Source organism: Quercus lobata, chromosome 2 (genome assembly GCF_001633185.2).
Source record: "Quercus lobata isolate SW786 chromosome 2, ValleyOak3.0 Primary Assembly, whole genome shotgun sequence".
NCBI classification, from domain to species: domain Eukaryota; kingdom Viridiplantae; phylum Streptophyta; class Magnoliopsida; order Fagales; family Fagaceae; genus Quercus; species Quercus lobata.
This window is the reverse complement of record NC_044905.1, coordinates 104,106-168,795: the sequence shown is the minus strand read 5'-3', so window position 1 is coordinate 168,795 and position 64,690 is coordinate 104,106. Positions and strand designations below refer to the sequence as shown.

At 35.6% G+C, this 64,690-nt stretch overlaps 3 protein-coding genes and 1 pseudogene across 3 annotated transcripts in view; 1 reads left to right on the top strand and 3 right to left on the bottom strand.

Moving 5' to 3' along the window:
• The window catches only part of LOC115974856 (thermospermine synthase ACAULIS5), a 5,088-nt gene extending 4,931 nt beyond the window's left edge, over positions 1 to 157 (bottom strand). Inside the window, exon 1 of the mRNA XM_031095398.1 lies at positions 1 to 157. This exon is cut by the window's left edge and continues 174 nt beyond it. The gene's annotated coding sequence lies outside the window, so the exon portion shown is untranslated.
• A 21,862-nt stretch (positions 158 to 22,019) lies between these two features.
• Positions 22,020 to 25,290, bottom strand: LOC115968190 (40S ribosomal protein S3-2). Its single transcript, XM_031087504.1, has 6 exons — positions 25,149 to 25,290; positions 24,889 to 25,036; positions 24,410 to 24,581; positions 22,803 to 22,857; positions 22,587 to 22,718; positions 22,020 to 22,408 (listed from the first exon to the last, which is right to left on the bottom strand). Exons 1-6 carry the CDS (start codon positions 25,176 to 25,178, stop codon positions 22,247 to 22,249), a joined length of 699 nt encoding a protein of 232 aa, XP_030943364.1. The 5' UTR covers positions 25,179 to 25,290; the 3' UTR covers positions 22,020 to 22,246.
• Positions 25,291 to 34,204: 8,914 nt separating this feature from the next.
• LOC115977719 (IQ domain-containing protein IQM5-like) lies at positions 34,205 to 36,060 on the bottom strand. Its single transcript, XM_031099739.1, has 5 exons — positions 36,051 to 36,060; positions 35,608 to 35,642; positions 35,055 to 35,143; positions 34,856 to 34,943; positions 34,205 to 34,468 (listed from the first exon to the last, which is right to left on the bottom strand). The coding sequence occupies exons 1-5, from the start codon at positions 36,058 to 36,060 to the stop codon at positions 34,220 to 34,222; spliced, it is 471 nt and encodes a 156-aa protein (XP_030955599.1). The 3' UTR covers positions 34,205 to 34,219.
• Positions 36,061 to 40,454: 4,394 nt separating this feature from the next.
• LOC115977718 lies at positions 40,455 to 55,973 on the top strand (annotated as a pseudogene).
• Positions 55,974 to 64,690: the final 8,717 nt, after the last annotated feature.

The window sequence follows — 64,690 nt, the reverse complement described above, 5'->3', positions numbered from 1 at the left end:
CGAATGGGAAACCCCAAAGACAGTTAGACACAGACACAGCGAGAGAAGGAAAAGTAGAAATGCGTGGTAGTTTGAAGACTGCAAATGGGGCTTTTATAATAGTAGAAAAAAATCCAGAAAGGCACATTAGGCTTAAGTTAGGCGGGTAATGATTCTGTGACCGGCAACCTTACGGATTTTCTGTCAAATATGCAAGTAGCATGGGATGGAAAAGCGTGACTAGTTAAATATATGATTACTTCAAAAAAAAAAAAAAAAAAAGGATATATGATATTATCTTATGATTGCGTCATGTTTAGTTCACATACAATGGGATATATATATATATATATATATAGTACAAATATTTAGTTAGGAAAAAAAACATTATTGTACATGATATGTTTGTAACTTTGGTCGTCCATTGATGAATGGACGACAATTACAATCAACATTAAAGATTTAACAAGTAACACGCAATCAAATAAAATAGACATATAATTACTGCGCATCCTTAGTGCAATGGTTACTCAACGAGTATAAGTGCTTGTAGGGTGTGAGAGAAAAGGGTCGGAGTTCAAGTCTCTAAGAGGGAGCTTCATACACATATATACTTAGATTAGGTTAAAGTAGAATTTCTATCTTGTATAAAATAAATAAATAAATAAATAAAATGGACATAAGATCGTTGTCAGGTATAGGTAGCAAACTTCAACATAAGCAAAGCGTTACAAAGAACATAAATGCATAGCCATAATGAATCCAAAGGATACATGATAAAGAAACCTATAAAAATGGCCAAACCAAAAGAAAAAAGGTACACACAAATATTCTCAGCAATCTTTCTATGTTAGTTATTCTCTCTAAATCATTTCACTATCTTGATTTTAAGAGAATTTGTGGCTAGCACCACAACGGTGTCTTGAGTTTCTATCTTAAGATCGCCTCTTTGCAGGATCCACTTTGGTCATCCATGCCATCCTTGGACGAAGGGAACCAGCTAACAATTTTCCGCATCATCGGTACGCATGAAATACTAGTAAGACATGGAAAAACATTTGAGCTCTCCTTGTTACTGGCTAGAAGACATAGCCCATAAGTTTTTAACTCCTCAACTTGTGTTTGATGCATATTAATTTTCTGGGAGAATTACACTTTACCACCCTAAACTATACCTTAGATTATATTTTGCACCTTAAATTTTTTGAATGCACATTTTACACCTTAAATTATGACCTTAAACTTTACACCTTGATATTAAGTTTGCCATTAACTTAGATGAAAAAGTATGACATCACGTGAAAAGACTCAATTACCCATTTTCTCAATTCTTTAAAATAAAATGAGAAATTACATTTTACCACCCTAAACTATATTCTCGATTATACTTTGCACCATAAATTTTGAATTTTCATCCAAGTTAACAGAAAAATTGATATCGGAATGCAAAGTATAACAAGAGTCATAGGTTAGAATGCAAAACATGTATTCGAAAAGTTGAGGGTGTAGTGTAATTTAGGGTATAGTTTACCGTAGTAAAATGTAATTTCACCCAACTTTCTTGATTAATAAAAGTTTTAGTTTTCATTCAAATATAAAAAGATTAAAAGAATATTAAATGGTAATTACCCTATTCAATGCAGAAGATAATTTTTCTCGGGGAATAAGAGATTTGGCACTTGGCAGTCAACAGTAAGTCCACTACAAGAGCTGCTTGTATGAGAATTTTTTTAAGGGACAGTGCTAAAAAGAAAATCTTATGGAAAAGTTACTTACACGATTAAGCTTCACCTTTGTGTTTATATTTATTTGTTTGATTATGTATATCTTTGTTTTCATAAAAATCAATAATATTTGTCATGTGTGTTCTTGTTGTACACAAACATTATATATGCAAACAAGAATATATTCAATTCATGGAGAGAAATTGTAAGTTTTTTTCATTTTTTTTCCTTCTTCTTCATGTTTTTTATAACAATAAAAAAGAAATTATAAAATTTAACGTATTTGTGATTTTTTATTTATTGATAATTTGATATATTCAATTTTTTTTTGTTTTGTTAAATTTAAGTTTCTTAATAACCGTTAAAAAAATTTCCTAGAGTTGCAATTGTTGGAAGACACATCCTTCAACTTGTGTTTGATGTATATCAACTTTTTGGATACTATTTATTTTACTGAAAACTAAAAATTTATTGTTGAAAATACTGTAACAAAATAATTTTTAAAACACAAAAATTATTGGTGATTGCTGCATTTTTCATTGCTTTGGTGGTTCATGAACAGTGTCATGGGCCCTAAAAAAACGCAAAAAACAACTTAATTGCCGGGCAAACACATTCTAAATAGTAATTATTCTATTTAATGCATAAGATAATTTTTGCAGGCACAAACACAATGGGAAAGAGAAACTCCGAAAAGTGAAAACGGAAAGAGAGTCCGCGTGGGATAGTGGCGGGTACTGATTAACACGTGGAAAACATTAGATACACGTGGCACACTTTGATTGAAGCAATGAGGCTTGGTGGGAGCCTCACAAAAAGTGGATTGTTTTTTAATGAAAAAATTTATTTTTCTTTTTTGCAACTTTTCAAGCCAATTTTGATGGTGCCCTCGATCAGTCTTGTGCTGTGAGTGGGTGTTACCAAATCCCACTGACATATCTGCCTGCCATAGAAGAAGAAGAAGAAACATAAAAAGTTTATAGGCACACAAATATTTGAATAAAAATTTTACATCAGAATAATATGACAAATTGTAAGAGAGAGAGGTAAAAGAATGAATTCAGTACAATATTGAATTTAAATAAGCATCGGTAAAAGCTTGTTAATTCAGTTATTATGAAAAATATTGTAAAAAGAGGCAAGAACAAGCATGAGAAAAAGATAAAAGAAAAGGAAAAGGAAAGGAAGAGGAAGAGGAAGGAAGAAGTAAGACCCACAACTGGATGCCAAAAGGGTCCCACAAATGGTGGGGAGATGTGATGCCTTGTAATTGTTGAGCGTGGGATGACTCCACTGAGGAATTTTTGTGGGGATTCCACTCTTTGGTTTCATCATATCATATCCCATGTTTGTCTTTGTCTCTATCTTTGTCTTTGCGTGAATATAAATATCTTTGTCCCAATTTAATTTATAACATTAGCAAGTGACCATACTGCCTCTGCCACCTGCCTCCTTCCTTTGGTCGACTTATTAATTAGTAAATGTTAAACAAAACACAAGCCAGCGGGAAATATTCCTTTGTGGGAATGATACCTTTCATTCAACTAATTACAGCTACAGCTAGCCTACAGGGGTTCATTACCCACAATTATGTGCCATTTGTCAGTCAGTCAGTCTATTGTTATGCTCATACCTCTGCTCCAAAGCGCTTGCTCTCTATTCTAGTCTCAAAGAATTAGAATTAATAATAGGAATTTATTAACGTTATTTTTAAAAAAAGAAATTATTCAAAAATAAAAAAATAATTCATTATTTTGAAAGTTTTTTTAATTTCTCATAAAATTTTTCTCAAAATAGATGGTTAATGTGTGCCTTTAAGGCACACATTTAATAATATGCTCTTAACCTAGTCCGGCAAAAATATAAGATTAAAAAAAAAAGAAAAAAAAAAAAAAAAGACCTATCCTTGTCAACTCTTTGCACTTTGCATCCTGCACTCCTCTTCATCATTGAAACTTTTACTAGGCTTTCTTTTTGAGAAAAATCCAATAGAATGAAGGCCATAACTACTTTTACGGATTACATGTGGCAATTAATGGTCTAAACAACGGTTATCAGTAATAAACAAAAACCCAGATAAAACCCCACTGGTATAGACTCTATATATCCTAATTAATTGATTTATTAAAGATAATATTTGCATTTGTTTCAATATATTAATTCTTTAATTTCCTGTTCAACCTCAGCCCCCTTCTGTTGATAGGATTTCCGATTTCGCAAGAGTTAAACACAAAGAAACAAAAGTCTGGAGAGGAATTATTGTAAGAGTATCATTCTCTCATGAAGCATGGAGCCTCTTATTCTTAATGAGTGGTCAGGAACATTAATTGGAAAGATATATTATTTCTTTATGATGCAATTACAAAGTCCAAGACGCTCGTTCGTTAGCTTCAAATGGGCATAATGGTAAAGAAACAGATAAAAATGTAGAGCGCCAAAAGCTCTTTGGTTTACAACCTTTTCCTGTAATGGAGAGACAAAGCATACGAATATTTTCAAATATGATGCACAAGATGTTTTGGCCTTTAAATATATTCATTCATTGCTAGGGCGGTTCACAATCATTTTCGGAGCCCTCGTGAGTGATATGTTTCAAGAAACCTTTATTCCACCTTTCTGAAATGTTTTTTTTTTTTTTTTTTTTTTTTTTTTTTTAAAGTCAATTGCTTTAATAATCCAAGGATGTAGGTTCACTAAGCAAGTCAAAACCTTTTTCATAGTTTCACTTTCAATGTGGAGGTCAAGACTAACGTCTATATCCAGGCCCCAGGGGTGGCTTGATGCATTTGGGGGCCTAAGTGTAATAACCCAAGGAAAAACACTAGCCACATCTGTACTATACCTCAAAAGGACTAGTTACAATTGAAGCTCCTTGTAGTTGTTAATAAAGCCCAGTTCAACCCAGTAAATACCCGATGTGCAACTTATCACACACCCACATACATCACACAATCAATCAAATTGGGGCATCATAATCTCCCACACTTAAATCTCTAATATTCTCGTTAGGGCCCACTTTGTGGGGTAATGTCTCTGAGTCCACACGGGATTACCAGGCCGGCTCTGATACCATATGTAACGACCCAAGGAAAAAGCACTAGTCACATCTGCGCTATACCTCAAAAGGACAAGTCACAATTGAAACTCCTTGTAGTTGTTAATAAAGCCCAGTTCAACCCAGTAAATACTCGATGTGGGACTCATCACCCACCCACACACATCACACAATCAATCAAATTGGGGCATCACACTAAGGCAAAAATTGATTATCTTGTTTTAGATACAAAATTATTACTAATTAACATAAACTACATAGAATTTATAATAAAAAAAATTATAGACGGAAAAAATTTGACAAAATTTTTTATACTTATTGATGTGACAGATTGATAGTAGTAAGTAAAAGAGTGATGTTAGTGGTAGACTTAGATGAGAACTAGTAAAGTTTGCTAACTAAACTATTATTATTATTATTTTTTAGAAGTGCAACATTCATAATATTTTTTACAACAAATCCTAGGTTTAAGTTGCTTTTTGTTTTCTATTTGAAAATATCACTATAATTATTTTTTTCCCATCAATAACAAGTTGTAACAACCTGCTACTTAGCATTAGTTGTAAAAGTGTAGTGAAAAATATTGTGAACATTACATTTTTCTCTATTTTTTATTTGTTTTTTATATGGTAAAAAAATATTATTTTATTTATTGATTATAAATAACCCTATTGGTTAAAATTTGGTGGCCTTTTTTTTTTACTTGGAGCCTTAGGCGACCGCATCTCTTGCTCCACCATTCAGCCGGCCCTGTCTATATCTTAGAAATTTTGAAAAGCTAATGATAGATTTATGTCGTTTTATTCATCATTTTAAATAACAATATCAACCAAGCTTTATTAGTCTAAAAGTTTTTTTAGTAGGTAATGGTAATGGATTCTCAACGGAGTAATAAGCATCCGCTATATGTAATTCTTTTCCATAATTTTATTTTATCTAAACTCATCATTATTGTTACTGTAGGGATAAGGGCCCGAAATAGTATGTTGGGCCTTGGGCCTTGTCCAAAGACATCAATAGGTCCGAGGAGAAGCGAGTTGTTGTTAAACGTTCCCAATTAAAGTCTCAAAGATGGGGAATAAGTGAGAGGTTGTCCGAGGAGGAACTACTCCTTGGATATGATGAATACAGTTCACAATATGTACTCCATCCATTAGTGTAATCCTCAAAAAAACTCCAATGATAGAGACACGCTTCAGGAACATATGAGAAGGAAGGAAACCTAAAAATATCTAAGGGAAAACTGCTACTACCGCATTAAATGCACTGCAACTACTTTTCTGGCCACATTTATGTGGAGAAGACCTATGAACAGTACTACCTCAGCTACCACAACTCACAAAAAATTAGAGAGGGTGTCTGATAGGACAAGTATCTAAGGGAAAGTTGCCACTATCACATTAAATTCACTGCAGCTAATTTTCTGGCCGCATTTATATGGAGAAGACCTCTGAACAATACTACCTCGGCTACCACAACTCACAGAAAACCAGAGAGGGTGTCTAATAGGACAAGTACTCAAGTAAGGGTTCGGATGATCAACAAGTGAAGGGTGAAGATGATCCAAATGAGGATATATAAGGTGAAAGACTCATCATGGAGAAAGGATCGGAAAAAAGAAAAAGAGAACATTGTAGTTGTCCAAATTGTTTCTGTATTCAACTGTAATCAATATATATAATTACGGTCTCCTCGGACTGAAAGTCTATTGATATCAATACATCTTGTTTGTATCTGATTATCATTTAATTCTATATTAGCCGTTGTTCAAATCATTAAGCCTAGTTCTTTGATCCATTCGCTATAAATTCATTGTATTTGGCTCATTGGGCCGAGATTTCATATACTTTGGGCTTGGGCCATAAATCGGGACCCTACAGTTACCTTCTTAATTTACAAATTCTTTCTTTTACCACTTTTAATGTTATTTTAGGTAGTTTCTAAAAAAGAAGAAGAAGTTATTTTAGGTATTCTTATACATTTTGTTTTGTTTTGTTTTCTCAACTTGAATAAATTTACTCTTCATTATTTGTGAATTAATTTCTAACTTTCCTTTACCTATGACTAATCTATTTTAATTTTTAAGTGATTCTCTCGTCTTTTTATTAGCAAAGACTGCCAATATCTTTATTCATCATTTTCAATGGGGGGAAAAAATTCCTCAATGGGGTCGTCGATCCAATGCTCTCATCATTTGATTCCCTCTCGTCTTTTTCATATTTGCCTTATATGTTAAAATTGTCCATGCTGTTTCAAATGTGTCAGTTCAGCTCTTAACCTTTTTGAATTGTGACAAAATCATTTTTGTGGTTTACTGGTGGCCGCTTATGAGTAAGATAGGAAGATGAAAGTTTAAGGGTAAGGAATTACGATTGTTAAGTCAAGTGGTTTTTTTTTTTTTTTTTTTTTTGGGGGTTGGGGGGATTTCAATACCAACTATGTTCTTTACTAATCTTAGTTTACTTGAGTTATTTATTTTTTTAATAATTTTTTCAAGGCACATGGCAACCCATGCGGCATAAAAAATAATTTTCTATTATCTCTTGAGTGTTTTTTTTTTTTTTAATAAAAACTTATTAATGACATGTAATAATATATATATTCTACTCTAACCTAATTTAAGGGTATATATATGTGAAACTTTCTCTTAGAGACCTGAACCTCGTAAGAACTTTGTACTTATGAAATGATCATTACTGATGATCTAACACATTCACAATTTTTTTTTTTTTTATAAGTACGTTAGGATTTCAATTGGTTTAGGTTTCTATTAGGCTAATATTTTGAAAGCCTTATTAGAAATTTTAAAAAAAAAATGCTACAAGTACTACAAAATGTTCACAATATTTATAATGTGAAAATAATTGTGATTGATGAATTTCAATAATGTAATTGTAGGGACTCAAAAAATAAAGGCCCAAGCCCACCTAGAACAGTGGTACCTTGTCCCTCAAATCAAGCACAAACAATAGAATTTTTAAGAGAGTGGGTCAATAACTCAAGTGCAATACAAGAATGAGTCCAAGTCTAAGATCGAAAAGTCTAAAGTAGCAGATAAGCGCAATTGGAACCACAATTGAGGATAATACCCTCCTCGAGCAAATCCAAGGATCAATTTCTTGTATATAAATTTAGTTCTGGTTCCTTACAAGGTAATTTTGAATTCTCCTCACTGGTTTCTTTTTTACTTAGAAAATGTTCCTCCCCTTTTTTTGGGGGGTTCCCTTCCTTTTGTAGTTCATTCCCTTACATTCTAGCCCTCCATCTGTATGTTTCAGGGCATTTCTTAGGTTACTTGTCCCATCAGGACCCTTTTGGAGATGGTAGAAGGAATGGTTAGCTGTGAAATTACTGTTCAAGAGTCATTTCCACATTAATGCAGTTGATAAGGTTGGTGTTAGACATTGAATGTGGAGGCGGGAGGTGTCTCCTTCAGGAAACTTCCTCTTACCAACCTTGTTTCAATTGCTATCTCTTCTCTTATCCTTGGGCTTCTAAGGGATATCAATTGTCCTGATTCTCTTGCTCTCCTTAGGTAGGCGGAGTCCTTAGAGTTTGCTTACCCGTTTTGGCCTGGATTGGGCAAATTAATTCTTAGCTGGGATTTCTCGATCCTCGAACCCCCCGCAATAGTTAATGAATGTTTTAATTTTTTTTAATTTTTAATTTTTATTTTTATGATTAGTGATACTGGTATGTCAGTTTGTAAGTTTATAGTAAAATTTGCAATGCCCCTAACATCACTAATAAAAAGAAGTGTACAACCATTTGAAAAAAAAAAAAAAAATCACATTTTTTATAAAATTTTGAGCATTTTACAATGGAGACGGGTCTTTTTTCTAGGGGGTATTTTTTGTTGTTATTGTGGTGGGGGTGGGGCCTTACGCCTAGGCCTAAGTTGCCAACTTTTTTGCTAAAATAAACTTCAATATGGTCACACTCATTGTGGCTCAATTAAACTAGAGCATTTTATTTCAACATAAACTGGTTACATGCATTTATTATTTTCATGCCCAAAAAAAGAAAAAAATAGGAATTAATTACCTTATCCTGTATGATAACTAAAATGCCCTCACTTTGTGGCAAAAGATCGAGTTCGCAATGCATGTTTTTTCATGAACATTTGCTTTTCATTTCTTTTCGTTTCTTGAGATTTGATTGCTCAATTTGCTAGTTATTGCGTAGACGTGTAGTTATAGGTTTTTGGTAATCGACCTATATATTATCTTTAATGCTACCAATCAATATGAAAAACCCAAATCCCATATGAATAATCGGTATTTTATAGTTTTTGATTTCTTATCAATGGTCATTGGATAACATGTAGTCTAAATAAAAACAATTCATATAGAAGTTGTTTCCATGAAGGTAACAAATCACTTGGCCAAATAAACAATGATAATCGAAATTCATATTTTATTACAATTATTGGCAAATCCATAGAAAACCTAAAATCTCATCTGACCTATACAATCAAACCTAATTTAGGATTCCATTTTATAATTATACACGAGTGTTTGTTAACCAGTCAAACAAGAAACATTTTTTTTCATTAAAAAAAAAAAGAAACCTTTTTTTTTTAATGTTAAAATGAGAATTTAATGGTTCACACTTTCTTCTATGTAACATATCTACTTAATCTTTTTTTTATAGAAAAATATCTACTTAATCTTAATTGTTCATCTAATAATAAAAAATATATTGAGTAAGAAAATATCCTATGTTGTTAACTATATTGTCTCGACTAATGTTAAGTAGATATGGTACACAGGAAAAAAAATGTATATTATAAAATGACCAAATGAGATTTTCAATATATATATATATATATATATAAATCCAATGCTAATTAAATACTTTAATATAATATTCTCACAATTCTGATCGATGAGATATGAGTTCATTCCTTTTTATTTAATAATTTTGGGTGATAAGGTCATAAAGCTATTCACATGAATTTCACAAACACCAGGCGTGCTTGGTGCTCTCCACTACCACTAGTAATGCATACACAAGAATTTCCTAAGATTGGCAGCTGGGGACATGGTGCACTTTTGGCTGTGTGGGCTGCTTGGTGCTCCAAACTCCATAGGCTTTTTTATTTTTTCTTTCTCGCATTGTGTCTTAAAAAGTGTGGGGCTCTTGAGTGTCATGCCGTCAAATTGTCTTGCACACGTGCTACTAGTGCTTGAATGTGACCTTAAAGTGGTATAATTATAAGGATGATAAGATTTTGGAGCTTTCATCGGACACCAAGTACCCAGTGTTTGGTACATGTGCTTGGGAGGATTATTATCAAGAAGATTACTCTTTAGTGACAGGGGAGAGAGGGACCAGCAAAGCGGAAATAATAGCAATATAGGTTTCCATGATATGGACCAGTGCATTGCATCCAATTAATATATGGGTTCCTTGACTTGAGTCGAGAGAGGAGATTAAATCAATGGAAATATATGCTAATGCTCTGTAGTACTAGTCTATATATGCTTTGTTAATGGGAGGGATTTGGGATTTGGTTTTGGTTTGTATGCGAGCTTGGAATTTTCTGATCATGCTACATCAACATTCGACTGGAAAATCAGCCCGACTAAGTAATGGCACGCTTCTTAATTCCTCAGTAAAAGTAAAAGGAGATTATTCAACCAAAAAAAAGGAGATAGGTGCCCTTACTCTGTTTATGTCACTTATTGTCATGTGCCTGGAAATAGATGATGATGCATCATCATGCATCCCATTGGAAAGCTGCGTAGACTATGCATTTGGATAAACCCAATAAATCGTGGTCATATTATTTATATTTAAAAAAAAAAAAAAAAAAAAAAAAAAAAAAAAAAACACTAGTAATATGTTTATATCCTCATGGTGATAACGTGGTGAAGAAATTTTATAGGCCAAAATAAAAATGGATACGGTAACTCTGCTCCCGAATGCAAATTCCTCCAAGTGGCAAAGGATTTCATCAAATTTTATATATTTGAATATATAAACAAATGGCACTATAAATTTTTTTTGGACTTTGGACTTTGAACCATAGCCTTAAGAAAGGAATTTAGGATTTATTAGTGGAAAACACAATATATGATATTCAAATCCATTTTGTGTGTTGAAAGTAGAAAGGCGTGGTCAAACCATTTTCTGAATAATGTGGAAAAGGTGGTGCATGATGAATGAAGTCGACTAAACCCACTATCACATCAACCCCCAAATAAAGAAGATAAGGCATATGCTTGAACATTACTTTTGTTTACGTAAAGAGATTAAAATGGACAATTACAAGCTCACAAACAAAGCAATCCCTCCCATCCCAACCCCCCACTCATCCTCCCCACTTTCTCCCACCCACGTAACAAAAGGAGAAAATTATTCAGTGATTTCGAAAAACAAAGATCACCCATTTGACCTCGTACCCCTGTGCAATACAAGGGTGGCGCATCATTATATTTAATGGCCGACATAAGTTCGATATACCAAACAATTATACTAACATCTAATACAAAATCTTATGTTACATTCCTGTCATGTATTTGTAAGATTTATATTAAGCATGTTCAATTCGTGTCGTGTTAGCTAGTACGATTAATAAATAAATTGTGTTCTCGGTTATTAGCAAAAATAAATTGTGTTAAAATTGAAGAATTTTATTTTGAGTATTTAATGAGTTGTGTTCTTATCGACCCATATAATCAAATGCTTCTAACTCAACACAATATGCCCATTTATTTTCTTTCTCATAAAAGTGGGGGTTCTCTCTTATGTAAACAAGTGTTCTATCTATTGGTTGGTTGACAAATTAAGGTGACTTATTCTCCCAATTATAAAGGACATAGATTAGTATTAATGCAAAATGGTGGACGGGGATCTGGTAGAAGGATTGCAAAAACATGAAGTTGACCATGGATGAAGAAGATGATATTGTAATTATGGGGGAGAAGAGGGCATCAATTACCACACTTTGTCATTGATGTGGTCATTTAGGGGCTTTAAAAATAGTTTTCAGTTTTTAAAAACTAAAAATGATGGATCTCACTATTAAATCATGTGTTTGGTAACAGAATTGTGAATATGGTTTTCAAAATAGTGTTAAAAATATGTATTTTGAAAACAGTTTTCAATGGCATCGTGGTCATTTAAAAATATGTATTTTGCAAACGACAGTATTGTTTGTCTATTGTTGATGTCTATTGGAGCAAACCATGACATTTTCCAGCTTCTCTCTCATTAATCTCTTTTGGTTTTATCCAAAATTTTCTCTTGCCAAGGAGCAAACCACAATATTGTCTTTATCTATTGTTGATGTCTATTGGAGCAAACCATGACATTTTCTAGCTCCTCTCTCATTAATCTCTTTCGGTTTTACCCAAAATTTGTTGCAATTTATTTTGTGATATATCTTATGAACGTATGTGAAAAGTTTGGATGATTGATGATAGATTTTGGTACTTAGATTTGTCATGGTGGTTGTAGGGGTAAGAACCCAAAGTTGTATATTGGGCCTTGGGCTTTGGCTGATTACGTTGATTGGTCCGAGGATGAATAGACAATAGTGAGAGTGTTAAGTCCAGAGTCCCATAAGTAACATGCAAGTGAAAAGGTTAGGAAATGTGGTCCGAGGAGGGTTGTATCCTCGGATAAGCGAAGCATAGATCAAATGTATACTTTATCACTCAAAGTGACCTTCCAGGAAATTCCACTGAGAGGGATGTGCATTATGAACGAATTGGAAGAATGGAAGCTAGGAAATATCTAAAGAAAAGCTGTTGCCACCGCATTGAACACCCTGCAGCTAACTTTCTGGCTGCATTTATGTGGAGAAGACCCTTGAACAATACTGTCTTAGCTACCACAACTCACAAAAGGTCTGAAAGGGTGTCTGATGGGACAAGCACTCAAGTAGTGGTTCAAATGATCGACAAGTGTAGAATTAAGATCATCCAGAGAGAACTATATAATGTAAGAGATCTTCCATAGATTGGGGGGGGGGGAGGAAAAGAGAGAAAAACACTGTAGTAATCAAGAACCAACTGTGTAATTAAACTTGAACGATATCTATAAGAACTGACTTCCTCGGATTTTGCCGAGAAGGATTTCTTTGGATTAATTCAATCTACTCCCCTGTTCTTGTCAATTGAGTTCACTTTATTTGTTGTCCAACTCATTTTAACCTAGTTTTCCAACCTAGTTTTCCAACCTACTCTCTACAAATTCATTGTTTTGGGTTTTTTGGGTCTAGGTCCATCCATCGTCTGGGCTAGGAACTCAAATCTGGTCCTTACAGTGGTGTTTTTTATACTTCACTTTCCTTTGTATGGTTTGCAAAGGAAGAAGAAATGAAAAGAAAAACATATGATTTTTACTTTTATGACCACTTAAATGTGAGATAGATATTAAAATCCTTGGCATATATACAAATTTTGGGCCATGAGAAGTCAAACATGGAAGGCCCTGCTTCTTTTTTTCACTTTTTCGCTTGATTTTCGAGTGAATTGTGAATAGTTGAAGGTGTCTATTTGGTGTTAGCTTTCAACTTTTTGCTTTTTGCCTTTTGTCTTAACTTTATTTCAAGAGTTCAATTAATGAGTTCTCTTATGGTTTTTGTTGGTGAATCATTTTAGGATAATTTTTATACCACTTTTATGGGAAACAGAAAAAAAAAAAACTACAAAAAAATCGGTTGCTTTTTATTATTTCCTGTAAACAGTTTCCAAAAGTATTTTCTAAATGAATGTCCCTATGACACCCATTAACAAAATCATTATTTCAAATATCTAACTTTTAGATTTTTGACAATAAGCTATCTTTTAACCTTTTGTCCCACATTATGTAAATAAGCTATTGAAAATAAGTTGTACCCAATGCATACTAATGCCTTCTCTTCTCTCCTATCAACCAAACAGTGGAAACCCAACCCTTTCCTTCATGCTTCTCTTTACATCACCCTTTCCTTCATGTTCCTCCTCTTTCCATCTTTCTTAACGTTGAAAGTGTGATAACTGAAATGCCTCTATATAGAAGAACCTTCAAGACTTATACTTCCACACAAGTTACCAACTTTTGTGTATCGCATGGCTTTTCTGGTTAAAAAGGAAGACAAGTGGTATTCTTTGTTGTGTCATAAGGATATTGAACTTTTGATAAGTTAGGGATTTGTTTAGTTGGAAAGATTTTAGAAAGATAGAAAAAATAAGAGAGAAAAGTGGAGAGAATTATTTTTGTGGATGTTTGGTTGGAGAGATGAGAGGAAGGAAAATTGGTGGGACCTATTGGCCCATTTGGACTGAGGGAGAGTGAGGAGGAGTAGAATAAGGTAAAATTGGCTCAAAATTAACCTATTTTCAATCAACTCTATTCTACTCTCTTTCCTTTCAATCCAAACAGGCCCTGGGTGCTTTCTCCCTAATAAAGCTGTCCAACTGGTTGGATGACCCGACCAAATCGACCAAACCTGCCAGGCCCAAAGCCTAACGATAGGTTCCAGATACCTAAGTCTGTCGGATGTGGGTCTAACTATTACAAAAACCAAAGTTTCAGTTTGAGTGATAGTTTAAAAGTTTGAAAACCGTAGCAACCAACTCGACCAAAACTACTACTCCATTTGCAGATTTAATTTCACTTTCACTTGGGTGGGTAAATTTCTCCATGATGGAATATACTTTTGTGTTTTGTCATGTCAATAGGCAGTAGCTATTCACCACAAATTAACTATAAAAAAAGTTTTGTTATGTCAATAGCTATTTAATGTCAATAGCTTTTTAAAATTAACTATAAAAAAAATTGTTTGAATCAATGTTAGTAGGCAGTAGCTATTCACGTTACTTTGAACTTTGAATCGGATTCACATCCCGTGCAATACCTAGGGTATTGCATGGTGTGCAATACCTCAAATCCCAGCCATCCATTTAATCCAACGACTCCTTATTTTGACACCTTACCAGGACATGCTGGTAATCCGTGTGCTCACTCAAGATTTCATTTTAGCTTCCCATTTTTGAATTTCACTAAAACTCTCTCTCCTCTCTCTCAATACCTCCGAGCTCTATCCGTCATTCTCCCTAACGCTCCACTCTCTCAACCCTGACTGCGCCTCCACCACTCTCTCAACATCCACGCTTGCTCTCTGCCTCTCCCTCAACCCCGTCGTCATCGCTTCCCGCATACCCAACTCAGACCCATAAACAAAAACAAAGAAAAAACGGCGGCTCACCATCAGAGATCCCAATCCCCAAACACGCGCACCCTTTTTAGACCCATATCAGAGAGAGAGAGTAAGGGTTGGGGTTTGGAGAGAATCTGGTGTTTAAGTGAGAATTTGATGCTTTTTAGACCCAGATCAGAGAAAGTAAGGGTTAGGGTTTGGAGAGAATCGGGCAAGAGAGAAGTTGATGCTTTTTCAAGTTTGATCTATGGAGGGATGTGAGATTAAGAGGGAAAGAAAGAGAGTTTGGTCGAAGAAGAAGCCACCATCGAAGGTGGTGGTTGTGATGAGCCAGCCTTGCTGAATACTTTGGCTCTGGTATTTTCATTTCTCTTTTAATTTTATTTGTGAGAGTTTTGGAATTTTCGATTTTGAGTGACTTATTTACGGTTTTGCCATTTAGGTGAGGGGCTTAGAAGCACAGGGCGTGTCGTTGAAACAAGCGGAGGCAATCACAGCTGCACTAACGGAAGTGTTGAACGACAGTTTGGAGAATGTCACTCATTCCTTTGTCTCGAAAGCTGAAATGCAGAGGGTAATTGCTAATACATGTGTAATTCATTCGCGTTTAGTGTAGATTAGAACTGTACATCTTCCAAAAATAGTGATTGTGGCTGCTCAACTTAAGGACTCTGGAGGAATTTAGTGTAGATATTACATAGCTTTATTATGCTTGATGAAAATTGCCATGGATATTGAAAATATTCAAAGGTCAAACTCTTTTTCTCATTGGGGCTTAACTTACCATAGAAGCCAAGCGGCCCAAGCCCCTACCATGAAGCCTACTCAACCTACTATGAAGCTGGCTTTGTTCATGAGACCTCTACTTATCTCCCTTTTAGAGATATTAGTTGTGCTTTTTGTTTATTCATGTGGCTTCAGCATTGTAGTTGTTTGCCAAGTTATTTAATTATTGATTTGATTGTATTAAGAGCATGATACAGAGATTGTTCTTCCAATTCCATCGTTATTAATGAATGTGTTTTAATAGGGCCTTCAGTAGAGCATCTTCATCCTTTTTCCATCATAGATACAAAATTTGTTTGAATAGTGCATTTGGTTGATGAGTAAACTAATGATATTTCTTTCTCTTATCCAACCACCAGCCCGATTTTGGTATTATGTTAAGTTTTCTCTAACTTTTAGTCATAGGTTTATTGCGAGAAATTGAATATTCTTATAATCCCTCAATCTTGGTACATTTTAAAATTATTAAGTGGGCTTCAATTCTAATTGGGAAAGAAGCACCAAGAACCTTGATTTAGATCAGTCTAAAGAAATTCTCTTGGGGGTTGTCGTCGCAATGTAAATTTATTATGTGCCTTGGTGCAAGAAATATAGCGAGTTGGTAATAGGTTACCTTCCAAGCATCATCTTGAGTTTAGTTTTGTAAGGTGTTCCCCATATAAATGATGTTATTTTCATCAATAGAGAAATCTATTTCCCGCAATGAGACGAAGGAGAAAGCGTTCTATAATGTTTTTCTTTTCAACATTTGGAATGTGTTTCTTGTCAATGTTATTGCTGGTGCCATTATAAGCCAAATGAAATGAATGTTAAAACTAGTGTGAAAGACATAGCCACTGAACTTGTCCAAGTAAGAGCATTCCACTGAGTAAGAGCATGTAAAAGAAATCAATTATCCGTCTCCTAAACAAGTTCTCTTCAAGGAGCTTCTAGAATCAAGCACATATATGTGATGAAGCATAAAAATATTAATTACTTGCATTTAAAAAATGAACAAGATTTGGTACTTGACATTGTATTTAAAAATATTAATCACTTGCATATATAATTAATGTTTAACTAGAAGTTACTCAAACATACACTTGTACAATCTAAAATATTTAACATGTTTGACTAACTTCTTTAGTTACAAAAAATTATCCAAAAAATTTGCTACATGTGCAATCAGTTGTCTAACATCCTCGAATGCCCTGCTTTGCACATACAAATCCCTTTGATGTTATCTTTCCATCCTTCTTACTTTTATTTATGTAATGCTTTCTAACATCAAAGCCCATTTGCCTTCCATATTTTAGCCAAAATTCCCATGCATCTTTTAATGTATCAAATTCCATACCAACTCTAGGACTCAAATCTTCATTGGCATCCATGACTCTAGGACTCAAATCTTCATTGGCATCCATGTTTTGAGAGAATTCTCTCGCCACACTATGCAATGAATTAAAGAATACTCTTGTAATTGACAAACAAATGTACAAAATATCAACTATTATAAATATAGAAGAATGAATGTTTTTCATTAAAAATAAAAGCTGAAAATTTGTGTACCAATATTGTGCTTATCATATATAAGAATTACAACAAACCAATATATAATCATGAGAGATGATGACCCAATTGATAAAGGGCAGTTTCAAGCTAAAGTTTTTTAAGAGACTGTTAACGTGTATCATACCTATACAAAGACAAACTTTCAATTATCAAAATTTTATCTCTAAAAAAAATTATCAAAATTTTCTATCCCTATGACAATAAATTTTTATCACTAAATTATGACTGCAAACTTGAAAGGCAAAGATTAAAACACTACAATTTAAATACAATGAGGACCTAAAAGCATAGAATTCAAGAAGAGAACCAAAGGATAGAAACTTATATAGGACAAGGAAACAATGAAAAACACATTGACAATTCACAAGTGATACTTCAAATTAGAATGTAAAAGACATCAGTAAAGTTATTGAGGACGATTTGTATTCATTGATCTTTGAGAGAAAATAAAGTCATAAATGATAAGATTTTGATTTAGTTATTATTGAAAATATGCAAAACTTATTAACGCTGAAACAACTATCCATTTTTCAATTACTTGAATTATATGACAAAATAAGGTTTCAATCATGAGTAGACCTCTATTGGTGGGACAAACAGAATTACTAAAATCATCTAAAAATCTTAAAAGACTTAAAGGGGGTCATTTCAGGGCTAATTGGAAGCTAAGCAATTCTGGTATTAAGGGTTCAATGTAGCTATTGAGTATTGACACTAACCTACATGGTCATTGGCTCATTTACAATTTCCACCCTAACCCACAATTATTTTTGCAATATCAACACCTTAATTCAAGATTAACTTGCAATGCCCACCCCAATATCTAATATCAGTATTAAAATGCAAAATTTAGTAAAGGCTCACTTGGGTGAACATTACAAATTAATTTTGATACATTAGAGCACACTACCACATAAACCAGCCCACTAATTTGGTAAATTCAACACTAATTTTGACTGGTAAACTGATCTCCAGTCTGAGTATTGAATATATATTGATCACAAAAATTTATAGTTTAGGATGGACATTACAAATAATCCTATAGTTTATGGTAGATAGTTACAATAAACCCTGGTATCAAAAAGTAACTTTTTTCAACTCAAATTATGTTTTGCCTAAATATTCCAATGGATAGGGAAATTTAGCCCAAAAAAAAAATGGTGATTTTCTTTTGGGTATAGGAAATAACTAATACATATCTTGGGCAAGATTAGAAAGTCAACTCATTAAGGAAAAGAATAGAGTATGCCATTCAAAGAAGAAGAAGAAAACAAAACCTGGTATTTGAGTTGATGATCTCACCAAGTGGAAAAGGCGAGTCCTAGATCGAGATTGAAGCGTGCATGGTGGAAAGAAGCAGAGGAGTTTGAGGTTGTTCTTCTGACTTCTGTCTTTCTGTGTTCTGTTCTTGTCTTGCTCGATCTTCTTCTATGTTGGGGATGGACCCGCGGTGACTATCACAAAGGCGATTGGCTTCAGAGAGACCTTTACTCCATGAGAGTTGGGACTCAGGACAGCTTCACACACGAGAAAGAGGGAGTGTGAGTGTTTGGGGGTTTGGTTTCAAATGCTATATTTCAGTGTTTGGGCATGAGCTGAGGCTACCGTGACAACGGATTGAAGGAAAGGTAGAGAAAGGGTTGAAGGAGAGGTAGAGACGGCAGCTGCGCAAGGGAGAGAGAGAGAGAAAAAAATTTGATTTTCTATTTGGTTACTCATACTTTTACCAGAACATTGGGTGGGCTGAAAACAGTGGGCGGGCTATGAAATATTTTAAGGGTAAAATAGTCTTTTTGATATTTGGTGAGGTGTCAAAATAAGTAGTCATTGGATTAAATGCATGGCTGGGATTTGAGGTATTGCACACCGTGCAATACCCTAGGTATTGCACGGGATGTGAATCCCTTTGAATCAATGTTAGACAGTACCTATTCACATGAGCATTAATGACTTTGCCCCATTGTAGTTGTTGGGCTCAATGCAATTTCATCTTTATAACCAAATGAAAACAATAATATTAATGGCTCCATATTCATAGTCCCAATCTCAGAATTTCTCTTTAAAGTTCAAACCGAAGCTTGACTTTTCCCTACCATCCATGACCATTGTCGATGAGTTTCGCTTCCTGTTTTGCCGATGAGTTTCTCTTCCTGTTTGTTAACATGTGTTGGGTGTTCTCTCTCTCAAGTATGATTTCAAAATCTCATTTTTCTTTTTATCTTCTCTCATTTCTCTCCTTATCTCCTATCCAAGCTCATAAATATTTGTTTTTTTTTTGCTATTTCAAGCTCTTTCTTTGGTTGATTTTTCCCTCTCTTTTTGTTCTTTTCCTTCAAATTGATCACCCAACGAATTCGACCCACCAAATCGAAGAACCAAGACAAATGGTTTCATCCGACCATTCAATTGACAACGGGTGAGAATCTGTTCACCCGACCTGAGTGAGTCAAGTAACGATTTGACCCCAAACCCAATCCGCCCGACCCTTGGAAAGCCCTACTCCATGGGCCCACCAAAAATCCAATCTATCCAATTTAGAGAGAAAATGAGGGAGAAAAAAGAGCTTTATTGCAGAGGACAATTTTGACCCCCTTTCACCCAACACCTTTTTTTTTTTCTTTTTTTTTTGTGTGTGCGGTCGTTGCTCCTATCCTGTTTCAATTAACTTTAACTTTTTGTTTTCCATCTTTATCCAAACTCTAATCTAAATAAGTAAAAGCTATTGGCTTTGTGTGTGTGTGTGGTCGTTGCTCCTATCCTGTTTCAATTAACTTTAACTTTTTGTTTTCCGTCTTTATCCAAACTCTAATCTAAATAAGTAAAAGCTATTGGCTTTCTATTTTTAATTTTTTCCACAATTAATTTGGGATTTTTTCTTTTTCTTTTTTATTATTTTACTTTAACTAATGTAATTAATCACATTTTATATATATAAAAAATAAATATGGAAATATAAGTTAAAATAAAGTAAAAATTATATTGTCACTTCAAGAATATGTCCAATTATTTCTTATATACTTGGGACATAAAAATAAATTAATACAAAATACATTTTTCCATCTTCTCACTTTTCTCTTCAGCCAAACAAATGAATTTTCCATTCTCCACATTTCCATCCTACCAAATCCCAATCAAACACCTCCCAACCAAACACATATGAGAGAACTAAATCTCTTCTATTCTCCCACTTTTCTATCACTTTCTCATTTTCTATCCTCGCTTCACCCCTCCAACCAACCAACAGACCCTAAATGCTGAACTTTCTCTAGACAATTTATGGGCCATTTGGTGCCAAAGAATCAGGTCATTAGTTAAAGAGCAATCACCTTTTGCACCTTTTATGCTAGAGAATTGGGATAGCTAAAACCGTGTTAACGGTAGCGATGTAGATCTCTAATTGGAGTAAAAACGTTATTTCAACTTGAGCAAAACTGGGAAGTTCAAAAGTGTAGCTCCTAACTAGCATATTTGTTTTTGTTCATGATCATTGACATAGTAGTGGCACTCAGGGAGACAATTTTTGTAACTAAATCTCTACACAAAAGAGGTTTTTTTTCGCAGGTTTGCTACCATATGCCTCAAGGACGCAATGAGTTTGACCTTATGCTCAGGCTAATCCTTGATATAGCCACTCAGAAGGGATTTTTGTAGACTTGGAAAATACATGATATGAAATTTGTGGTGGACAAAATGTCATAATTCAACGTTAAGGGCATATAGTTTGGAATTTCTTGTGATTGTTAATGGTGAAAATATATTTGACATCAAAATATTCTGTAAAATAGCATTTTGGGACAATCTACCATCTGGCCTTGCTATAAGTAAGGCCATGCAAAATAGCAAGGCATCAAAACCAACTACCCATAATGTCCTTCCCCCACCCCCAAGAAGAATCCGACTAAATAGCAAGGAAAATTAATCACCAAGATTAACTCCTCTTAGAGCATCCACATCAGTGAAAGCAAAATCATGTATAATAGAAAAAGACAACTTTTACACATTTTGCCTAAAAAATGCTCCACATCAGTGTTTCTACAAATGTATATTTATACACTTGCTACAGTAACCGTATATTTACACGGTTACTGTAGCTCGTCCATATATTATTTTATTAATTTCACGTTCGCACATTTTTTTCTCTCTTCTCAGTGCACAACAAGCTTAGTAACTTCTCATCTCCTCATCTTCTTTTTCCTTAGATGCTGACAAACATACCGATACACAAACACATCCACACAAACAAATCAATACAGAGATACACAAACACACCCACACACAAACAAACCCACACAGACAAACCAACAAAGAGACAGATTGGTGCTTGATCGGAATGATCGGTGCTTGTAGAACGATCGGTGCTCGTGAGTCTTGCCTGATCGAAGCTAGGGAGATCTAATCGAGCTTGATCGGTGCTTGACTGAGTTTGATCGGAGAGTTGATCTATGTTCGAGAGTTTGATCGGTGCTTGACCGATTTGATGTGTTCGAGAGTTTCACTAGGAATAAAGCATGGCTTGATTGGTGCTTGACCGAGTTTGATCGATGCTTGACCGAGCTAGGGAGAGTTGATCTACGTTTAGAAATGAGTATAGAGATGGGTAGAGAGATGGGTATAGAGAGAGAGCAACAAATCAGAAAAATGGGTAGAGAGAGATAGAGCACGCGTATATAAAAGGGGTAGTTGAGAGAAATATTGAAAAAATTGAGTATTTAAAAGAGATGATAAAATAGATAAATTGATGTGGGAGTTTTGTAAAAATGGATGTGTAAAATAGAAAAAGTAGGTTTTTAGTGTAAAAATGGATGTGTAAAATACACTAACTGATGTGATTGCTCTTACCACGAAAACAAAATTGAAGTCAGCAGAACTAAAATCTGAAAACCCTGACAAGAAAGCTTCTTCAAAGTATCTAGTATCCTCAAGCCCGGAAATAGAATAAAACAAAAAGCTATGATAAGGGAAAACATGAAAGTTGTGCAGAAACATCCATTTCTGGTTTTATGCTACTGTAAGTTCTGAGGGTGTCGACACAATTGCAGGAGTGTACTCCTCTTCCTTGGGAGTGTGGATGGTGACTAGATCAGGCAATGGTGTAGTTGGCCCCATCTTTCCCTTAGGATCCCAGTCAAGCATGATCTTGACCTTAATACCAAGTACACCCTATAATCATTAAAAAGGGAGGAAAAGATAACATATCAGTAATATAAATTATTATTAACCTTATAAAAAACATAGCCTGACCCAAGAAAATAAACAAACCAAATTATGGAAAATCTTCAGCAGCAGCTATCAAATCAAGCACCATAATTAAAATATAGAAGCTAGCAATGAGTCTGACCTGTCTAAGAAGAACGTGTCTCACAGCTGAGTCAATGTACTCTTTGACAGGTTGACCAGAGGATATCATGTAACCATCCTTGAACTTCATTGACTTGGCACGCTGCGCTCGGAGCTTTCCACTCACTATGACCTGAGTGAAGATTTAAGTAAATTAAAATTAATTCCAAAAAGAAACACACCCACACTTAAGGGAAAAAAAAAAATCCTGACATACCTCACATCCCTTCGCCCCATTCTCCATGACAAATCTCAAGACACCGTAGCAAGCCCTAAAATATGAGAAATCCACACCCAAAATACATCAGGAACAAATAATGCTTCAAAAGAAAGGCCAATAACCAGATTTTTTAACCAGTATGAACAGAAAATTGGGGTGAGGCCCAAGTACACAAGCCTCACAGGGAGTATACTACGAACACTCCAAAGGAAAAAAAAAAAAAAAATTAACAGAGATACAAGCAGTACAGAACAGTTAAACGAACAGAATCAATAAAGAAGGAAGACAAATGAGCTTGTTGTCACTCGAATAGTATTGCCACAGGCTACAACCTAAGTTGAATTATCAAACATTCATAGATAATCGTCTTCAATTACTTTCACATGGTGTTCCAACTTCCAAAAGGGATGATGATAATAGAACATTCAACAAAAGACCTTGACAATCCATCAGACAATTGCCTATCCATCATAAACTACGGAAAAATTTGCAATGACCACCCACAACATCACAATTTAACTACACTTCAATAAAGGTAACCACGCAAATAACATTAGGAAAAAAAGATGTGGAATGTGGGAGGGTTTTCCAAACTCCAAGCACCTTGTTAATAGCACAAGAAGCCTGACTAACTCCAAGATCTTTAATGTGAGCATTGATATGGAACCCCTAGGCTCATGTGGCAAGGCAAAGAGGGAAAACAATGCTAGTAAGGGCCTGGATTGTGAGACACGCAACATACACATAACAGAAGAACCAAAAGAATTTCACAGGTACTTAATATAAATTACAGAAAAGATTAGAAGAATAGGGGGGACATTATACAGGTGAACAGTATCTGTGTAACTACGATATGCATACAAAGGTCTTTTTTTGTTTTTAATTTAGTCATTGTGTACGTAAATCAACTTTGAGCAATTTCAATGTTTAACTCCATCTTAATGAAAAACTCCAATACTAAGATTTCAGTATAGCTAACTGGGAAGAATGGCAACAATGCAGTACAAATTACAAAATAAGGAAACCTAAAAATATATTGAAAATAGAAAGAGACAAGATGAAAATAATATTTATTTTAGGTGAGAAAATTGAGATTTACAGTTTCAAAAAATCACACTACCATATAAGATTAAATGCTACAATCTACAAATATATGCAACGATTGTTAAAGGAAAGACACATCTAAGTATTCCTTCCCACCTTAAAGAATGAAGGTACAATCTTCAAAATATTTTCCATCCAACCTGTCCAAGGGAATATGAAATCCATGCCTTGGCTTAAACAGAAAGATGGAACCATAAAATATAGTCATCCTCAGACACAAGGCAGGTATTCATAAGTAACCTACTTGCTGTAAAGATGACCCGAATAAGTAAGATTACTGAGGCATAAGAAAAGAACAACCGCATTATCAAACAAGCTAAATGCACAAGAAAGCATATTCAATTAACAAGAAGCTAATAAAAATAGCTATTATATCAAATGCATGAAGATGAAAAAAAGACACATTAAACACCCACAAAAATAACTCCATAATTTTTATTTATTTTTTTTTTCTAAAAAAAAAGCTCATTAGAAAGACAATGACAATGATTTTAATGTACCTTCGGACAGCAAGGCCACCAAGAAGCTTGTAGCGGAGAGACTCAGCCTGAGCAATGGCACAGAGACCCCTGTTGTTAACCTTCTCAGCATAGAGCTCCACACTGTTCTCTGGGAACTTGAACCGTTTCTGAACAACAGAAGTCAGCTCCCTAATTCTTCTTCCCTTTTCACCTGATAAACCAACCAACCAAACCATTGTGTTGAATTTGAGTTCCATAGATGAAAGGGCCACGTAATTGTACCTTGGAATATAATATAATCAAATAGGCATAATTTTTGATAATCCAAATAGGCATAATTAAGACACTAAGTTGGTTGCTTTTCCCTAAATCTTCTATTAGCCGATACCTAACATATATATGCATGAAAAACTATAAGATCGATGCCCAATTGACTATGAGATAGTCCTAAAATATTTAAACTTTCAACGAATTATCCCAGCAAGCAAGCAAGAAAGAGAGTGTATTATAGATGATACCAAGAACATTCTGAGTACGAGTGGCCCTGATAATGATCTCAGTGCGCATCGGAGTGACCCTAACTTCGACGCCAGAGTAGCCATCCTCAGCAAGCTCTCTGGTCAGAACCTCATTAAGCTCCGCGAAGAACACCCCATCGGCGACGAACTGTAACACACACAAAGAGATACTAATAATTAGTAGAGTTGATTGATGACGATCTGGATATTCTATCCGATTTTGAGAGTAGAAGAGAGGAGAGGAGAGGAGACGCATTGACCTTTCGCTTCTTGCTCATCTGGGTTGCCATGATTCGATTCAGAAATGAAAAAACCAACACTGGGTCGCTGCTGAGGAGGAGGACGCGTCTAGTAGTTCACGGAACCCTAGCTGCTGCTGCTGCTTTTGCAAGACAACACAACAAACGAGGTTTTTGTATATATATGACTGATTCATAAGGAAGTGTGATCTGACGGTCGAGGATGTCGTCATGTTCTTTTCACGGATAGGATCAAAATTCAAAACTTATATTAGACTTTCAATATATTGGCAAAACGGGCAGGTCGAGCTCGGTTCTGATTGAGTCTATCCAATTTGAAATAACAAGGGTCATTGGAAATAGGTCTAGTTGGCACATATTTTTCATATTGATTAAAAAAAAAAAGTATTTGTCATTTGCAAATTACTTGGTTTATGATGTGCATTGATAATAACTTAGGGTGCGTTTGTTTTGGGTGAAAATGGTTTCAGGAAATCATTTTCCCCTTGACCCGCGTGTTTGATAGCTACGGAAAATTCTATTTTCCGGAAAATCATTTCCTTTGACCAGAAATTTATTCCTTTGACCCGGAAAAGATTTTACACTTTCATTTTCACTTCAATTCATTTTCGGATCACGTGCAAAAGATAGAGAAAGCGAGAGAAAGAAGAGAGCTCAGCCAGCCACTAACACCGATCCAACTCACGCTGGGTCACACCGAGCTCAGCCAGTCGAGCCTCCCCCTCACGGTAGTTCGATCACTGAGCCAAACGCAGACCCACGGTGAGTGAGAGCTCAGCCACAAACTCACACTGATCTTGACAAACGCACCTAATCCAGCACACTCCGGGTCACGCCGAGCTCAGCCAGTCAATCACCGATCCAGCCAGTCCGATCACTGAGCCAAACACAGACTCACAGTGAGTTTTCCTTCTCCGATTGACCGTTTTACCCCTCCAATCCACACACCTCACCTACGACCCACACACCTCCGATCCACACACCTTACCTTACCTCCGATCCACACACAAGTCCAATCCACATCCCCTCCAACTCAGATATGCCAAAATCCACAACCCATCCTCCCGGATCCGATCTTAGCATTTTATATATATATATATATATATATAAATATTTATATATTTATTTATATAAATATTTATATAATTATTTACTTTTTTATTTATTAATTTTTTTAATTATCCATTTTTTATTTAAACTGTGTATTATTCATGGGTTATGCGTATGAAATTTTGGAGCTTGACTGGTTTTTGTTGGTTATTTATGATTGGTTTTTGCTTTGATTTTTTTTAGAATTTTGGAGCTTGATTGGTTATTTATGATTGGTTTTTACTGTGATTTTTTTTAGAATTTGGCTAGTTGGGTTATGTGTAGAACTTTTGTTGTGATTTTTTTTTTTTTTTTTTTTTTTTTTTTTTTTAATTTGGCTAGTTGGGTTATGTGTAGAAATTTTGGAGTTTGACCCATGATTGGTGTTATTATGTTCTTGCAGTAGAATATGTGTGTTTAAACCTTAATTGAAGGTGCATTGGGTATATAGGTGATTGTAAATAGAATGCAATGTGATGGTATTGTGATATATCAATGTGCAGTTATCAATGTGATGGTATTGTGATAGTGTAAATATTGATTGTAAATAGAATGCAATGTGATTTGGTACTCGTTATCAATGTGGTTTGGATGTTTTCTGTTTGTGGCTGTTTTTATTTACTGTGTAATCAATAGCATGCTTGTTTACATACCTCTTAGACCACAGTGTTTGTGATTTTGTTAGATGAAGAAAAAAACCAAAGCCGCAATTCTTGCCTCAGTTGCATCTGTACTCCTTGTGGGGGTTGCATTGTTAAGGAAATTGCGACGTAGATGTAGACAACTGCCTAGGGCGCCTTATGTTAAGCATGCCGCCGAGAGAGAGGAATACATAAATAGTGTTCTGCATGGAACTGAGAGACATTGTGTGAATCAACTTAGGATGAAGTCTATAGCTTTCCACCACTTATGTCACATCCTCACTGAGAGGGAGCACGTACGCCTGACTATTCACATGTCTGTTACGGAGCAAGTGTTCATTTTCTTACACATTATTGGTCATAATGTAAGATTTCGTGTAATGGGTAGTTGGATCTATAGATCAACTGAGACTATTCATAGATACTTCAAGATCGTCCTTAGGGGGGTCCTGAAATTATATAGAGTTCTAATAAGACTGCGTAGCGAAGATACACCCCCAGAGATAAGGAATAGCAGAAGGTTTTACCCATATTTTAAGATAAATATTGCAACTTGTGTATTTTTATAAATTGTGAAGATTTGTGTAATTTTAAACCATTATGTCTATCGAAAATTAGGATTGTGTTGGAGCAATAGATGGTACACATGTTCGTGCATCTGTGCCACCTGAAATACAAGGAAGATTTCGTGGTCGAAAAGATGGAACCACGCAAAATATGTTATCTGCCATTAGTTTTAACTTAAAGTTCACTTATGTATTGGTTGGATGGGAAGGCAGTGCACATAATTTATGTGTGTTAAATGATGCATTTGCTAGGCCAGGGGGATTTTCAATTCCCGATGGTATTATACGATTACTTCACCTTTTTGGTTTATTAGTTTAATAAATATTGTGCATTTTCCTAAGCATAGTAGTGATTTGGTTTTATTTTTTAATATATGTAGGTAAATATTATCTTGTTGATGCCGGGTATGGTAATAAAAATGCAATATTGTCATCTTATTGGAGTGTGCGATATCACTTGAAAGAGTTTAGTGATCGTCTTCCTGAGAATGAGCAAGAATTGTTCAACCTCTGACACTCTTCATTGAGAACTACCATTGAGCGAGGGTTTGGAGTGTTGAAGAAACGTTTTCGAGTGTTGGATGCAGAACCATTTTGGTCTTTCCCAACCCAAGTGAAAGTAGTGTTAGCATGTTGTGTGGTTCATAATCACATTATGGGGGTTGAACCAAATGACCATATTATGGAAGATGCAATGAACCAAGTAGAGTCTAGTGACCACCAACAAGAAACATAATCACGTTGGGAGTTTGTTGAAGACAGTAGATCGTGGAATGCTAAGAGAGATGAGATATGTCAAGCTATGTAGTCTAATTATACCAGGAGTGGAGACTAGTACTTTATTTAGATTTCTATGATTGTAATGTGTTTTTTCTTTCTGTTTTTTGTAAAGACAATGTATTTACTATAGACTTTTGGTGGTGTAATGAAAAAGTATTTTCAGCATTACATAGTTATTTAATGGTATTATATTGTCATTTCCAGTATTAGCATGTTTCATTCTGTTATGCACATTTATAAGCGTGGTTGTATGTGTGTTTGATTTGTTGTTTATGTTCCGAGCGTAATTACTAAATGCTACTCTCATTTTTAAATGCTACTCTCACTATACTATTTTCATATGTAGTAATGTTAAAGGGCAAAGAGAAAGTTAGCAGCAACAAGCAATTTAGGTGGCTGCCACCCATGCATGAAATGATGCTTAGGATACTTACAGAGGAGGCTGCAAAGGGCAATAAGCCCTCTAGTACTTTCAAGGCCGGCTCCTTTGCTCTTTTAGCGAAGGAGATAACGGCCCAATTCGGGGTTGAGTGCCACCTGTCCTATGTTGACAACCGGATGCGAACTCTAAGGACCATGTGGTCCACTATTCAGACTCTTAGAAAGAAGAGTGGATTTGGTTGGGACGATAATCTAAAAATGATAACTTGCGACGCTAAGACATACCAAGAAGAAGTCATGGTATGGCTTCCAACTATATTTTCTTAATATAGATAATAATATATGTTTTTGCCTTTTATATGAAATTTATAGTGTCATTCTTTTTAGGATTCCATTGCTTTTATAAGGTTTTACAAATATAATTTTCATGTGCGGATCTATTGTAAAATCTGGGCTTAGCATTTGTACATTGTATTTTTTGTTGTACTTATCTTCAAAATCATAAGTTATGTCTCCTGTTCCCTAACAGATTTTTTTGTTTATCATTGACCTAAAACATTTAATGGCATCTATATTGAATTGAATATTGAATTTATGAGTGAAGTGATTATTGCATTGTTATTATACGTTCCTTTCTCCCTTACAAGCGCATCGAAAGCATGCAGACTATCTAAACAAAAAAATTGAGATGTATGATGAATTAGCGATTGTTGTGGGGAAGGACATAGCCACGGGTGGCTTTTCTAAGTCCTATGTGGATATTGATAGTGAGCCAGACAATGGGGACAGTGCGGAGTTTGTTGTAGACAATGTGGAGGAAGGTGTGGTCGAGAAAGGGAAGAATGTAGTCGAGTCATCCACCACTGGGTCAAGAATTTCCAAGTCCCACAAAAGAGGGCGTGCACCTTCTAATGCTGATGATAGTGTGCTGACTGATCTGTCTGATCAGTTGAAGGAAATAGCTGTGGCTTTGAAAGAAATCAATCGGGGCCCGGTGGATTACACAGCTCTGTATAATGAGGTAATGGCTATGATGGCAGATGGATATAGCGAAGATATGCTTGCAACTGCCTTCGACCATCTTTGTGAAAATGAGAAGATAGCACGTGGATTTCTAGCCAAGAATGCTAGGTTGAGGAAGCTGTGGTTAGATGGTTTTTTGTTCTCACAAATTTGATTTGTTTATTTCATGTTGACTGTGATGGTAGATTTAGGAATTAACTTTTGTTGTAGTACTAGTATTGACCTACCATTGTATTATATATGTAGTCTTTTGTATTATTGGGATGATACAATTGCCAAAATTATGTATTTGTATTGTTCAGATACCACGAATAGGTATCATTTTTGTACACCATGGAGGTGTAATGCCAATGGTGAACGATTGATTTAGCTGTTTTTATATAGATATTATGGGTATATTCAAGTGATTATTTTTGATGTTGAAGTGGATGATTATTTTTGTACTGTTACAGATATGTCTAGGCAATGCAGGTTCTTGAATTTGAATGATTATTTTTGATGTTGAAGTGGATGATTAGTTTTGTACTGTTACAGGTTTGTCTAGATAATGCAGGTGCTTGAATTTGTAACACATTTCATATTTTCCGTAAAATGATCCACAAACCAAACTCCAGAATTGATTTTCCGTAAAAAGCGATTTCCATTTTTCGTAAAATCTTTGACCGAACCAAACATGGGAATTGATTTTTTGTAAAATGGAAAGCATTTTCTGTAAAATGTTTGGATGAACCAAACACCAGAATTGATTTTTCGTAAAACGATTTCTGAGACAGCTAAACAGCCTGAATACATTTTCCTTTTCCGGAAATTAGCATTTCCGGAAAATATTTATTTTTCGGAAAACATTTTACAGGAACCAAACACACCCTTAGGGTCTGTTTGGTAGGCCATTTCAAGTAACTTTTAGAGTATTTTAAACACACTAACACATATTTTCACACATTTTTTCACTCACACGTATATCAAAAACACCTAAACAACATTACTCAAGCTCCTCTACTAAACAGGCTAGGACTGAGTAAGGACCCGACCCACCCGACCCGACACGGCCCGACCTGAGAGGTTTTGGATGGGTCTGAGAATATTCGGGTCTCATTTTCGGGTTATTTTCGGGTTCGGGTCGGTATCGGGGCAAGCGTCGGGTTAGATAAATATACTACTCTGAACTCGAATTTTTTTTTTGAATCAAACCCTACTCTGTTTCAAGTTGCCTCCCTCAGCTCTCCGCCTTGTGGTTCTCTCGCTGCCTCCCTCAGCTCTACGCCTCCCTCAGGGCTCGGTTATCTCTGTGTAAGTCATCCTTCTCGTGTTGTTGTGTTTGTGTGTGTGTGATAGTGTTTTTGTGTTTGTGTGTGTCTGATATTTTTATCTGTGTGTGTTTTGAAAATGGGTAATAGGGTAAGGGAACAGGGAGTATCGGTAAGAGGAGGAACAAGACCCACACGCTTTTACTCGTTTAGTGAATGTAAATGTATTAGTGTTTACTCGTTTGTGCTTTCTGGGTTTGCTTCTGTTTCAGTTTTTAGGAACTGGGTTTTTGTTATTGCTTGTGGATTTGCTAAAATCAAAGTCATTTTGTAAAAATGTTTTTTGATTTATGATCATGTTTCCTGATCTGGGTCGTTCTTAATTTCTTATAATTTTAATGGGTTTTCTTTGTTTTTTTTAATTTTTTTTATTGTGTTTTTCTATTAAGTTTGAGCTCTGATCTGAAGGGGTATGTGGGTTTTTGTTGTTGTTTATCATTGGTTAGTTGCTTGAACATCTATGAACTTTGTTATTCATCTGTTACTTGTTTGATCCAGCCTTTATGTGGTTAATTTTTAGATTAGTCTCATTTCCAAATTCAGGAATAAAGGCATTTATCCAAATTCATTAAAAAAAATGATGCTCCCTTGGTAATTTTTTGTGGGTAGTTGTTTATTTTTGTTTTGGAGGTGAAAGATTCCTCCCTTGGTGTGTCAAAACAAGTTGGTTATTTTATTGTTTGCTTCTTTTTGCAGGCCAGAAGAACTTTGAGTTCCATTTGAGAGATTTGGAGCTGTCAGGGACGTGTATATTCCCAAGGACTATTACACAGGGTGAGTTTTTTACCAATAGATTATATGCCCCTTTTTTTTTGTTCAATACGACAGTGGTGTGTGATGATGGAAATATGTTGAGCAACTTTTGGCAATTGAGCTCTGATCGCTTGCACTTGAATCAAGGTTGAGCTTCAGTAGAGCTGAATTTGTGATTTCCAAGCATAGTTCACTTGTATTCAGTCATGTTTGCTAGCTTGGTTGAGCTTGTTGGTTTTAAACTAGTATAATGTTAGATTTTGCATGACAATCCAACATCCCTAACTTTACAATGCAAGTAATGATCATAACTTACTTCTGAAGCTCTTCTTTCCTTCTTTGTCCTCCCCTAGCTTCATATAACTGATCAACTTAGTTTATGATTTTTTTAAATGCTTAAGAGGTTATTAAACTGCTGAGGTTGACTTGCCTAATTGAGCCAAGCCAAAGCATGTGCCATAAGGTTGGCAAGCTGAATAGTCTGCGTGAAAAGAAGCATGAATTTGGTAAACGAGTTCTTGTGATGGTGATGGAAATTAGGTGTCTTTGCAAGCAAACTTATTAGGAATGTGGCTAGAATGAAGCTATGTATTCTAAGTCCCTTATTTATTTTTTGGTGTTCTAAGTTTGCTTTGTCATACAAGGGAATTGAGAATTAGTAATAGGAAATTCATTTGTCCTTATTTGCTTACTTTATAAGAAAAATAAGGACTTGCTGATCTATGCCAAAATGGGGCTGCAGAAATTGACTTTTTATCCTCTCTCTCTAGTGGGTTACTTTTGTGCTTAATTTTGTGTCTTTGAAAACTTACCATTGTGCTAGACATAAATATGCAATGTGGTTTTCCTTCCTCCAATATCACTGCCATTTAAATGAGTCCTGTTCAAGGTTGTAAAGCTTTTTTTTTTTTTGAGAAACCATAGGTTGTAAAGCTAATCTTCTGAATATATAAAAAAGAAAAAAGGCTGTGGAAAATAATAACATATTGCCAAAGGATAATGTATTTTACTCTGACAAAAAGTACATAAAGATTAACTCTAATTAACATTAACTTAACCATCTTAGAAGACCCGCCTTGAATAGCAATTATGTCGCCGCCCAAAATTTTCGGAGAGAACCATGCAATCGTGTTCATAAGAACGAAATGGGAAAATAGGCATAATTTCCCAACTATCTAGTTAATAGGTCTGGTTTTGAAAGAAATTGGGTTAGTAACATCTCGAGTTTATGACAATCGATTTTGGGCTGTATAAATCGACTCTCACAGAGTCGGTTTTGGTGGTCCGTGGCATCTGATGTGGCGTTATTGCCAGGTGGCAGCCATCTGAAAATCGACCATCAGAGAGTCGATTTCCATGTTGGTGTCACGTGCCATTGACGTGGACTGACGTGGACCCACGTGGACCTGGAAACCGAGTCTATGAAAGTCGATTTCTAATAGCATATTTTTGAATTTAACGCTCTCTCTTTTAGTCACCCACCCACTCACTCTCCCTCATCAGTCAAACGCCTCTACAAACGGACACTCTCACTCACCCTCACTCACCCTCTCCTTCTCTCACTCTCTCAGCGTCACCGTCGCCGACGCCGGCCCCAACCCAGTCACCCTCTCTTTCAGTCACCCACCCACTCACTCTCCCTCATCAATCAAATGCCTCTCTGTCTCAGCAAACCGACACTCTCACTCACCCTCTCCTCCTCTCACTCTCTCAGCGTCACCGTCGCCGACGCCGGCCCCAACCCACTCACCCTCTCAGCCTCACCGACCCAGTCTCAGTCACCCTCTCACTCTCTCGCTCACCTACGCGGTATCTGAAAGAAATAGAAGAAAAAAAGGTGAGTCCCTTTATGCATTTTGCAATTTAATCAGTTCGTTTTGTTTGTTTGTTTGTTTGTTTGTTTTTTTTTTTAGAAGAAAAAAAGGTGAGTCCCTTTTGCATTTTGTTTGTTTGTTTGTTTGTTTGTTTGTTTGTTTTTTTTTTTTTTTTTTTTTTTTTTTTTTTGTATAAGAAGCATTCTTCTTCATTCCCAGATTGTTGCTTCAATTCCTTCCCATTTTTCAAGTATGCCATTTCTCAGTTACTTACTTTTTTAGATTCGAATTTTATGTTCGAATTAAGACAAATTTCGGGGATGAATTTTAGATAACATCAGTATTTTTTATTTTTTTTGTTTGAGTATATTATTGTGATGAAGGAGGACAAAAAAATGGCATGACATGTGGTGTGGCTTTGAAGGGGATGAATTTGGGTATTTGATTGCAGATAACACAGATGCTTCAGATTCATCTTTGGTAGGTTTTAGAAAGACCATAAGAAATGTAGAATGTACTGCTGTGCAGATAAACACTTAGAAATGAAATAAGACAAATTAATAAGCAAAGCACTTAAAAATCCAAATTTCTGTTTGACAGACCAATATATAAGATGCTGGTGTGTTCGTGTGTGTGCGTGTGTGAGAGAGAGAGAGAGATGCATTTGGCTTAGAAATTGAACTGCAACATGATGAAAAATCAATAATTGTGTCTATGCTATGTTATAGATAGTACGTCAAGAACCCCATCATGGGCAACTAATCTCCCTGCTGCTGATGTAGCACCTCCCGATAGAAAACTTGAGTGCTGAAAAACACCTTTCTTCTTCTGACCCACATACAAAGCCCTTGATGTGCTGAGCACAAAAATCCACTTAGAACCCTCAACTGTGTTAATAAGCATCCCTGTTTGCCTGTATAAAAGCTTTCCACTCTCTACAATTACTTCATATGCTTCCCTCTCTTTCTGTAATACCAAACGACAGAGAATGTAAAGTTATAACAGTGAAATAGTGAAATATATGCACTTATCCACATTCATAAGAAGCCACTTAGTTATCTATCTAGGCACTTATCTAGGTTGCAAAGATGCTTATGGGAGTGTGTGCATGTAAATTCAACACAACAAATTTGATGAAGAAACAAGATTGGAGGGGGTCCATTTCACAGTTAAGATATTATTTTTTGGATCTAATGTATAAAGAGCCATGTTACTTAAAATTTTAAATGATGTTGCAGTGGATACACTTAAATTTGTAATATTTAATCTAAACCATGAAATGAACACATTTAAAATGGAGAGGGGGTGTATTATTGGAATGCAGTAACAGATGGTATGATTAGTAATACTTACTGGTCCAAGATACGCGATGCATTGACGTTGTAGAACAGTCCTTAGGCACCTTTCAAGATTTAGGTCTTTACCATCACCAACATCCAACCTTCAGTTTCAGAGGAGGAGAAAAATAAAGTTAGAAATGAGTGATAAAGAAGGATAAGGCTAAATCAAAAGCAATTATACCAAGAAAGAAAAAGTTAATTTTCATGAGTACCAGTAGAAGAAAGGTTGGGTGCTCTTGCTATCAGACCAGACATCATAGTAGAAGTGTAAATTGTGTCCATAACGATGGCGTGGATCAATCTGAAAAAAAACAAAGATTAACAAAGCCCATTAGTCCAGTGATTCTACTTCCTTACCTATTAATTGGGGACTAACAACATGGAACCTATTAATATCCAAAAATATAAATCCATAGAAGATATGTACTTAGCTAGACCACTATTCAAAAGCCCAAAACTTGAGCTCAATTTGAAATTTCAACCAAAAAAAAAGTCACCAATTCCTATATAGGAAGCATACATTGGCCAAGTTTGACTCTCTTTTTTAAGTCTTATTATGAGAAGTGACTAGGAATACATGTCCCCTAAATTCCTAATATCTAATACAACAGTCGTTTTTGAAACCATCACTTGACCAAAATTAGATTGTTTTGAGGAAAATATTACTTTCTCCATTTTTAGATGGAAACGTAAAAAAAATGCAGAAAGAACAAAACTGCATCAGATTTAGAAAGAAGCATGTCTGGTATAAGCATATGAACTTACAGCTTCAAGCCAGTGTTGTAGTGCTGTTGATGATTCTAGGGAATAACAAGCTTTAGCATTTTGAATATTGAATTCTTTTAGATAACTAAACTAAATTATTTTGCATATTGAATTCTTTTTTAAAATTATTTCTCGTATTTTGCATATTGTAATAAATAAAAAATCTAATGCCATATAATTGTCAATAATCAGTTATTCAAATTATTGAACTCTCTCTCTCTCTCTCTCTCTCATATGCACTCTGCTAACCATGCAATACATACACAACAACAAGTTGCTTAATTAAAGCTTTGGGACAGAGATTGTTCCTTTGTGCTCTATTTTTGACCTATTAGATGGATGCAGCTTGAAAGTAATAATTATTTGTATTTTGTGGTTTTGTTAGAGGTTTGTTCAAATAACCTATATAAAAGAAAAAGTTAGATGTAACATCAAATGCATACCTTGTTTCATTATGTATTATTATTGACAATATTTTTTAGGTTGTTTTTGTTTTTGTTTTCAATAATGTCTAGTATGTGCTAATTGCTTATCATTTTTGTGCAGTATGGCTGCTGAAAATGCTGGACAGATTAACCATGCGCAGCCTGGCCCCATTGACAGGTCAGTGTTGACGTTGCAGCCCAACCATCGATCAGAAGCCATTTGGAATGGGCAGGTAAAACACACCACTAAAGATTTCACTTTTTTTTGTGTGTGGTGAATTTCGTTTTTTGAACCTGGACTTTAGTTTGGTTTTAATTAAATGAATTTAAAATTTAAAAATATTTTTTTTAGTCGAAAATAGGTTATTTGTATTTTAATTAGGGGGATCCTTGTAATATTTATCTCTTTTCTTTTTCTTTTTTTTTGGGTTTATAAATCATATTTTTAGGAAGGCTAGTGTTTTTGCCCATAAAATGGAGCCAAATGAGAGATTTAACACTATCTCTTCCTCACTAAATTTTCATTTTAAATCACAAGATAGAGAAGGGATTAATTCCCTCCCCCTGTGATTTGTTTCTAAGTCTTTTCTTTCTATGAATATTACATGTTTATTTAGAAAAAACGAATGTTTAACATTGATGCCAATAAGAGATTTTATGACCTAAATATTTTTAAAGTGTAATTTTCTTAGTTAGCATCAAGTCATTAACTAGCTTTTAGAAATTAATAATAAGTTGTATGTTTATAAGTTGTATGTTAATCCATGGTTATATTAATCCATGGTGGGTGTTATAAATACTATAAACAACTTCTATTGCACTCAACTTGTTGTCATATGTTAATCCATGGTTATGTTTTGTGCAGGATCCAGGGTCCCTTAAATGTCGTGCCCGTAGTGAAGAGTTCTCAAATTGAGAGCCAATGGTGGACGATCGAGTGATTGACATCATTAAGGCACTTGGTTTGGAGGGACTTCTTAGGACTCCGGGTAGAGAGATTGATCATGGCCTGATAACGGCCTTAGTGGAGCGATGGCGGCCTAAGACTCACACATTCCACATGCTGCATGGTGAGGTCACCATCACATTGCAGGATGTGGAGGTTCTTCTTGGACTTCCTGTTGATGGTGATGCTATAACAGGGAGCACACAAAAAGAATGGGAGAATGTGTGCGATGAGTACCTTGGCTTTCGACCTACCAATGAAGACCATCTGGAATGTACTGGCCAGAGGATTCTCATCAAACGGCTTTTGGAGCAAGTTGCCGATCCACTGCCGCCTAATGCTGAAGACGATGAAGTGCATAGGTACGCACGATGCTACATCCTAGCGCTATTGGGGGACACAATCTTCATGGACAAATCCGGTGATAGGGTGCATCTAATGTGGGTGCAGCAGTTGGAAGACCTTCGTAACCCACGAAGGTATAGTTGGGGAAGTGCTTACCTTGCATGGCTGTACCGAGAGTTATGCAGGGCAAGCGATAAGAAAGCCAGTCAGATTGGTGGGTGTTTATTGTTGGTCCAGTATTGGGCGTGGGCCAGATTCCCCTATTTGTGCCCGACAGTTGAGCGTGGCCCACCGGTGGGTGCTTATGGTCCTCCAGTGCGTGGTTCACTGTCCCTTAAGTAAGTCTGTACCTTAGTAACTTCATTTACAATATGTGATCATTACCTAAGCTTACAATCATGTAACTTAAAATATAAATTTTTATTTTTATTTAAAAGGGTTGTACGAATCATTTATGTCAACATTTAAAAATGTTAAACAGAGTTTCAATATATATGATTACGTTAATATACTCTAATTTTGTCATTGTCATATGGCTTGTATGTGCTTTGTTTTTATAAGGACTTTTTTTATTCTAGTGATATTATTAATTGAGTAAATTTGTATAAGATTCTATTAGTAGTTATATCTGATTACATTATAGTTTTAATCATAATATTATCTTACTTGGGAAGTTGTAGATATTGATCCCCTATTCTTGATTGTAGGTGGGTGTGGGTCCCAAACAAGAAAAATAGGCTCGCCCAGGTCTTCAGAGACAGGTATCGGGAGCAAATAGCTTTAATGTTGCCAAACCAGGTATGAAAATGCTTTGTTCAACATGTTCAAGAACAAGATATATATTTGCTGAACTTTGAAATAGAAAGATAGTTGCCTAATGTGTTGCATATTTGTTTTTGGGCTGTTGTAGGTGGTGTGGCAGCTGTATGAAGATGAATACGAGAACCTTCCGCCGTGGTGCGTTGCAGGGAGGGCAGTGTGGACGGCAATGGTGCCGCTTGTATGTTTCCATCTAGTAGAGAAACATACACCGAATCGTGTCGTTCGGCAATTTGGGATGATCCAAGAAATTCCCCGCCATGTTAACACGGACTCGGTGCTTCATGCCATTGATTTGAGGGGGAAGATCGGTGTTGATTGGATGCGGAGACATGCTATGCATCTCACGGAGTGGGGTCATCGCCTTCAACGACGTTGTCAAGCAGTGCTTGGTGATATGCCTCTACAGCACGAGTACTTCGATTGGTTCACAAGGATAACTCGAAGGTTTATCGATATCCCCGGTGCTAGATTCATTCTAATGGTAACTTCTCCACGTGTTCTACATCTTACCGTACTTGTTACTTAGTTTACCACTGTTTAGAGAACTCTTCTTATGTGGTCCAATGTTTGCTTAGCATCAAACCTCCCTTTTAAATTGTTGTCTGCTTAAGATTGCTTATAGACAATCTTGTTGATTTACCTTATAGAGAACTTTGTTCATATACAAATCTAATTTGGGATGCTCTAAGGTCATATCTCGTATTTCAGCCTTTAGAGTTATGGTATACATTCTTCTTTCCATTTTTATTATTTTTAATTTTTTTCCTCATTTGAATTTTTAATTTGCATTTTTGAGAACACGATATCCGCTAACTACATCTTTAATACAAAAGCTAATTTCAATTTAGTCCAATGTAACACTTGGTGTCCCTATAATTTCCAATTATTAGTTGCCGTATCAATTTGGAACCAACCTTTATTATACTATTGATTGGCTTTCTTCATTTTGATATTGCATTATTAATATACTTGGTTTTTCCATGTGCAGATTGAAGGATATGTCTGTATGATGCGCTGTCACCCAGTGGGCACGGAGGACCACAATGACATTATTAATGTGCTGGAGGCAGTGCATGAGATTGGCCGTGTACGACCTCGGGAACCTGAGGCCCCGAATGAGGAGGCAGCTACTCCTGCGGCAGCGCCTACTTAGAGGCCAAGCACTACTAAGAGCCCAAGCACGAGCACAGCTCCTGCCGGACGTTGCTCTCGTCCGCCTGTTGCTACCCCTCAGGTTGTCCCTACCCTCGATCCCTTTCCATCCACCGCACATCCATCCCTTAGCCCCACCATCCCTTCACCCACCCCACATCCATCCGTTAGCCCCACCATCCCTTCACCCACCTCACATCCATCCCCTACCCCCACCATCCCTTTAGCCACTCCACATGAGTCCCCTACCCCCACCATCCCTTTAGCCACTCCACATGAGTCCCCTAGTCCCACCATCCCTCCACCCACCCCACATGCCTGTCCTGGGTCTGACATTCGTTCACCCACCCCACGGTCATTTCCCGAGCTATCACCTATTCCATCATTTGACCTGGGTCTTGATCAAATCCCTCCTGACTTGCAACAGGACCCACCTTCCCACAGTACGTCCACTGGCCCTTCTTCAGCCATCGACCCACCCCATGTTCAGCCTGAGCAGCCTGTTGGGTTAGCTGCAGCGGCAGAAGGTCGGCCAAAACGCATATCTAAGGCACCTCCTTGTGGGACAGGGGGGCACAAACATGGACACAACACTGGGCCCGAGGCATCTGACGAAGGACATGCAAGACCTCCTCCTTATTATACGAGAAAGCGTAAGGTTCAAAAAAGGTAACTCAAATGATACCTTATTCCTTTAACTGGACATTTCAAGCTGGTGTTGAAAAGTTCATGAAATTATTTTTGTGGCCAAAATGGTTTTAATGTATATTATTGGAACTAGGTGAAAGGTACAGTTGGGACATTAGCTGGAGGTAGATATTCATGTGTTTGTGAATGATACAATTCTTGTTGCCGTTATCTTCGAGGTACATATTCATGTGTTTGTGGTTATCTATGGTTCTCTTGTTATTAATGAAAAGAAGTTTAATTCCCGCTTCCGTGTGCATGCATTAACAAGAACTAACTATCTTGCTTCATGTTCTGTTTCAGCAGCAGCTACAAACTTGTTGCATCAATGATTCTTTGTTGACAATATTCTTCTTGTTTCCTCAACTCTTCTATTTATTTATAGTTTCTCCATTTCGTAAGGCAAGTGACTATGTTTTGAGGTTTTTTGGTTATTGGTAGTGTATAGAGATTTTCAAGTTGTGATGCTAATGGTTAGTGAACTTTGTGCAGGTATTGAAGAAGTTGCTCAAGGATGATGCCATATCCAAAGCAAGGATTAATACTGAGGTTCGTTACTTCATACAATTAAATTTGTAAATGGTTCGTGGGTGCGTTGTTTTCCATGGCATGACTTATTTCTAATAGGTTTCTAATCTTTTTTTACTGAAAAGTATTTTCGTCAAAATGGGCTTAAAGCTTCAGGTCGTGGGTTCACGTCATAACCCACGACCTAAGGCATAAATCAATAATTGGGTTCTCAAAGTTACTCACAAGTTCATCTTTTGGAGGTTCATATGGAGGCATGTTTTCAAGTTCTGCTTCAGCAGCAGCAAGATAAAGTTAGCTTTAATTATTCTATGTTTCCGAGATTCTTCTTGCTTCCTCAGGTCTTCCATTTCTTTATATTTTTTCCTAAGGGGCATTAGAAAGAAATATAAAGAAGTGGAACACTTGAGGTTGCAAGAAGAATCTCGGTAACAAAGAATCATTAAAGCTAACTTTATCTTGCTACTGCTGAAGCAGAACTTGAAAACGTGCCTCCATATGAACCTCCGAAAGATGAACTGGTGAGTAACTTTGAGAACCCAATTATTGATGCAATTGATTGGAGTAGGCTGTCAAAACGGCATGGTGCAACTTCTGTGGCTCAGGTAATTAATCTTTATTGCTTGAATTTGTACTTCATGCAGAAGTTGGGCTTATGCTCTGCTTTTTGGTCATTAGCCTTTTCTTGTTAGCCTATCATTAAATTGTAGAAATTCTAGAAGTATGCATAGGATTGCATGATTTATTTATGATTGACAAAGAATATTTAAACTATATCATTCCACCTTTTTGTTATCTTTCCTTGTATGCTTCATGATTAAATAACCATTATGTTTTGCAAAAAAATACATCAAATTTGCAGTTAGGGTGTATAGTTGTCTATTCAACCCATTTTCTTGCTAATCATCTTTTCTAGAGTGTTAGGTCGTACCATGCTAAAATAATTGTTGCAGATAATTTTATAATCTATATCATTCACCTGCAGACTTAATTTACTATAGTGGGCTTGTTATGATTGGTTATTTAATTGTCATATCCTTGCACATCATTATCATTATTTATTCTTGAGTTGGTATTATAATTCTGTATCCCTATATATGCATTCTGATATCTTTGTATGCTTCTGGACAGAAAAACCATTTGTCTGGCTTGCACAAACCTTATTTGAAGCTATCTTTTGACACGGTTCAACAATTAATGAATGTGAAGAGTAACCTATTGCATGTCGTTCAAAGAAACCAGGAAAAATTTGATGCTGCAGAAGCATATGAGTCCATTATAGCAGGGAAAAGGTAAGGCTCTATTCTTCATTCAGGTTCCATTTGCGTTGAACCAGCCATTATTGCCCTTTCAGTGAAAAGGTTATTGTTTTCTTTCTGCAGTTCTACTCCCTAGCACTGACCTTTTACCTTTTCTTACATGTGGTATCTCTTTACTTATCCCAAATATTTGGTACTTGATCTGCAGAGAACAAAGGCCTCAAGATTTTCTAGATTGTATTGTTGATCTCCGCGAGTATGATGTTCCTTATCATGTTCGATTTGCCATTGATAATGGTGATTTCTTGTTTCTTTCTATTTCTTTTGAGATTTCATTTTTATTTTTCTACCTCCTTTAGAGACACTGAGAAATTCATGACTCAGATGTGCGATGTGGGCAATGGTATGACGTTAGTGTATCCAGTACTGGTCTTATGCTGGAAAAGAGGACAGATCTTTTGCAACGTGCTGAAGTGCATGTTTGTGCGTTTGATATTGAGACTACAAAGCTTCCTTTGAAATTTCCTGATGCTGAATACGATTTAATAATGATGATCTCGTACATGGTTGATGGACAAGGGTACCTGATTATTAACAGAGAGGTACACATGATTGGCTTAAGCTTAGTGCTCTTTCAGTGAATTCTTTATCTGTCTTGCAATAAGATTTTGTGATTCCTCTGGTCTGTCTTATGTTCAGGTATAATAGTTGCTTAATTTTATAACTAGTTATTTGCATTTGAAGCTTTTTTTGGAGGGGGGGGGGGTTGTTGTATTCTTCTCCCTGTTCCCAGTATAACTGTGATTTATCAGCCTAAGATGTATAAAATGAGTATTATCTGGTTTTTAATTAAGAAGTTTGGGACATATTGGTAGAGTTAATGGCTCTCACAGATGCATGTTAAAGAACCTGGGGGTGAGGAGCAGGGTTGGGGTGTGGGGGGGGGGATGTATTTGTAAAAGATGACTAATGCAGGGTTGGCTCTCACAGAAGTTTCCTTTTTATTTTATTTTTATTTTTATAAGCAATATATCCTAACTATTTTGGTAATACTAATTCAGTTCATTGACAAGCATTGAAGATTATCTCCTTATAATATCTATGATTTACTCTTGGTTACAACAGATGTTATATTCTCGAGTTCCAATATTATGTTACCTTTGTAATTAATTAACCAAATCAATGATTTTTAAGATTGTGGCCAGTATATGTTCATAAAAGTTTGATTTCCTCCAGTGATTGCTGATGAAAATGAATTATTATTCATTTCTTTTGCATCTATGTAAGCCCCATTATTGCCATTGCTTGTTATTCATTGATCCCCTAGCCATGATTTTGTTCTGTGTTGATAGACTCAATCCTTCATTGGCAATAGCTAATAAATATCTGCAACTTTTTTGTGTTTATTTTCAGTGTGTTGGAGATGACATAGAGGACTTAGAGTATACTCCAAAACCGGAATTTGAAGGGTATTTTAAAGTGACAAATGTGAGAAATGAGGTAATGATACACAAATCTTTATATGTATGTATAGATGCATGTATTTAGTTAGGTATACATTTATATTGCATGTGTATGTGTTTGTGTTCCAGCACGTGTGTTTATTGTTTGTCCATATAATATGCATGTGCATTTATATCAATTAGGTTTCCTAGACTGCTTTAGGATGCTTATGCAGGATAATTTTTGTTAAGTGATCTGATTGTTCTTGCAGGTAGAGCTTCTTAGACAGTGGTTTGCCCATATGCGAGAGGTGAAGCCTGGTATTTATGTCACGTACAATGGTGATTTTTTTGACTGGCCGTTCCTGGAAAGCAGAGCAGCCTATCATGGGTTAAAAATGAGTGAGGTGCCTTGTTTATTTCTGTTAGTTGAATGACTAGAATATCAGCTTAGACTTTTACCTTCTTTTTATTACCGAGAAGGCTAGAACATAAATATCATTAGTTGCATGCATAAATTTACCCTGTATCATGATCAATGGCTATAAATATGTTGTTATAGTTAGTCAGTGATCTACTGCTGGCTAATGGCTTGTGGCTTATAGCAAAAGACTTCTGAAATCATTTTGCCACTAAAATATTGAACCAGACTTTCATATTGTTTAGTCTATGTTTTTGCCTGTAACATGTTGTGTTACATCAATTGTGTCTTTATTCAATTGAAGTATTTAGATATAGAGTGCTTTACAGAATATTTAGTTTTCTGTTGTTTAGCTCTCCAAAAAATTCAACTGAAATTACACATACATGAAAATTTTTGGCTTTTCTGTTAGTAGTGGGATTGCATGCATTTTACTTCGAACTTCTTTGAACTTTCATTTCTTTTTTTACTGTATTCATATCATATTTTAAATTACAGCAACAGTAATTGACAAAAGTTACACATTTCAAATTTCTTTTATGTTTTATTGGACCTTGATGCTATCATGGCAATTATGAAAGAAGTTTCAAAAGCATTGTTAGCTAAAATTTTCTCTGCTTCTCAATCTTTGATTAAATGTGTGCAAAACTATTGACTTGATGCCGAGTTTAACATTAATTATTCTAGTAAGAGTAGTAATAGTTGAATTGTTCTTATATACATGTGATCTTTGAGATATTCTTATTTCAGTTGTCATCGGGATATCTTGGTTGCTCCATGTAGAAGTATAGCTTTGTTCTTTTTAATGTTTCTCCCCTCCCTGTTGAATTTTTTTTTTTTTTGGGCTCAGGAGGTAGGATTTCAGTGTGACAAGAATCAAGGGGAGTGTCGTGCTAAATTTGCTTGCCATCTGGATTGCTTTGCTTGGGTCAAACGTGATAGTTATCTCCCTCAAGGAAGCCAGGGCCTAAAGGTACAAACTCCCAACTTGGGTTCAATTTGTTTATTATTAGTTTAATTTTTATTCATTACAAGTTCTTGCAGTTCTTTTCTTTACCCAGAAAATATTCTTAATTATGGCATGTACATCTTGAGAGTTAATGGTTAACAGGCTATTAATTGTTTGAATATTAACCCCTTCATTTCTTATTACAATTCTATATGACAGATGAAAGAATAAATTTTCATATTATTGCGTTTACATCTGCATGCAACCATATTTAGATAGATTCTGTAATTGGTAAGTGATAACTTTACTTTGGTTCTTATTGATTGGCATGGTCATTTTTTAGTCTTTTTTCTCATTCTTTTATCATGTCCATATCAAAGTGGGATTCCAATTTTATGCTTTCACTAAAATCCACAACATCCAAAGGCCTATTTATTGGCTTTAGCATTTCCCACATTTCTTAATAAATAAATGCTACAATCAGAGAGTTAATTCTTTACATGTTGATAACCACTCTGCGTGATTAACATGTTATTTATATTGGTCAAACAATGGCTGGTGTTCATGGTTTAATTTACGTGAGCAGCCATTTTCAAGTATATATGCTGAGTGTTAGGACTGTATATTTGGATCTCCCCTCTCAGACCCTGCAATGGCAGGATTAGTGTGAATTTACAAGTGTTGCCATCTCTGAAAATAGAAACTTCAATTCACAGAATCCAGCTTGGGAATATATATTTTCTGAATTAGACCTGGTAATGGATGCATTATGGTTTGGATACATGGTGGTGTAGCCTTTGTAAAATTACCAAAGCTTTGTGTAATGATGGGTTTATGGTGGCTTGGGTTTTGGTTCAAGGGGAGAAATGGTGGCTTAGGCTTGGTTTGGTGATTGTTATGATGGGCAGTGGTTAGCTATTTTGATTGATGGAGCTCAGCCTTGTTTTTTGTCTTGGTTGCTGGAGTTGTTGGCAGTTGTGGTGGGGTTGGTGTGGCGGCAAGAGAGAGAGAAGAAAATGAACATATTTACATATCAACATTGCTCTGGTAAGGTTTTGTGTTCATTAACATGCCTTTTTCATGCCTCTTAATTATCTTGTTTCTTTGAGAGTTATCTCCTGATTAGTGCATTACAATGTCTTTTCCAATTTGAGCTGATATATTAGTGGTTTTAAATGTTTATTTTGTTTTGTACATCAGCATCATCAAATAGTTTTTGTTGGTCTCATCCCCCCAATTTGTACCTTTGCTATCAATGTATACCAAGGTTTCTTCTTGTTTTATTCCAGCCACCATCAATAGTTACAGATGAGGTCTGCACTGCATGTGATTTCAACCGTCCAGGAAAAACTTGTCTACGAAAGCTTGAATGGGTTTGGCGTGGAGAGACATTCATGGCAAAGAAGAGGTTTTTATTTCTAGTTTCAGTCTTCCCTTATTTCTATAGGTGCATCAATAAAAGACTGACTGATGATTGTGTATGCACATCTCCTTAATAACTTCAGTGACTATTATCATTTGAAGAAGCAAATTGAGTCTGAGTTCGTTGATGGTACTGGTGGTCAGTTGCCAAAATCTTTTCTTGACCTACCAAAGACAGAGCAACAATTGAGGCTAAAAGAACGTCTAAAAAAGTACAGTCAGAAGGTATATTTCTCACTTGGTACTAGTAGATGTTTTTGCTTAAGTAATACCAGAGATAATAAATTTTACTGTCTTCTGCAGGCATATAAACGGGTACTTGATAAGCCAGTCACTGAACTCCGAGAAGTAGGGATCTGCATGCGGGAAAAGCCATTTTAGGTTGACACTGTTCGTAGGTGAGCAGTTAAAATTTTGTTATGCTATAAATTCTGAATTTGTAATATTCAAAAGGAAAGTCCTTTTGTGTGCGTCTGTGTATTCCTGAATTACATTTTCTTTTCACTAAGTCGCATTTCTTTTGATCTTGTTCAAGCTTTCGGGACAGAAGGTATGAATACAAAGGACTTAACAAGGTTTGGAAAGGGAAATTGTCAGAAGCCAAGGCTAGTGGAAATTCTATAAAAATCCAGGAAGCACAAGTATGAAGATTATTCATCAGCTTTTGGAACAATTGGAATATAGTCAATTTGTGATGATGAGTTACATAGTCTCGTATTGTTTTTGCAGGATATGGTAGTGCTTTATGATTCATTACAACTTGCCCATAAGTGTATACTGAATTCCTTCTATGGTTACGTCATGCGCAACTGAGTTTGGTGATTTCCATTTGGTTTGAAAACTAATTGTATGGAGCCTGTTGTTACAGTGGCTTCTGTGTTTGTGTTATCTCTCAAACATTTATTTCTTCCAGGGGTGCAAGATGGTACTCAATGGAAATGGCTGGAGTAGTTACGTATACAGGAGCAAAAATAATTCAGAATGCTCGCGTATTGGTTGAAAAAATTGGAAAACCACTTGAATTAGATACAGATGGTATCTGGTGTGTGCTCCCTGGATCTTTTCCGGAGAACTTTACTTTCAAAACCAAGTACGATTCTGCTCTTCATGCTTTACATAGTTATTGGTGTTTGTTTTTTTTTATGGCAACTGTCAAAATCCTCATCAATTATCTGACATTTATTTTAATTATACCACTTGCATGTAGCCAAATTTAAATGCATCATCCAAGGTTTTCTTAAGTGAGCGTGCTGTTCCTGTTGCAATATTTGAAACTGATGCTGGTAAAGTTCTGCCATGGTTTTCTTAAATTTCATTTACTTCTTGTTTATGTACTAAAGAAAGCATGTACACATTTGAATTCACAGAAATAATGAAGCATTATGTGCGGAGATGGTGCAAGATTTCATCAGATGTGGGCATTAGATCCATTATTGACTGGTCTTATTACAAGCAAAGGCTTAGTTCAGCAATTCAGAAAGTTATTACCATTCCTGCAACAATGCAAAAGGTTTTGTTGCTTGTTCATTGTTATTTGTTGAAGTTATCTATCTCCCTTTTTCTTTTGTGTGCCTCATGTAAGATGAGTTGAAATTTTCAGGTTGTGAATCCCGTCCCTAGGGTACTACATCCTGATTGGCTGCATAAGAAGGTTCGTGAGAAGGACAAGTTTCGACAACGCAAATTAGTTGATATCTTCAGCTCGTTGAACAGGGATGAATTTTTGAAAAAGAATAGTGATGCTGTTGGCGCCAATGGTGTGATGAATGAAGAAATTGTTAAAGACTTGGAGGACTTTGGAAACAAAAGCAGAAAATCTGTAACTGGACCTAGACCAATTGTTCGTTGCTATGAAGTTAATAATAGACAAAACTCTGTCAAGACAAATGACCAAGTAGGCTGCCTGCAACAACAAACTGATCATAGGCTACCTGCCCTTTCTTCTGAAAATATTGACAAAAATGTAGATTATCGAGGATGGCTTGAACTGAAGAAAAGAAAGTGGAAAGATACTCTAGAGAGAAGGAAGAGGCAAAGGTATGCTCTTTGTTTCCTATGTACAAAGGCCCATCTGATGGTTTTAGAACTGTTCATACAGATTGGATATTGTACAAATGTGATTCACAATTTGCCTAGTACATCTTTTGTTTTGAGTTTTCTTCCATACAATAGATCTGATAATAACATTGAAAGAACCAGTTTACATTTTATTATTTATAAAATGATATTGTTTTTCCATTTGGAGTTTGGCATAGAACTGTGTAACTAAAAAGATTAGGCTGACCAAAAATAGGGCCTGTTTTTATTTCCCATGGACAATGAATTGTTTTGTTGTTTATGTGATATGATTTTGTGAAAAAATATAGTCATCAATGAAGCAATTCAAAAGTGGCAACCATAAACATAAAAAGCTAAATAAGGGAGTTTCTTAATTCTTAAAAATTGATCCACCCCAACAACTATGGTGGATGACTCCGCATCATTTAGGTCGTATGAGAATATAACTGTCCACTTTCCATGGGACTACAAACAGGTCCTTAGTAAATTTTATTTGATTGGCCAAATATGTGGTTCTACCCACCAACTATATGTAGAACTTCAAATGAACTGTGATATGTATGCAAGTCTCTTAACGTGAGCTTAGATATTTTGTCCTGATGATGTTGCTAATCTACTACTTGGTAAAATGGCACTGACTTTAACAGATTGAGCAATTCAAGGACCCCACGCCGTGGTAAAGGTCTTCTTGAAGTGCTGGGTGATGTGAGAAATCATAAAGATACTCAGGGCAGATCTGGTGTCAGTTCATATTTTAAGAGGCATGAAGCATCTCTAACACGCTGCCACTGGCAGGTATTGGTTTTAATTCGTTTTAAACACTTAGATGGAATGGTTTGAATTGAAGGTTGATCTCTTCTTTCTATGGTTCAGATTATACAGCCAGTTCCGAGTTCAGATGGCCAATTTTTTGCTTGGGTTGTTTTAGAAGGAATCATGCTTAAGATTCCCATGACTGTTCCTAGGGTATTTTACCTCAACTCAAAAGCACCTGTAACAGAAGAATTTCTGGGAAGGCGTGTAAGCAAGATTCTTCCTCATGGAAGGCGTAGCTTTAACTTGTATGAGGTATGTTTACTGTTAGCTCTTTTAAAGTTACAATAATGGTGCTTCTACCAGATTTTTTCATATGAAAGGTATTTGAGGTTTAATTTCCTTCTTCTTTGATGAATTATGAATAGGTTATAATTGATGAAGATCAATTTAGAAAATATAGCAAAAAACTTGCAGCCCTCCTTGCAGACCCTGAAGTTGAGGTCAGTATGCTAACCTATAATCATTTAAGAAATTGAAAAAAGCATATATGGTTCTTGTTGCATACTATGTTGCACGGAAACGGACACGGACATGGACACGACACGGACACGGACACGGGGATACGACAATTTTTGAAAAATAAGGACACGACACGGCGGGGACACGGCGGTTAAATAATTAATTAAATTTTATATTTAGGCATATTTTTTAATATTTTTAGACAAAATACATTTATGTTTAGAATTTAAATTATGTAAGAACTACAAATAAGTAAACTAACACCCAAAATACTACAATAATACACAAAATCTTCAAGCACTTTCAGTATTCATTTTAGTAAAATTACCTACAATATTTAATTTTAATAAATAAATAAAACTATAGCAGGACACACAAAAACAAATTTATAAGTTATAACTAATATTAAAAAAAAAATATATATATATATATATTAAAATAAAAAATAAAAAAACGATGAAGGGCACACAGGCCACACGCCACACGCCATAGCACGGTAAAAAAAAAAAAAAAAAAAAAAAAAAAACACAAAACAAAAACAAAAGCAAAAGCAAAAGCAAAACGCGTTATATATTATGTGCCCGTTTGGGCTAAGAGTTTTCCAGCGTCTGCGTTTTCTGTTTTTTTTTTTTTTTGGCAGCCGCATAATATGACCAATTCAACTGTGAACAGTGTACAGATGCACTGTTTACGGACCCACATATTCCACTTTTTAACAACTTTTTTATTAAAACTGGGTCCCACAATACTATTCACACATTTAAAAATTATTTTGCTACAGTGTTTTCAGTTTCAGTTTTCAATTTCAGCAAAAATAAGCTCAATCCAAACGGACCCTATGTCTAAGTAACAGTAGATTCAAGTTAACATCGGAAAGAAAGAAAGAAGAAGAAAAAAAAAAAAAAAAAGACAGAGAGAATAGAGAAGAGTTCGGAAGGGACAGAGGACAGATGGCACGGCGTCGACATCGGAGCTCGCCGATTGGTCCGATCTAACTCCGGCGAGGGACAGAGGGCAACGGCAGTGGCAGCGACAGAGGGAGGGTGGGTTGAGAAGATCTTGAGATGTGGTTTCAACTTTCAGTCTAAGAGACTCTAAACTTGCTATATTATTTTGGGTTATCACAAAATCAACGGCATTGGTAAGTTTCGGTCAAAATCTGTGATTTTTTTCTTTTTTTTTTTCACTGGTGGCGTGTCGGAGGCGTCGGAACCTCGTCGGCGCCGTGTCGGAGCCGCGTCGGAGAAGCGAAAAAAAGAAAAAGAAAAGGGACACCGCCGGACACCGGAATCTGGCGCGTCGTCCCCGTTCCGGTGTCCGACACGTGTCGGACGCGGACACGACGCCAAAAATGGCGTGTCCGTGCAACCTAGGTTGCATACCTTGTGCATGATTTCTTATATAGTTATATTACTGGTCTTCATTTCCGTTTAATGTCACAAGTTTCTTACCCTTTATTTTAAATGGCAATTACGCTTGTGTTCTCATGTTGGCTACCAATAAAAAACAGATTGATTAGGAAATCTCCTATATGGTTTGAAGTTTGATGTTTTCTGCTTGTGCATTAACAGAAATGTGGGGTATTTTATTTGTAGATTGCAAGCTATCAAAACTAGATTAATTTAATGTATGAGGTGTTGCATCAGCAACTTTATATTTTTTTAGCGCTTTATATTGTCTTTTTTCAGCTGGCAAAGAGACAATGGGTACAACTTATGTCAAACATAAAATTTTAGACTCTATGAGTACAACTTATGATTTCATGATCAGTTGTGTAAGTTGCATGAAATAAGTATAGCAGGTTACATCTACTTTTGTTTAAGATGACTTTAAAATTGCTTTAAGGCATTATTGAGGCATTATAGGCATTCTTTTTGGGTCTTTCTATTTTTGGAAACTGTAGATATCATAGGGATAATGTATATGCAAGATCTCCCAATAATGCTCAAATAGTGTGGAAGTTTTTATTGCATGCTATGTAAAAATTATATTACTTATTAATCCTGTCCCTCTACAATGCTAATTTTTAAGGGCTTTTATGAATTTCCTTCTTAGCTTTGAAATGTGAGTATAGGCAATAGAAATTTCTTGTGAACTTATTGGTTCCAAGCATCTTAAGTTACTCTATGGGATTTCTTTCCCGTATTCTTTGCTGTAACACATTTGGAAAGGGTTTAACTCTTAGATGAATGATCCTACTAATGCATTTGCAAATGTAAGTGCACATGTTTGTCTCTTGATTTTGTTTGCCTATTTTTCATCCTTGTGTGTTAGAATTATGGTTAAGTGATTGAATTCACCATCTCCTAACAATTTAAGCTTCTGGGGACAATTGGTAATTTAACATGGTATTAGAGCAGGAGATCTTGAGTTTGATCATTGTCTGTATTCTTCTCCCATTTAAAATGTTTAAAATCCCATGTGCTGGGTCTCACACGTGAGGGGGAGTGTTAAAAAATATGGTTAAGTGATTGAATTCACGATTTCCTAAGTGATTCTGAGACATAATAGTTCCCCCCTCTATGGTTATTTGTCTATTTATATGTATTTTAACGTCCACTCTAAGGGTTGGAATATTGAAATTCAGAACTTGGTTTGTTTAATAGGGCTAAAATGACTCAATGCTACCAGTTTTATTTGAGATATCTACTTAAGTGGTTTGACTGGAATGCAATCCTTTGATCAGGGGATATATGAAACAAAGGTGCCATTGGAGTTTAATGCCATCCTCCAGATTGGTTGTGTCTGTAAAGTGGACAAAACAGGTAAGAAAAGAAATATCCAGGATGCCTGGAGTCTGAGTGAACTACACATGAAGACAACAACCGAATGCTCTTATCTGGAAAAATCCATATATTGTCTTTTACTTGTATCACAGCACCTCTGAAGGACGAGCTATATATATTGGGTATTTTCCTGCATCAAGAACAATATCTGTTGTGGTGGTTAATCCTTATCAAAATAAAGATTTGTCACCGTCTTTTCTTGAAAAACAATTCCGTGAAGCTTGCCAAGCTCTATCTGTTGAACCACCTCCTCCTAGAAATGGTGTTATTTTCAAGGTGGACTATGTTGGATATATCAAGGATGCTGAAAAGATTTTGCAAAGAGAAATAAATGAGTACAGACATGAACATCACGGACCTATAATTGCTGTTATTGAATGCCCAAATGCTCAATCAATGAAGTCAGGTATACGAGCTCTAGATGATTTCCCATGTGTGACCATTCCTTCCAATGCTCGCGATAGTCACTATCAGGTTCTTGGGTGGCAGCAAGTGGCTGCGAAAATTGGAATGCAACGTTGTGCTGCATCGTCCCAGTGGTTGAATGACAGAATCTCTCTGTCAAGATATGCCCATGTACCAGTGGGGACTTTTGAACTTGATTGGCTTGTATTTACAGCAGATCTCATCTTTTCAAGAGCACTACGTGATCAACAACAGGTACTTTGGATATCTGATGATGGTGTTCCAGATCTAGGTGGCATTAATGAGGAAGATACCTGTTTTGCTGATGAGGTCCATCAACCTGTTCTTACATACCCTGGTGCATATAGAAAAATAACAGTGGAGCTAAAGATTCATCACCTGGCTGTAAATGCTCTTTTGAAAAGCAACCAAGTGAATGAAATGGAAGGAGGTGCTTTGCTAGGATATGACCAGGACATGCATTCTGGAGCACCTGTTCAGAATGAACATGTTGGCTTTGATGAGGATACCGCATGTGCACCTGCATTTCGTGTCCTAAAACAGTTGATCCAAAGGTGCCTTGCAGATGCAGTCACGTTTGGAAATGTATATGCTGATGCAATATTGCAACATCTATATCGATGGCTCTGCAGGTTGCAGCATCTTAACTCTGATTTGTATGCCGTCTTGTTTTTGGATCATATAATTACTAGTTTCATTTTTATGTTGCAGCCCTGAATCAAAACTTCATGACCCAGCTCCTCACCGCATACTTCACAAGGTAAATACTTGTTGGATTGCATAAGATTTCCTTGTAACACAAGAAAGTAGTCTAGGCTGCACATAGAGCTTTAAGGTTACTCTAAATACTTTTTGTTTTACTTTGTATGAGGTTTTGTTACATGGCACATTCCTTGAGATTATCTTTATTTAAGCTTCCACCTCTTCAAAGTTTAGCATTTATATCAAAGTATTAATTAATGGAAGATGTGTTTATTTCAATGTATTTATTAATAAAGTTCAAAGAATTTGTATGACTCTCTCTCTCTCTCTCTACACACATAGACACACATAAAATTTACACCCTATAATTGTCATTTTAGTCCATCAAACTTAAAGTTTTTCATTTTATTCCGTTTAATACCTTAGTAGCCTAAGGTTATACCATATGATGCATTCTTAGAGAATAAAACAAATTTAAACAAAATCCAACAAAAAAAATTTAACACACAATCAAGAATATAATAAGAATAATTATGTTCTTAAGTTGGAAAAGTAATTAAATATTTGCCAATTTATGCAAGCAATATTACAATAGGTTCATATTCTAAATTATATTAATCTTAAAATTTTACAATACTTAATGAGTATTATAAATTTCCCTTTTTCTAATGGCACGTAAATAATTGAAGCTTATTTCTCAAATATTATATTACTTAATGAGTATTATAAATTGGTCATAAAAATAATTTCTTATCAAATATTTCGAAATGAACTTATAACATACGTGTGTCTCGCACGGGACATCAACTAGTTATAATAATGATTTGAATTATTTTATTTGTGAAAAAAAATAGATCTTTCACAATGAATTGGATTTCTCATAATTGTATACCTTGTGAGATATGGTGATTCATTTAATATGTGAATTTTACCTAAATTAAGTCCTAATCAATTGATCTGACTTCTTTTGGTTGTTTTTAATATCTACAGGTGATGCAAAAGGTGTTTGCATTATTGTTGGCCGAGTTTCGGAAATTGGGTGCCACAATTATTTTTGCAAACTTCTCAAAGGTTATTATAGACACAGGCAAATTTGATCTCTCTGCTGCCAAAGCTTACTGTGATAGCTTGCTTAAAACTCTGCAAAAGAGGTTGGTCTTGACAAAGAATTTAAGTAGATTTATTACGGTGAATAAAGATTAAGTTTTGCCGGGTAGGGTTGAAGTTTTGAATTAAAAATACGATTAATTACATGCTCCTTAATTCTTTGGATGTTTTGAATGCTCCACATTGATTTAAAATTTTAAATTTTGGAAGTTTTCAAACCCATGCGTATCCAGAGCTGTTATTGAGTCACATTGCTAAAGATTGTCTCTCTTTAAACTGGAGCTGTGCTAAGTTGTTGCATGTTGTATGTCATTTCAAGATTGATTATAATTGCAGTTGCATTAATAGTTGATCTGGTTCTGCCCAAATTTTTATATAATTTTATATTATTTTCCTCTGTCTTTGTTTTCTACTATTCCAGTTATTCGCTTCTGTAAACTATATATCAAACCAATGCATTACACTTCTGATACAGCCAGATAAATTTATGGCTTTCATACTTATCCTGGTTACAGTAGCAAATGCGTTTTTTAGAGATGTCATTAAATTAATCATGTCTTGCCAATAAGTTGTCTACGTTTTGTAGTTGTTCCTTTTCCCCTGGCCCTTCTAGTTTTTGGGCCAAAACTTCACCTGCTACTATGGGTGTCACCTATGAATATTTTTTATGTTGATGCAGATGTGTGATCACTGGCGTTGGAGGAACTTCATATGCATATCTTGGACGACCATGGGGACCTTTTGGAAGGGTTGTCTATGCATACACATATGTGGATGCATGCATAAACCATGTTGGCTGGGATAACTTGGGCAAAACAGAGAACGAAAGAAGTGCTTGCTTTTATGAATACAGGTACATCACGTTTAGTGCTTCCTCTAACTTTATAGAGCCTACATGTAAAACACATAGGATATCATTCACCAACTGAAAACTTGTCTTAAATTGTGAACTTAGTTGATCAAATCCAGCTGTCAGGGGCCTGAGTGAGTTTGGATGATACCATGATGTTATATTAATCTACAACAGATTTGAAATGATAACCTTTTTTTGATGCTGAGTAGAGATGAAAATGAAAATGAATTGATAACATGTTGGATTACTGTTTTGGTTGAGTTGGTTGTATTTTCTTTTCTTTGACTTTTCTTGTGAAATGGATGCTGGTGTCTTTATGAAAGTTTATTCTTAATAGCACACTAAATAAGTATGGAATGCTTCAATTAAAAATGCAGGTGCTATGGGCCAGGTAGTTGCCCATCAAAGAGGGTCGCATGGGCTAGAGAATTGATAGACGAAGAAGCAGAACAGTTCCTCATGCATCGTTTCATTGACCCAGATTCACAAAGACCTTGGCTTGCCCAGAGAATACCATATTCTGCGTAAAGTTAATGGACGGAGACCTGCTTATGCTTCCCAGCAACTAATATAAGATCTGCATAATACGTTTTATTTTTAAGTCTTTGATTGGTCAAGTTATGAGAGAATAGCATGGTGCCTTTTGATGTATGAACTTCCTCTATAGATTGTTTGGCTTACATTTTGTGAACTTGTCCGATCAGCTTGTGTTAAGATTCTTTCAAATAGTGTTTCAAAAGGGACAGTATCATTTTGAGCAATTCATGACTGATGGTTTTGTAGAAGCAATATGGTTTGCACTACTGAAAAACCAGTTTTAGTTTCTCGGAACAAGCAGTGAGCATTTTATAGTTGGGCAATAATAGGTCTCATGTTGACCGCCATGAAGATCAAAACTATAAACACATGGGTTATGACTTTATGTTAAGGGTCCGTTTGGATACAGCTGAAAACTGAAAACTGAAACTGAAAACTGAAAAACACTGTAGCGAAATAATTTTTAAATGTGTGAATAGTATCGTGGGACCCATTTTTAATGAAAAAGTTGCTGAAAAGTGAAATTTGTGGGTCCGTGAACAATACACGATGTGCTGTGATTGGTCCAAAAAAATTTGAAAAGTCAAAGTTTGCGGCTACTGTTCATTGAACAGTGCATGAACAGTAGCCGCAACACCCAAAACGCGTGAAAAAAAAAAAAAAAAAAAAAAAAAAACTGAAATATGCAAACGCAGGATTGGGTAGAAAACGCCCAATCCAAACGCACTCTAAGTGCCAACTTTGGCATCAACTTTAGCGCTCGTTTGATCTGGCATATGTATTTCATGCAAGACCTACAAGGGTTATGAATTTATGTTAAGTCCCATTTGGTCCATTTCGGTCTAATTTGGTTCACTTAGGTCCACTTTGGTTAATTCGGTCCAATTCAGTCTATTTGGTCCTTTTGGTCTATTTTAGTCCAATTCGGTCCACTTAGGTCCATTCCGTCCATTTAGGTTCATTCGATTCACTGCAGTCCAATTCGGTCTATTAGGTTCATTCAGTCTATTTTAGTCCACTTCAATCCTATTCGGTCCACTTAGGTCCATTCAGTCCAATTCAGTTTTGGGCTCGAAGTTTTATTTTATTTTTCTTCATTTTTAGGTTGAAAAGCATGAAATTGTATTCTATTTCTGTCAAACTCTTTAGTTTTAGGTTAAAAAATACAAACAAAATAGGTATTGGAAATAAAGATATGGGCCCTAGAAAAGCAATAAAAATAATAAAAATTCAAAAAATTACCTGAAAATTAAAATTTCAACAATATAGGTATAATAATTATATTTGGAAAGAAAAAAAAAATGTTACAATTCTAAAATTATATAATAATTTAAACTTATTGTAATATGTAACATGTATTCCATAGAATGGGGGTGTACAATTTTTTACAAATCTTCTTGGATATGTTTAAATTAGTCAACTAACTATAATATATTTTTAAAAAAATCACTATAATAACATATTCTCCATTTATATAAGAGAATATTATAATATTCTAACTTCAAATTTATCGTTATCGCTCTTCCTGTGTAGAGTGTGTATCCAACCCACCAACACAACCCAACCTAACCCACCATAAGTCTATTTGGGTGGTGTCATGTGTAGTGCATAGGATGTGACTTCAAGGCTTTAGGTGGCACGTAAGGGCCAGTGGAAGCTTGAAATCTTCAATAATGAGTTGATCTATCAATCTGATTGTGAAGAGCTGAATGTTGGGGTCAATTTGGTGAAGAATGGATCAATGATGGATTATAGCTCAATCTCATCGGTGGAATGTGTGAGGACGGTCTCTCTAGGCACGTCAATGTCTTACACCACTAGGGAGACAGTTGGAATGCTAAGGGGCGTAGAGACAAGTCAATGTGTTTGGTACTATATTTCAAATAACATGTTTTAATGTGTAAAAAAACATTACTCAAATTTTTTTCTTTCTCTTTTGGCACTTAAACTGTACCAGCCTTGTGATTTTATCGTGAATATGAATGCAAATATTTGAATAATATAGCATGATTCGTTGAGATGAGTGGCGTTTGAATTCTATTTTTATGCTTAGTACCTATTTTTAAATGGTTACAATATACCGTCTATCAAAGTCTTATATTAAAGCCTGTGTGATAAAGTAAGAAAGTTTCAAATTTGAGCTTTTAGACTTGGTGTGGTTCTCTTTAGTCTAAAATTTCATTAAGGTATGTCCTTGCAATATATGGAGACAAATAACCTAATTCATTTAATTTGACTCTTGCAATTTAATTTCAGCATTGTAGTTAGTTTTATGCATAAAATATGAAAGTTGAGTTCATTGTTATATCCGTCGTGACTTTTTACATCTATACATTTCTATTTAAAGCAATAAGTTATAAAAATACCCCTTTTCACTTGCCTGTTGAAATTAGTTCCCAACTTGGGATTAAAAAAAAAAAAATCCCCCAGTGGAAGTCGACCATCTTATAGTCGATTTCCACTGGGGTTTCTTTTTTGTTTTTGGCACCTACTCGTGCAGCAGTAAACCATAATTGGTTTCCCTTCCCCTGCAGCAGTAAACTAGAGCCAGAACACATAACATGAGCAGCGGTAAACAAGTAGATACAAGCACATGATACTGGTAAATGGCTCGTACATCATATGCAAACAACTGGATTCAAACAGTTACTATTCATACCCATTATAGGTTCCCTATTAACAGACAAAAAACATTCAATACTAGCTATCATCGCTTCAAAGGAGGGCCCTGTGGTTGAATTTGCCAAAGTAGTAGCTACTAATGCCAAAGTAATATAATTGCTGGCATTATAGGCAAAAGCTGCACAACGCAACTATAGTAACAAGTACAATAGACAGCAAATAGTTCAATTACAACAACATTCAACAATAACCAAAATAACAACTAATAAATACAACATAGTCTCCATATTTGCCTACCACTTGTCCATACTAAACCATACTGATACAACATACTCTACATAGTCACCAAGCACTTCTCCATACTGATACAACAGACTCTACATAGTCACCTAGCACTTGTCCATACAAAAGATAACCACAAGTCCCACGTACAATGTCACTTAGCAAAATCGAGTTTCTGCTTGCCTGCCAAAAATTAAAATACGGTCATTAGTTTCCAAATGCAAAGAACTATAAGAAAATGAAATTCTGAATATATTATATAAAAACAGTGAGGGCACTTGCCTAGTTTATAGCAGTACCACTTGTCGATGCCCCACGGGAATTGGGACAACTTCTACGGTTATGCCCCTCTTGATGACACACTCCGCATCGTTGCCTCGGTTGAGTCTCCCTCAAGTCCGGATCTTCCCTCCGGCTTCCCCGTTCTCGCCGTACCCCATCCATTTCATTCCTTATTCTTGACTTCACAGGACGACCTATGCCCCGCAACAGCAGTGGGTCAGGCACCCATCGTGGTCCGGAAATGTCCCTCCACTCAGACTCTGACTTTGGTACCACAAAATTATGTGAATATGTGAGAATGACGTTGTTCAAATTGTAACATGGGTCAATATAGTTGGTCGCATTGAGATGCAGACCTTGAAGAACTTTAATTGCATGTGAACAAGGGATCTTCAAGTTTTGCCACTTTTTGCAACCACATGTTCTAGCAAATATGCACACTTCATGACTGTGGTTTCCCCCTCCACCTCTATGGTCATTGTACGGGGTAACCACCTGATATACACCCTCTGCATGATTAAAATTTCTCACAGTGTGTCCTGCAATTTTCTGCTCATTTCTGCTATAGATCTCCATTGCATAATCACTCCACAGCTTACCTCGAGAGAGATCAGAAGTAATTTGTTTATGTCGATCGTGGAAATATGCAACAAGTTTGCACCAAGTGAAATGAACCATTGCAGCAATGGGCAAACCGCGGGCACCTTTAAGTACCCCATTAAAGCACTCGGAGATATTGGTTGTCATTGCCCCGTAACGTCTTCCACCATCATGTGACTGGGTCCATTTTTCCACATCCTCACTTACTAGATATGTGTACGGCATATAACGTTCAATCCGCGTATCAGTAGGGTCTACACCCTCAGTAAATTAATCTCGGCCTCCTTAATGGTTTGCATTATGGACTTAAATTTAGCTTCATTACTCGCATATCCAGCTTTCAAGGCCAATGCCTTTAGAATCGGGTTATCAAAGTGTCTGTTGAAGTTGCTAGCAACATGTCGAAGGCAATATCGGTGATATACCTGTTCTCTTCTGTCCTCACGTCTAGGCCACTCTCGAATGGCACATTTGATACCTTTATGTCGGTAAAAAATAATACAAATGCCATCGTTAGGTATGACATGCTCTATGGAAGTCCTGAGACACTCTAAAAACCACCCCCAACTAGCCCCTGACTCCTTGTCCACAACAGCGAAGGCAAGAGGCAAAACCTTTTGGTTAGCATCGGTTGCCATTGCAATCATCAATACCCCTTTGTATTTACCATACGGATGAGTCCCATCAATACTAATCACTGGCCTGCAATATTGGAATGCAGCAATGCATGGAGCGAATGCCCAATATACATAGCATAGTAACGCAGTACCTTCGTCTGGCCTAGGTATGGTGTGATAGCTGTACTGGGTACCTGAGTCCTCATCCAAGTATGCCAATAACAACTTTCGCAACTTTTGGTAAGACTCCTCCCAATCCCCAAATATCTTAGCAATTGCCTTTTGTTTTGCGTCCCATACTTTATAGTAAGAAAACTCATGATTATACTTAGTACGTATGATCTCCCATAGCTCATCAATACGTGCAGTGTGATTTTTTTGCAATTTTCCCACAATTTCTGATGCAACAAAATGCGAATCCATCATTCTACCATCTCTTTTTAGGCCAAAGGGTATACAAGTGTGTGGACCCACATAAGACGTGACCATCCACATACCATTGAATTTAGTCTTCATGTATGCCCCAACATACCACTTGCAGTTGTCGTCAACACATGCGGCGCACAATTTCGTTTTGGTCGACCTCCGGATTATAAAATTTCTATTATAATTTGCTGCGTATATTATCAATGCATGCTTCACCACCTCTTTATTTGCAAAAGCCAACCCTTTAGAAAAATGCATCCCATCTTCCCAAGTAGAGACAAATGGTATCTGAAGACGTAAAGGATCAACCATATCTTCCCAAGTATTTGAGTAGAATGACTCAACAGGAGGTCTGTAGCCAGTGGTCGTATTTCTATTATGCTGGACACCAATATCATCATTTGCATCACCTTCATCATGGTGCTCCATATTTTCCTCTTCAAAATTGGGAACGACTTCATGTTCATCCACATCGTTTTTAAAGTCGCCTTGCTCAATCCTTTCTTCGTACTCATCCACAACCTCAACATTTTCACCATCATTTGCAACATGATTTTCGTCTTCGTCTTCCTCCTCTAAATGTGTCTGTTGAGGATAGAGGGTTTCACTAGTATTAGCAACATGATCTTGAGATGGGAGCGTATAACCTCCCATCGTATACCCTTCCATTGTATACCCTCCCATTGTATACCCTCCCATTGTAGTGCATCTATCATCTAAGGCTGTAAATTGTAAAGTCGTAGTTGTTTCTTGCACCACCTCAGTGGTGTTATCTGCAAGCGCCTCCAAACTTACATACAACTTAGCAGCATTTACTTGGGGCATTTTCTGGATCCTATTAAACATCATCTTTACATGTTTATCTTCTTTGATCGCCATATACCCATAATTGATCCGTTCATGAAGGACTTCTTGTGGGTAACGATAAATAATCTTGATGTCATACCAAGTACAATTCAATTTCAATTCGTCCATTATTTTCCTCTTCAAATCATTCAACTTCTTCAACTTACGACGTAACATCATGTAGTAGCATTCGATACCCTCCCCTCTAAATGGGAATCCGTTAATCTCTTCAGGATTGTGAAGGGGTCCACCGAAGTATACATTTATATCAATATTCTTCAGAGATTGTGAACCTATTAGAGAGCCAAGCCAAGGAAATTTATGTTAGTGACATATTTTATCTCTTTCATTTATGTTCGAATTACAAAACCTTTTCTATCTACTCAAAGTACAAAAATTACAAGGGATCTAAAAGTGTAACAATTGCATATACTCACCCCACATCACATACAAACACACTCAATCATTATAATTTCGTACTCAAACAAATAAAAAAACTAAAAACAAAACTCACCCCCATTACAAATTTTAAACTCAGCTCTAACAAAAATATAAATAAAAATATCATCATTCCAGTGCTACGGAAATTAATGACATACCCTATTACACTACTATTAATGAAATAACATAGAGCAAGGTTCATCAGACAAAAGAAAAAAAAAAAAACACTAATGTGAATATGATCATGATCAATCAAATTAGACATATCATCTAATTTGAAAATCAAGGCATTAATATACAGTGAAATATACTAGATGTGATATACAAACTCAAATTTTGACTCTGAATCATAAAAATCATACAATAAAAAATCCGTCATGACAGTAAATTTGTTTCGGATCAGCTAATATGTCATCCAGAAAATGGAAAAATGCTAGCTGCTTAATTAGGTGCAACTGGACCGGTGACCCAATTATTTTCATAGCTTTTACTGTATTCAATAATGTCTTTCTCATGGTTGGAATTTCATAAAAGTTGGAGGTTGCACAATTCTTTGAACCTGTTTCTTTTTTCTTTCCTTATGTGTCTATTATTTATATATTTATATAAATATATAGTTGTATAAATATATAAATATAAATATATAGTTGTATAAATATATACATATATTTATATTTATATAAATATATAAATATATAAATATAAATCTATATATTTATATATATATATATATTTATATTTGCATTTAGTTGTGTAAATATATAAATATAAATATATAGTTGTATAAATATATAAATATATTTCTATAAATATATAAATATAAATAAATATAAATAAAAATAAAAATATATATATAAATATTTAAACATATAGTTGTATAAATATAAATATATATACATATTTAAACAACCAACTAATATACATAAGGAGCCCTGCTTGGGCTTCCAGGCCGATTACTCAAAAAAAAAAAAACTAATATTATGAAACAAATATACATATTTAATACAAACAAATATCTTATCAGGAAACAAATATAAATATTTAATACAAACAAATATCTTATTAGGAAACAAATATAAATATTTAATACAAACAAATATTTTATCAAGAAATGGCATGACAAATTCAATGCAAGCAACACTTTTTAAAGCAGCTATATACACTAAACAACCAACTAGATAGTGAGGAGGAGACCCTTACTTGACATGAGGATGAGCAAATATACTGCTGAGATTGTATGAGAGTGAGAGGAGCAATGTTTTGCTGCTGATGTATGAGAGTTTATGAGAGTTGTATGATGTTTTGTGAGAGTTGTTGAGAGAGGTTTTGTGATAGAAGTTGCTGAAGGTGTGAGTTGTGTGAGGCAGTCAAAATATTTTCTGAGAGTTGTGTGAGAGGTTGTGTGAGAGTTTTTTATTATTGACCAATCACCCAAAAATAAAACACGGATATAACCAATGCCAAAACAGTGCTGGTCAGACTTTTCTTTATAAGCTTTGCACATTCAAAATAAACACAGTAGGCTGGTCAGATATTCTCTGCACGCCCAAAAGAGACCAAAAAAACACAGTAGGCCAGCCAGCTTTGCACATTCAAAATGACATGACCAATCACTCAAAAACACAGACTTGATGGCACGCCCAAAAGAGACCAAAAAAACACAGTAGCTGGTCAGCTTTGCACATTCAAAATGACATGACCAGTCACTCAAAAACACAGACTTGATGGCACAGTCAGATATTCTCAGCACGCCCAAAAGAGACAAAAAACATGGACACGACCAAGACGTGTGACTGGGGGGGTCTGAATGTGTAAAAATCGAGTCTCAGAGACTCGATTTTACTTTAAGTAAATCGAGTCTATGAGACTCAATTTCTACGTGTTCTCCACGTAGAAATCGAGTCTCAAACACTTGATTTCTACGTGGAGTACACGTGGAAATCGAGTCTCAGACACTCGATTTCCGCGTGTACTCCACGTGGACTTTTGGCATGGAAAACCAGGTAAACCGAGCCTTAGAGGCTCGATTTAGAGGCCCTAAATCGACCCTCTAAGGCTCGAGTTGTTACAATCACAAATTGTTTGCAAACGGGGCCAACTAACTGAATAGTTAGTTTTTTAATGCTAGTTTCCTACAATCTCCTGTTAATAACTAAGAATGAGTTTGTTTTTTTCTTTTATTAAAGAAAAAAAATTTAACAATACTTTTAAATACTAGTACAGTGGTTTGTATGGTCTCAATCCAAAGCCGTTTGTTTTTTTATTTTTTATTTTGGGTCCATGATTTTAGGTTCTTATATAAAAATCTATTATGAATTCTTTGTTTACCAAAAAAAAAAAGCAATCATAGGACTATCAATGCAGAGCTTTGATTGGTTTTTATATACATGGCATTCCTCTTTTTTTAGTGTTTTAGTTTTGCAAACGTATTAGGATGATCAGAATATTCGTTTCCTATCTATATTATAAAAAAAGATTTGGTTTTAAGACTATCAAAGAAAAGTAGAATTAGGACATTGCAGTAGGTTGCCTAAGACATTGAACTGGACTCATTTTTTTATTATGTAATTTTCTATCAGTTGAAGTGTTTGGAGTTCTTGAGTTTTTTTTTTTTTTTTTTTTTTTTTTTTTTAATGAATTGTAATAGTTGCTACTGCTCTAATAGAACTATAAACAAATGATTATGCTTTTATACATATATATCTCTATGTTTTTCTTTTGTGAATGCATTGTTTAATGATTGATTTGTTTTGTGTAGTACTAGGTCATGGATTCAATGGAGCCTACACAACCTGATGTTGCCACTACAAGACCAATCATGAGAC

Excerpts from the sequence above, each read along its gene's own strand:
- LOC115968190 (XM_031087504.1), bottom strand. The coding sequence starts at position 25,178 with ATGGCAACCCAGATGAGCAAGAAGCGAAAG. Across the intron at positions 22,858-24,409 it reads GGTGGCCTTGCTGTCCGAAG|GGCTTGCTACGGTGTCTTGA; the intron begins GTACATTAAAAT and ends CTCATATTTTAG. Across the intron at positions 22,719-22,802 it reads ATGGGGCGAAGGGATGTGAG|GTCATAGTGAGTGGAAAGCT; the intron begins GTATGTCAGGAT and ends ATCTTCACTCAG.
- LOC115977719 (XM_031099739.1), bottom strand. Across the intron at positions 34,944-35,054 it reads ACCCAACCTTTCTTCTACTG|GTTGGATGTTGGTGATGGTA; the intron begins GTACTCATGAAA and ends CTGAAACTGAAG. Across the intron at positions 34,469-34,855 it reads GCATCGCGTATCTTGGACCA|AAAGAGAGGGAAGCATATGA; the intron begins GTAAGTATTACT and ends TTGGTATTACAG.